The sequence below is a fragment of the Asparagus officinalis genome, chromosome 6 (genome assembly GCF_001876935.1).
Source record: "Asparagus officinalis chromosome 6, Aspof.V1, whole genome shotgun sequence".
NCBI lineage: Eukaryota > Viridiplantae > Streptophyta > Magnoliopsida > Asparagales > Asparagaceae > Asparagus > Asparagus officinalis.
Genome location: NC_033799.1, coordinates 17,021,017 through 17,093,105, shown reverse-complemented (window position 1 = coordinate 17,093,105; position 72,089 = coordinate 17,021,017). Strand labels below are relative to the sequence as shown.

At 39.0% G+C, this 72,089-nt stretch overlaps 5 protein-coding genes, 2 long non-coding RNA genes and 2 other non-coding genes across 14 annotated transcripts in view; 4 read left to right on the top strand and 5 right to left on the bottom strand.

Annotated features, from left to right (window-relative positions):
* Window positions 1-637, top strand: part of LOC109844799 (E3 ubiquitin-protein ligase SINAT5-like) — a 4,966-nt gene extending 4,329 nt beyond the window's left edge. For 4 of the 5 annotated variants that reach the window (XM_020413942.1, XM_020413943.1, XM_020413944.1 and 1 more), the window contains one exon: window positions 120-637. In XM_020413942.1, the coding sequence (XP_020269531.1) occupies window positions 120-488 (369 nt within the window). In that variant the 3' untranslated portion in view covers window positions 489-637. The remainder of the gene's footprint in view (window positions 1-119) is intronic. The other variant, XM_020413946.1, reaches the window with a different exon arrangement.
* On the bottom strand, window positions 10,274-10,345 carry TRNAC-GCA. The gene has a single exon. It is a non-coding gene; the product is annotated as a tRNA-Cys (tRNA).
* LOC109845274 lies at window positions 11,419-14,031 on the bottom strand. The gene is made up of 4 exons (XR_002248267.1): window positions 13,914-14,031; window positions 13,182-13,225; window positions 12,282-12,389; window positions 11,419-11,694 (listed from the first exon to the last, which is right to left on the bottom strand). It is a non-coding gene; the product is annotated as an uncharacterized LOC109845274 (long non-coding RNA).
* TRNAC-GCA lies at window positions 14,734-14,805 on the bottom strand. Its single transcript has one exon. It is a non-coding gene; the product is annotated as a tRNA-Cys (tRNA).
* Window positions 18,183-20,232, top strand: LOC109844172. Its single transcript, XM_020413133.1, has 2 exons — window positions 18,183-18,490; window positions 20,187-20,232. Exons 1-2 carry the CDS (start codon window positions 18,195-18,197, stop codon window positions 20,188-20,190), a joined length of 300 nt encoding a protein of 99 aa, XP_020268722.1. The 5' UTR covers window positions 18,183-18,194; the 3' UTR covers window positions 20,191-20,232.
* LOC109845194 (F-box protein SKIP23-like) lies at window positions 44,919-52,683 on the top strand. The gene is made up of 2 exons (XM_020414414.1): window positions 44,919-45,029; window positions 51,379-52,683. Exon 2 carries the CDS (start codon window positions 51,387-51,389, stop codon window positions 52,497-52,499), a length of 1,113 nt encoding a protein of 370 aa, XP_020270003.1. The 5' UTR covers window positions 44,919-45,029; window positions 51,379-51,386; the 3' UTR covers window positions 52,500-52,683.
* Window positions 54,121-61,016, top strand: LOC109845241 (uncharacterized membrane protein YuiD-like). Of its 2 annotated transcripts, none has more exons than XM_020414460.1 (5): window positions 54,121-54,321; window positions 54,416-54,547; window positions 54,722-54,759; window positions 54,844-54,910; window positions 60,510-61,016. In XM_020414460.1, exons 1-5 carry the CDS (start codon window positions 54,157-54,159, stop codon window positions 60,903-60,905), a joined length of 798 nt encoding a protein of 265 aa, XP_020270049.1. In that variant the 5' UTR covers window positions 54,121-54,156; the 3' UTR covers window positions 60,906-61,016. The 2 variants fall into 2 exon arrangements, with proteins under 2 accessions (XP_020270049.1, XP_020270050.1); XM_020414461.1 differs by having other exon boundaries at window positions 54,844-54,951; window positions 60,510-60,654.
* Window positions 57,387-58,414, bottom strand: LOC109845242. The gene is made up of 2 exons (XR_002248260.1): window positions 58,156-58,414; window positions 57,387-58,085 (listed from the first exon to the last, which is right to left on the bottom strand). It is a non-coding gene; the product is annotated as an uncharacterized LOC109845242 (long non-coding RNA).
* Window positions 64,850-65,900, bottom strand: LOC109845814 (probable serine/threonine-protein kinase MPS1 homolog). The gene is made up of 2 exons (XM_020415081.1): window positions 65,580-65,900; window positions 64,850-65,125 (listed from the first exon to the last, which is right to left on the bottom strand). Exons 1-2 carry the CDS (start codon window positions 65,898-65,900, stop codon window positions 64,850-64,852), a joined length of 597 nt encoding a protein of 198 aa, XP_020270670.1.

The following is a 72,089-nucleotide window of genomic DNA, read 5'->3' as shown; positions in this document are numbered from 1 at the left end:
CCATTAGAATTCACCATCCTCTAATTAATCAATCATATATTTAAGATGAACTATGTTGTAAACTTTACAGGATATTTACTTTGATTTATGACTTTTTAATTGCTCGTGTGATACACCAGCTTTTCAATTGCTTCGGCCAGTACTTCTGCCTACACTTCGAAGCCTTCCTCCTAGGATCTGAACCAGTGTACATGGCTTTCCTTCGTTTCATGGGCGAAGAATCCGAGGCAAGGAAGTTTGGTTACTGTCTCGAGGTTGGAGGTAACGGGCGGAAGCTGATGTGGCATGGTGTACCTCGCAGCATCAGGACCCATCATAGAATTGTCCGTGATAGCCATGATGGTCTCATTGTTCAGAGGAGCATGGCTCTCTACTTCTCTGGTGGAGATCGGAAGGAATTGAAGCTGAGAGTTACTGGCTACTTCTCTGGTGGAGATCGGAAGGAATTGAAGCTGAGAGTTACTGGCAGAATATGGAGGGAAGCGTAATGGAAGTATTATTTTGTCGATGATATTTTAAGACAGTTGCAATTTGATTAGAGCAACTTCAAATCTTGGCAAATGTAACTATTTAGTATATGGGTCAAATTTCTGGAACATGAGTTTAGGATTCTGGCTTTTGGATGCATTTTATTGACATCCCAGTTTATGGGTCAAATTTCTGGAACATGAGTTTAGGATTCTGGCTTTTGGATGCATTTTATTGACATCCCAGTTAAGTTTAGACAACACAAGCATCTGGATTTAGGATTCTGGCTTTTGGATGCATTTTATTGACATCCCAGTTAAGTTTAGACAACACAAGCATCTGGAACTGTGAATGTATTGGAGAATGTCGTACTCACTGGTTTCTGAAGTAAATGCCAGAAAGAGCATTATTATTATTTTTTTTTGAGTTCTGGCAATCTCACAATTTTAGTCTTGGAAAGAAATGGTAAAAATGAGCATGTGATGGTATCCCCTTTTCTGATGGCTTACTTTAGTTGGAGGCGAGCTAGAACCCATTTAAGTGAAAAAGCACTTGTTTTTATTTTTTAAAATTCAAAATAGGGCACCGATCTAAATCCACCCCACCTCCACCTTTACCGTTCAGGTATTAATCATGAAGAGATGATCAAGAGCGTGGAACAAAATTGCCTTTATATATATTTCTTATTTTCCCTAAATTTATTTTACAAATCCTTCTTCCGCAACATTTTTCCGCAATCAGCAAAAAAATTCCACAAAATAACGAACGAAAAAGTTCGTGCTTCTTCTTGATTTTATGATGAATGTTACGTTGTGTAAAAGTGTGGATCTAGAATTTATTTTATGACATTATCATCGATATGACAAGATCGATATAACAAAAATGCATGTGCTAGTTGATCCAAAATCGAAAGAAACAACGGAGTTTGCAGTGTCCAATAAACAATACAAATATGATACAGGCACACCTTGTGCCACACCCTCAGCCACACTCCCCTCTCTCTGCTACAGTAACCGGGCCCACATGAGATTTATAAACAAATCTCATGTGGGCTTTATAAATCTCATGTGAGCCCCGGTTACTGTAGCAGAGAGAGGGGAGTATGGCTGAGGGTGTGGCACAAGGTGTGCCTGTAGTGCCACTCTAAACAATATTATCAACATGCATGTAAGTGGGCTGAAAGAAAACTTCCAGCTTAAGGTGTTTGGGTGAAGGAGAAGCCTTCTCCGCATTGAATATTTAAGTTAAATATTGACGTTGTCATGTTTAATTTACATGGAAGATTTGAATATTTAACTTGGTATTCTCCCTTAACCAGGCTAGGATTAAACCAGAGGGGGGCCTAGTCCAACTCTAGCCTGCTTTAAGGGTCAGAAAATTAACTAAAAAAATTCGGGCAAAATTGGCCCAATTTTTTTCCAAATAGAAAACACCCAATAACTGGACCGCGATCAGACTTAGCCCAATTTTATGGGTTTGCCAAACAGGCCCTTAAAGTAGAGAAAGGTGCCCATCTCCGTTAGTTGCTGAAGCATATATATATATATGCCTTGACGACTGTATTACAATTAGTTCAAGAATTACATTTCAAGGATATGGTGGTGAAAAGCGATTGTGAGATTCTCATAAAGATTTTGATGCAGCATTCGGGTGTATTACTGCTTCAGCGCAACTAAGGATTGACAACCAGGGGTGCTAAACTGTATCCGTATCCGAGGAAATATTATGGATTTGTGGTTAATTTTGATGATCAAGATGTCTAATCTTACATTTTTAGTTATAATGAACATATTAACAACCTCTTTTGTATCACATGAACTATGTTTTTCTCAATACTATCTAGTTTTCTCATATCCATTTTGTATCCGCTTATATATCCGCATCTATATCCGTAACCGTCTTCGATTTTAGCAGATATAAATATGAATTTTTCTTACTGAGATATATCTGTATCTGTATCCGTATCCAATATGAGTAAGCGGATATGGATATGATAAGCATCATATCCAAGCCGTATCCGGTCCGAATGCACCCCTATTGACAACCATGAGCGGGATGAAACTCTTTTTTGCAAAAATGATTAATTAGACATGATTGAACCATGAAAGGAGAGCGACCCGCTGGAGGATATAAGACATCTCTTTGTGTTTTTTCTCACTCTATTACATTCTCACATGCGAAGCGAGAGGGAAATAAAGTGGCACACGCCATGGCTAGGTTATCTCAAACTTTGTGCTCAAAATGTATATGGATGGAGGAGGTGCCGAGTTCGGTTCACCCTCTCACCATTGAAGATTGTTCTAGCATTAGCCAATAAATCTTTTACATTTGCTATATTAAAAAAAAAGAACGTGCTTTAGTTTCCTTGTGACCGATGAAGTAAGTTTTGTTTAATCATGCTATTCACTTCTAAATTAAGTCCTTCTAACCATTACACAAAAATTCTGAATTTATGGTGTGAGTTGAATATTATATTTTTATATTTTAATATGGCTTCACAGGTTGAGCACCATTTTGAAGGGCTGAAATATGTATTCACATCTCAATATAATTTTTTAGAAAATATGTTTTAAATTATTGGTTAGTAGGATTTAAACTTGGATTTCTCTAATATCATATTAAATTAAGTCCATCTAACTATTAAACAAAAACTCCAAATTTATTGTGAGAATTGAGCATTATATTTTTTAAATTAAGTCCATCTAACTATTAAACAAAAACTCCAAATTTATTGTGAGAATTGAGCATTATATTTTTATATTCTGACCTTCGTTGACAATTCATAAAGTTAAATATTGAAATATGTATTATATTATTCACTAGCAAATAGCCTTTGCCAATATCTTTACTATATATAAACTCTAAGGGCGCGTTTGGATGGGCGATTTTGAACCCGAAAGCCTGCCACAGGCTCGAAAGCCTGCCACAGTGTCCCATCTGTGACAGCTTTTGGGCAAAATCACCTCTAAAAAAGGCGATTTTGCCCGAAAGCTATCACAGTTGGGACACTGTGGCAGGCTTTCGGGCTCAAAACCCCCTCCAAAACCCGTAACCAAACGCGCCCTAAAACAAAACCTTTTGAGTTTAACATTTACAGAGCTTGCCACGTCAGCACATCTCTTCTCAAAAAAATTTTTGTCAGTGCACAATGATCTCAGAGATGCTTTTTTATCTTAGTTGTTAATCTAAAACCAATCTTTATCATTCAAAAACATCAGTTAAAAGGAGATTATCATGCGCAATTATCTTTGCATTGATTTTATAAAATTTTTAAAAGAGAGAGAAATGTCTTTCGGTAGGTTTATATTTTAAAAATTACATAGACAAAGATTTTTGAGTATTTAGCAATTACTACTTACCAAATCTATATTAATTTTTTTCCTAATGCACTTAAAAATTGAAGAAAATCATTTATAAGTAACATTTCGAATTTGAGAAACTTGTTTAACCAAAAAAGAAAAAACTAACCAAATTAGGTAATACTTAGAAATATAGTTCTTCGATATTTTAGTAAATATTGTGATCGTGCTATATTCAGTTATTTATTTATCGTCTTTTTCATTTTTTTTTTTGAACTTTAAGGCTTAAGTCTCCTTGTTCATTCAAAATCAAAAGGGTATGATCAAAACTTTATGGACAAATTTTGAAAGTAGACTAATTTGAATATTTAATTAGTAAAATAGACCGAAAAAGTATATAATTAGCAAAATAGATCATTTTTGCTAAAAGTTGGTCTATTTTGCAAATTAAATGTCAAATTGGCCTGTTTCAAAAAAGTATCAATTTCAAAACTATTTTGTTCATAAAAAATTATAAACATGATTATATATATAAATCGTGAAAAAGTTATATTTTATGCAATTATGATTATCTATTTAATTGTAAAAAGTAAGTTTCTAAAAAAGACTAAAGAGTAAATTTAGTTGTGCATTAATTGTTCTTCTAGAAAGTGTTGTAGCTAACAAATGTATAGTATGATAAAATGAATTTTCATTGTCATTAGTATTTTTAATCTATTTTGCCAATTAACTATTAAAAGTGGTCTATTTCAAAGATTTGTCCAAGTTTTATCTGAAAGGAATCTTCATATTCTTTGGTTTTATATAGCATTTTTCATATTCTACAGGTTACATCTAAATAATTTGATATTCCATTACCCTTCAATTTGATAAGGTCAGTATAAAATGAATATTTTAAGATATATCATCTTTTCAGAATTGTGTTCTATTACCTTTCACTAGTGTTTTAGCCCATGCTAAGCACGGTCTTATCGCAGTTCATCTATATTTTGTCGCATTTCAATCACTCTCATCCGGATATAATTTTTAATATCTAACGACTCAACCCTCTTCGAAACACGTATCTACATGGAAATGACTATATTAAACAACTTATATAAAAGCTATAACTAAAATTAAGATCATTTAAACTAAATTTTTATAAGAAATGAATAAAATAAAAATAATCCAAATTTAGTAAATTAAACTTAAAAGAAATTAAGATATAAGACTATTCAATGTTTAAAAAAATATTATTCGCAAATGATGCGTCACCAAAAAGGTTCTCAATCAATGAAATAGTCATAAGATGTTATAAGCAAAATACAAAGAAGAGCTCTAATATTTTATGATTATTTTTCTCTGTCTTAATCCTCTTCTTGAAAGTTGAAAGAGCTGGTTCTTTATCTATTTTTGCAAAATAAAAAACACATTTATTTAATAAATTTAACGTTAGAAATTATATATTAAAATTAATTAATGTATAAATAAGCCAACTTGATTGTATACGTATTTTCCCATTAATTGTAGGTGTGGTTTTTAAATGTAGAAAAGTTAAGTGTAGTAATAGGCAAAAGATCTAAAATATTTTTTTTCCTTTGCTATTAATGGTGGATATCAGTGGGGATAAGTCTGGAGTTAATTTAACAGATTGATTATCAATGGTATCATCTTCATTCAATTCAATTGGTTTCTCATCATGTGATAATAATACATCCGTCTTAGTACAACATGTTAATGATTTAATTTTTAAAATAATAAAACTAATATTATATTTAGCAAACACTTTCTTCTTCAAATTTTATCAGTACTATTTTTAGGTGTCGATAAGTCTAGAGTATATTGAATTAATGGATTATCATTGCTATCAACCATCGTCATATCGAGTGATTTTTCATCCTTTAATGAAAATAAATTTATTATTACAACAATAAATACATTACAAACTATTGAGGAATATAATTTTATTAAAAAGATAATGGAAATGTTACCTTAATGTTAGTTAGTAATAACAACCCATTGAGTTTTTCATCATCCACATCATCGTTAACGATTTTAATAACCGTGTAGTCTTCAATGGATTTACTTGTATTAAACTCTGTAACCTTAACATGGAAACACATATTTCTACCGATTAATCTTTTGATTGCAAGTGGAATCTCCTTGTTGTTTGCATTCTGTTTAAGCAAATACATATCAATTTTTAATTCCATCTATTAAATTAAATTATATTAAAAATTTAATATAATTTTGATATGAATTACCAAACCCAAAGAAGATGCTAATTCTGAAGGACCAATTTTCATCAAACGAAGAACGTCGTGAAGGAATACTACAAATGTAGTGATGCATGTTCCATTTGTCACTTGTAAGGTAAGTTTGTACCTAAAGTTAAACACATATTTGCGTTATATATTGGTTATGCAATTTAATTTTTATAAACTATAAATAATTTATATTTATAAAAAGTTATAATATCATGTTTACTTTTATTCTACATATTTGATTTCTTTTTTATGACGATTGTAGTAAATTAAGAACCCTATTAATCTCTTTCAACTTGTTATTGCAATCAGCATGAGAAAGATATCGCCAACCAGTCAGCTCTTCAATTCCCATGGTTTGAGCATTGCAAATGAAATATTTCTCCTAAAAATAGTATAGATAAACATCATATTCATCATCAATTAAATTATTAAAAACAAACAACATAATAAAGTGCATGATAAATTAATTAAAATATTAATATTTTAAGTATATTGAATAATAATAATACATCTTTTATCATTGTATCATGTTTCTTATTTGATAGAGTGTTAAAATCTATAATTGTATATATATAAAATTTAGAAAATAATTCAATACAAAGATAAATTAAAATTCACTTATATCGCCATCATTCAATTCCTTTACTTCGAAAACATCATCAATTGTACCATCATTAGTTTCAAATTTGATTTGTGTACTTAGCAATCTTGTTCCAGACTCAATAATTTGGTACTGAGTTGGTGCATCAATACAACTGAGAAAAAAGATAAGTAAAATAATTACTTATGATTGTGAATAAATTTTATAAAAAAATAATTATATTATTTCATAAGAAGCTACAAAATACCCTAGAGTTTGAACAACATCCTTATTATCACTTAGATATATAAAAATTTGTAGCATATGTGGACGAAAGGCTTGTTAATCTTTTCACTGTGAAAAGAAAATTAACAGAAATATAACATAATAATATGTATATATTTAAAATCATGCAAGTTAATAATTAGACATACAAATGTAAATTATCATATATAAACAAACCGGTCACAATAATAACCAATGAGCTTTGATTCTCCCATTTTAATTTTTCCTCCAGAGCACATGCTAAATATTCCCACAAAGTGATAGCTATGGTATTGAACCTAATAAAAGAAAAATATATTAAATATTTATGTTATAAAATATATTTGTGTATATTTCATATAAACAATAATAAAATCATAATTTACTCATTATCATGCATTGTAAACATTTTAAACAAAATTTTTTTCCATTCCTGTCCATGCTATCAATCGCATAAATTTTCACCAACTAATCCAATCTCACACACACACACATAAAAGAAAATAATTTAAATTTAGTATAATTTGACATATATTGATAATCTATGAGGAATATAAATTTAATGCATACATATAAGAAATTCTTTTGAATCGATTTCTCGATACAATCTCTCCGTAAGGAAGAAATTTGAATTTGTATTTTTCTATATCATCGCCATCCTCCTCTAAGACATTGATGTTTGTATGATAACATAAATAAATAGATACTGGAGTGCTTATTAGGTTGTACATCTTACTTTTAGTAACAATCTTTACATTTGAGAAAATATAAAATTTTCCTTATTGTACTAATTTTCTCAATTGTATTGCATCATTCTTACGGTAAAAACAATGTACATGAGTGTTCTGTTTAAATTTAGATAAAACACATCATAACTAAACTAAATTTATATTATTTAAGATTAAAATTATCGATATACATAAAAATTTAAATGTACTTCGTTATCAAGGAGAATAAAGTTAGTTCTGGATGAGATTCCAGTATTTATATTTTGTCCTTCCCATATTCGAGTGATTCTTCCTTTCAAGATGGCAACATTTTCATCTAATCGATGATCAATTAATGGGTTGCATGATACAATTTTAATTATTTTGTTCAGACATCTTGATAAAATATCCATAAATTAATTTAATATGAATTCAATTATTAGTATATATTTAATTTGTAAATTTAGAAAGTAATTTATTAAGGAAAATTTATAATTGCAAAAATAATTTAGAAAACTAAAAAAATATTTTAATACCCACAATATGTTTAAAAACTAAATACATATTTTCAAAATATTTTATTACTGTAATATTATAAAAAATAAAAAATATAAGTTTAAAAATTTAAATTGCCATAATATTTTATAAACATTACAAAATATATTCTATTTAAAAAATTTAATTGCTATAACATTATAAAAACCCTATTTTCCAAAATATTAATTGCTATGGTATTTTACAAAACTAAAAAATAATATTTAGTTTAAAAATTTTAATTGCTGTAACATTATAAAAACCCTATTTTCACAAATATTAATTGCTATGGTATTTTACAAAACTGAAAATAATGTTTTAAAAATTTTAACTTATGAAATATTTTAAAAATGAAAAAACATTTTTAATAAATATTTTAAATGATTTAATATTTTAAATAACCTAATTTATATCAACAATTCATAAATGATAAATAATAATTGCTAATAAAAAATGATAAATTATAAATAATATATAATAATAAACATTTTAATCCATATCAATAACTAACACTATAAAAATTTCATCATTGCTCTAACCCCGAAAGTCTTCATAACTCATCAGACCTCGTCATCACTATGCGCATCCTGTCAATCGCCATCTCCTTAAAGGCATATCAGAATCATCATTACTCTAACCCCGAAAGTCTTCATGACTCATCGGACCTCGTCATCACTATGCGCATCCTGTCACCCTCACATTAAACGCCTAGGTGACTCACCATTTTTAGCGATCGACACCTTTAACACAGATGATGACTGAGCCACCAGCTTGACTCGACCAGAGTTACCTATCTACCCTTCTGATCTGCTATAAAAGGACACTGAGGCCTACTACCTAGGGTAAGCAATTCTGAGTAGCTTTCTTTGCTACTTTACTCTTACTTCTCCACTCAAGCTCAATTTTGACTTGATCGTCGGAGGAACCACTAGAAATCCTAACTCTGACCTCTCACGAGTTCTTCATGTGCATGATAGGACTTCTGGCTCAGGAACCAGCCATCTGAGGATGCTTGAGGACCCTAACACCCCTCATAATCCAAAAAAACTAACCCTTTATTTAATAATTGACATCAACATAAGCTTAGTAGAATATAATATAACATATTATATTATGTTATTTTATATTATAATATATCATATTATACAATAAATAATATCATAATATTATATACAATATAATATGAATATTTAATATATTACATTACAATTAATATAATACAATTAAATTATATCTTATAGTATTAATTTCATAATTATTTTATATTTAGCTAATACGATTAGCACATATATTAGTAGTGAATATATGCCTCCTATTGGATAATGAGTTGGCCATCATTAATGATGACCAACTCATTATCCAATAGGTGGGAGACACCTCATTTGTCCCCTCTATTGGTCCCATATTTTGGGTCCTTGAGGAATTTTTCATATATGAATGTTCCAAAATTATCTAACTTATCTCAAATTATTCCACTATGAGAGTTGGGGTAAATTTTGGCCATGGGGGGCAATCTTTTTCCATATGAGTGGGATAAATTTGTTCCGTATGGGCTAATTATCCATTTAGTGGTCCAAAAAATCAATAACATCAAAAGTTATTGTTCGAATCCCATTTTCCCAACCAATAACACCAAAAAGGAGCTTGTTTACCATCCCCCCCCCCCCCCCACAATTAGGGGGATTAATTTGAAGAAATTTATATAAGATTTGTGGGCTAATATCAATTTGAATAATTTGAGGGCCTACTTCAAAAATATCAAATCTGTAGGCTTCGAAAAAAAAAGGAAACTAATCAACGTAGAGGGACCAATTTGAACTAACTTCAATAACATTTGAGAGATAATATCAATTTCAAAAATTCGAGGGACTAATTTCAAATTATTAAAATATGTAAGGTACTAAATTCCCAAATAAAAAAAGAAAAAAAGATTAAAAAAACTAGCAAACGAGAGGGACTGCTTTGAACTACGTACCTTATACAAGTTTTGAGAATTAATTTGAGCGACTAATTTTAAAATATCAAATATGGAATACGTAAGCGGAAATTTCAAAAAAATGGATATTTCAAAATAATAATATAAAATTAAAATGATTCAATCGTTAAGGGCCCAACCGGGTCAAAAAAATGGATATTTCAAAATAATAATATAAAATTAAAATGATTCAATCGTTAAGGGCCCAACCGGGTTCGAACCGGTGACCTATTGATCTGCAGTCAATTGCTCTACCACTGAGCTATGGACCCAACGGACATTGCAGTTTTTATTTAGTCTGATCTAATTTGTACTGTGGGCGAAATAGATCGAGTGATCCGTTCCTTTACCCAGGAAAAAGTATTTCTATTTTGCATGATCCAATCGTTGATCCAGGGAATTTCTACAATAAATTAGATAGGTAGCTAGTATAGTTCTCTATCCACAAGTCAAGAATTTAGTCCCAAATACCAAATGAAAGTGGATCGGTTTTTTTTATTCCCGAAGAGGTGCATATCTTACCCGGATCTTCGTTCATAATGGTCCGGAACAATAGTATCATTGGAGTAGATACACAACTCGCTTTAAATACAAATACAAAAAGCCGAGTAGGTGGATTAGTCCGAGTGGTATATATATCAGATTATAAGTTTATAATCAGTTAATAATATTCACTTGTACATAGATAGACATTATACCTGCTTTGATATAGTAAAACAACAATTCAGAATCTAATTTTGTTAGTGTCAACATGTCGTCAATGGGGGTTTGTTATGGCCAGGTCAAATTTTATTCATGAAAACTAGGGATGTTAAATGGGTGGGTTTGGGTGTTAAATGGGCGGGCCATAAATGGGCGGGCATGTTTTGCCCATTTACCCATTTATGACCCATTTAATATTTTCTAAATGGGCGGGCTTTTGCCCGCCCATTTAATAAACGGGCCGCCCAATTGCCCATTTAACTATAGTGGTTATATGTACATAATACTTTTGGGGTGTTTTTTGTAAACTTTTAGGGGGCTTTTTGTAAACTATTATGGGTTTTTTGCAAACTTGTTGGGGCTTTTGATAAAATACTAACAAAAATAGGAACATAAACAAAGATAAACAAACAAAGGCAAACAAGTTCATGATTGAACCATTTACAAGCCTGGATAAAAGTACAAACCTCACACATTTGCAAAATTAACCTCAGATTTCCAAACCAAAACCAAAAGATCAATAACAACAAAATTGCGAGAATATTTAAATGAATCAAGATAGAAAACACAAGGTATGTAAGGATCTGTATAAGATCAATAACTTGATATAAATGTCATCATAACTATCAGCAACACGATCACGATTATTAAGGATAATCTATTTAATTACTTGATAAACTTGAAGAGTATTAAGTTCGTCTATAAACAAAATAGTAGCACAACCATAGTCCACTTATTTCCCATCTTTCAAATGTTCAGGCATGAACATGATCATGACAAGAAAGAAAAGAACAGGAAACAAACATAACACTCAGTTGGACTCAATAGCAACATTAAGAGTACTACAGCAAGCCTCATATGTGCGTCTTCATAGCAAGGGTTAGAATCCGAAATAACCATAGAGACCTCAATATTTCTCCTGCATCAATCATCCATAGAATTAGTTAATTTTTCCACAAACGTATGATATTGTCATAATAATGAAACACATAAGAGGAAGGTGAATAATTTGATTACAGCGAATGGTCGTCAGAGTTCAGGCACAACATAATAAAAAGAGTTTCAGATACTCATAATCCTTTTGCTACATAGTTTTTTCCTCTTGGTTGCTGCTGATTTTTTTTGGGTTTTATTCTCGGATGTGTTTACCCAACTAGCATAAGATATGAAGGAAATTAGACTCCCAAGTTCCAACTAGCATAATGTTCCTAATTTTCAGTATAAGATATTGTGAAATCTGGATAGGTTTCGGAACTAGATATTGTGAATGACTAGATTCTACTGTAACACATAAACAAATACATATCGTATATACAAACATGGAAATAAACAACGCTCTGCCATGGGAAACTACATAGACTTTCTCCTTGTAGTCCTTCATCTCATTCTATTTCCCTCTTCATTATTATATGCATAATGCATTATCTCAATTGTAATAAAACACGGTACCATTAACATGTGAGATGCTGTAAATGCATCTAAATGGAGACATAATTTATATCATACCTGATCTCTTCTAGTATAGCTTTCTGCCAATAGTTTCAATGCTGCACCTTTAGCATTTTGCATACGGTTTAATGTCATACTGCCACTGGCATCAACAACGAAAATTACCTGCCATAAAATAATTTTTGAAAAAACTCACACAAAAGAATGACCTATATAATAGCACACAAGGGCCAAAATCAGTAGCATGTGCAGCTCCAGCAAACCTTAAAGAAAACAAATGATAACTTGAATTATTCCATAATTAAAGTTCATGAAGTCATAAATAAGTGGCAATAAACTGAAAAGAATTAAATATCTCCCATGGCCTAGTATGTTGTCAAACAAAAGAAAAAAAGAACTCATGGTAAATCATTAACTTTCATACTAACATACCAAGGCACCTGCTTTCCGAGCCATTCTTTTTGCTCTCATATCAGTTTTTTCTACAAAAACTTTTCTAGTCTTTTGAGTATCTTTTGAGTATCTTTCTAGTCTTTTAGTTCAAATAGAAAAAAAGAAAAAAAGCCTTTTGGTAAGGTGTAGCTGCTCTGAGTGTTGCACCAACAGAAAGTCGTCTTACAGGAATCTCATGGAGGTGAAAACCACTTGTAACACGTAGGAATCTCATGAAGGTGAAAAAAACCACTTGTAGCACTGACAATTCCTCCAAATATTGAACAACTTCAGTTTATACTTAAAATGTTGAATGTGAAACAAAAGATCACCGGTAACAAATGTAACATCTATGTGTTGTACTTGATCAGGTGTGAGTTTGTTTCCCCTCGATGCACGACCACATTCACCTATAAGTTTCTTACTTTGCAGTTATATCCGAAAAATGAGAACATTCATGATTCTTTTACTCAATGAGATAATATTTGTCTTTATTAAAAATAATAAATATAGAACAACACGTACCAAAATCTCAATTCTCCTTTAAACTGTCCAGACTGTAGTATAACCTGCCAGAGTTCATTTGTGCCATCAAGTATAAGATACAAAGAGAATCGATTTAGTGATTTAGAAGGGGAACTGTACAAACCACTAGATAATCATGTCAAGTCCAAGAAAAACAACAACATAATCATAATTGAGTACGGACAAAACAACAACATAATGGAAAGATTACTTCAATTCTAAGAGGAAATTCTTTGCCATTCTTCACTCTATTGTAATAAAACAGTGAAGATCAGAAACCTAGAGGAAACTGTCAAAATATGCATGTATATATAAAGGACCAGTGATGTGAGGGAACCCCAATCCCACCCCCCACCAAGCACACACACAGGCATGCATGCACGCACACGCACGGACACACACGCACACACAAAGCTTTTCCTGCCAAAAACATCAAAGTATAGTTTAAATATATGTTACTGTAATCAGATGATTAGGTGTCTTGAAAATAGTATTTAATATATGATTTTGCACTATAATGAACAGAATGAAATGCCAACTAACCATGCACTTATTCTCACTATATACTACTTCCAGCGGAAAACAAAAGCATAAGGCTGAACAGGAATCAAAATCCTCAGCAACAAATGTTACATCAATAAAAATCTTAAAGTAGAAATTTGTACACTCTAAAAAATATTTCATCATGTTTGCCAAGTCCAAATTCCAATTTGATATGATTACACATATTACCTTGTTCCTGAACACCAAAGGACTGAAGCTTTGACTTGAATTGATCAGAGAGAGGAGCCCCAAAAAAAACTGAGTCCTTGGCACTTGCTTTTCGTCCTCTACAAAAATTAGGGGACTTAGGGTAAAATTATCTCTTTGATCAAATTCGACACATGTGCATATGTAGCATATCAAATTCGACACATGTGCATATGTAGAAAATTCTCGTGTGCAACAACTCTGGTACTGATTCTCTCTACCAAGATATCTATATCAAACATACACATGCTCTTTGAGCTACATAAATGTGTTTATCCATACGTACTCACATCTCAGGGCACGCATAAACACAGTTAGCTTTCAGGAACTTCATGCTCACTTATCAAGGGACTAATTCATTCTGTTATTATGAAGACGTTCAATGCAAAGCCACTTGAAGCAAGGAAAGAAAGTTCATAAAGCAAATCAAATGTTATATAAGGTTTGAGGGGTAATATCAATTTGAATAATTTGAGGGCCTACTTCAAAAATATCAAATCTGAACTAACTTAAATAACTTAAATAACATTTGAGAGATAATGTCAATTTCAAAAATTCGAGGGACTAATTTAAAATTATCAAATATGTAAGCCTGTAAGGTACTAAATTCCCAAAGAAAAAAAGATTAAAAAAAAACTAGCAAACGAGAGGGACTGCTTTGAACTACGTACCTTATACAAGTTTTGAGAATTAATTTGAGCGACTAATTTCAAAATATCAAATATGGAATACGTAAGCGGAAATTTCAAAAAAAATGGATATTTCAAAATAATAATATAAAATTAAAATGATTCAATCGTTAAGGGCCCAACCGGGTTCGAACCGGTGACCTATTGATCTGCAGTCAATTGCTCTACCACTGAGCTATGGACCCAACCGGACGCTGGAGTTTTTATTTAGTTTCATTTAATATGTAGTGTGGGTCTCGACAATCAACACACACACATATTATAAGTTTATAATCAGTTAATAATATTCACTTGTACATAGATAGACATTATACCTGCTTTGATATAGTAAAACAACAATTCAGAATCTAATTTTGTTAGTGTCAACATGTCGTCAATGGGGGTTTGTTATGGCCAGGTCAAATTTTATTCATGAAAACTACCCCAATTCCATATAGTTTGAATGCGATCTACTTTTTCTTCAGATAATAGATCCATCTCTTGTTCTTTTGCGTGCCAAATTTCTCACTGACTCTTGGCCCTTGTTTATATATATTGTGTTTATTCTCATCAAGATTGTGATATCTCACCTGCCAAAATTGTCCTTAATCTTCATATGATTAGCAATTACCATCTTGGTGCCTTAATTTAGGGACACACCTATGCGTGCGCAGTGCATGTCATCATCAATCGGGTAGCCTAGGGCTTGACCTAATATTTTTGTTGAATTTAGATTTTTCTTAAGATTTTTCTTTTCAATCGGGTAGCCTAGGGCTTGACCTAATATTTTTGTTGAATTTAGATTTTTCTTAAGATTTTTCTTTTCGGGGGCCAAAATTTTTTCGACCATCATGATCTGTTGGTTGCTTTATTTATAACTATTTTTACTTAATTCGTTATGGTCCATCTTAAAGATCAATAAGCTATGTAATTTCTTTTGAAATGTATTGCCAGACTCACGCGTTATTGTGTTCAAACTTCACGAGGCTATGTACGCTTTGAAGTTTGAAGTGCAGTCGTATAACGTGGAAATTAATTTGAGATTGATTTTGATTTCTTTGATTAGTAGGTCATGAAAATGATAAGATTAAACTAATTAAAAAGTGTTTACCAATTGCTAGTAGTCAAAATAAGGCAGGACTTGGCTGTTAGATTGCTTTAAAAAAAAAAAAAAAATTGGCCTTTGTGTAGAAACAGAAAGATGAAAGCTTATTAAAGATTTTACCAATTGCATAGAGGTCCCTGATTATTAGAATGATGTCTCCTATTAATTAAAATTAAAATAAATCAACATCAACATGAATTAACTCAATTAAAACATTAATATGAAATAATCACAGCAGTTAACTAAACTCTTGTTATATAATATCTTCATCTTTATCTTAATATAATATCTATCCATCACTTGGGCTCTTAATATCTATCCATCTGCTGACATTGAACATACGTCTGAGTTGCGTCATCTGATGCTGTGCAGTCGAATTGGTGGCAAATAAGACTTATCAGCTAGGCTTTTACGGGAGCATATCACTAATTAAGGGTGAGATTAATTTAACTCAAGTCACTAAAGTTTGATGTTCAATTTAAAAAGTTGGTTTAATTTATATAATACTTTTGAATAAAATATACGCTTTGACTAGTAAACGAAATTGTAACTTACAAATAAGATTTTGATATTTCTTCGGACTAGTAACCTTCATATATAGAATTTTATAGCATGGAAGGCCTGATTGCTTCTTCTTCTTCTTCTTTATTTCTTTGAAAGGATCTGTAGAGAAATGTATGGCCTTAATGATAGGTTGTGTGTTCATAGAGCAAGCATCTCAATTAACGTAGGGATGACAATCAGCTAAAAGGGAATCATGCATGTGCCCCTCCACCACTTCACAGTCTAGAATTGGAATAGATGCTAGAATTGGAATAGATGCTAAATTATCATAGGAAAGAAACTTATTGACTTTTAGGGGTTGTTTGGTTCGTTTCCTTGATATAGGGAAATGCAATTCCATGTAAAGAAATATAAGTTTTGAGTTTTCTAAACTTTTCCAAGAAATAGATTGTTTTGCTTTGGTTCGCACATAAAAAATGGTGAGAAACCAATGTATTTATTTTTCTTGTGTTTGGTTCGCATAGAAAAAAAAGGAAAACTTTTGTAAACAAAGCAAAGAAGGAAAAAATCTGACGTGACAGAGTTTTCATCAATTTCACTCGGTTGGGGAAGGAAATCGGAGAGGGAAAAAAATTTGAGCTGGCGGCGATTTCAGCAGAGTTTTCCCTTTTCCATCCGAGCGAACCAAAGCTGCACAAAGAAATAGACGGAAACAAAAAAACTAACGTGGAGGGCTAAAAATCTGACGTGGAGGGGTTTTCTGAGTTTTCCACCCCTTATAATAGCGAACCAAACAGCCCCTTATCATCAAGAATATACAGCCCTTCTTTTTTCAGGAATTCGGATTCTCTCTCTTATAAAAAAATAGTAAAAAGATTACTACTTTTAATCATAATTATTGATCATCTAATTGTTAGTATTTTATAATTAGTTTCATCGCACTATAATTTTATTCCTCATACTTGAAGATTAAATCTAGTAATTTTAACTGCACAAAGACATTAATTTGTCATGCTTGGGTTGGCTTAGACTAGGACTATACCCTCTCATCTTTCAACCCTTAGCTCTCCAAGTCAAGCCCAACCTTTTCACTTCAATTGTGTTTATATGAAAAGAGATGTCATAAACAATTAAAAAAAATCGTGGGTAACATTCACAATCAACTCGTATCCTTCACAACCAACTCATATCCTTAACAACCAACGCGTAACCTTGACAACCAACGCGTAACCTTCATAATAAATTTGTAACCTTCACACCCAATTTGTAACCTTTTCATAACCAACTCGTAACATTCACAATCAACACGTACCCTTGGCAACTTCACAACCAACTCGTAACCTTCAAAACCAACATGTAACCTTCCTTCACCACCAACTCATAAACAACAAACTTATTACAGTGAAATAACAATAATATATAATTGACATACTCTACTTTAATCTCAAGTCATTGATTTAAAAAAAAATACAACAATATGTAAACTTAAGGGGTTGGTGTGCAACTTGTCATCACCGTATTCAAGATTGTAGATTTTTTCGCCGCCGATGACGAACACGGGAAGTTTCGCGCCATTGGAAAAATTTGGAGGGAACTAGAGTCCCCCCCCCACACACACACACAAAAAAAAAAAAAAAATCCATTTCAAATCATCACAGTAACATTATGAAAAAAAGAGACAGAAAATGTATTAAGGTCTTTACATGTTTTAAACTCTTGAATTTTGTGTTTGGGGCTCAGGGAATTATGACTTTGAGTTTGGGACTTTTGGGAGCGTTGAAAAAGTCTTGGTAGGAGGGAGGGGAGAATACTTGTAAAGAAATTGGGGGTTAGAAGTAATTTTCCATTAAATTAATGTGCACACTTATTGGGTGCAAAAGATCAGAACCATTGAATGCTTCCAAGTCTTCAGCAGCAACCCTCTATTTATTAGTAACTACCGTCACTTGTAATGATGCTAAAGCTTAATTTCCTCCATATCTAAGGATGGGCAACTGCATGGAGACATGCATAATGAGGCAAGAGAACAGAGATGGCAAAGGAGAAGATGTTGTAAATAAAGAGGTTGGTTTAAGCGTTAAGATATTGTTAACTAAGAGAGAGCTTGAGTGGTTGATGCTTAGTTTGAAGGAGAAAGGAGGGAGAAATCTTGAGGATGTGTTGATGGAGAGTGGGAGAGAGAGGGAGAGAGAAGCAAGAGGGAGAAATCAAGGGTGGGAACCAAGTTTGGAAAGCATAATAGAGATCCCTGAGGCTCAGAGTTTTGATTATAATGAGGATTTGTGAGATTTTCCTCTTATTTTTCTTCCCTTTCTTTTTCTTTATTGTTTCTGGGCTTTAGATTAGTCTGTAATCCTAAATTAGACTTCTAATTAGGTATAATTCGTATTGCTAATGTTTTAGTCCTTTAGTTTTGCATGCAGTCACTGATCTGGTGTTGTAAAGAATTTCATCTGATCTTGTTAATTAGATATCTAATTGCTAGATTTTTATTAGTTTGTTCTCTCTCTCTCTACATATATATATATATATATATATATAATTAATGATGTTTGATCCTTGACATTTGTTGTCATTCAACCAATAAAAAATAAAAGGAACTAGTAAAAAGTTCAAGTTAGTCTGTTTATAACTTAAAATTCCAAAAACGTAAAATTTTAACTGAATTTTTATTTTCGTAAGTTAATGAGTATTATATCAGTACCACAAATTCAAGAAACTAAGAGTATGTTTGGCAAGTGATTAAAATGCATGTTTCGCAAGTGGTTAAAGTGGCTTATAAGCAACTTTTGTGCTTTATGAACCACTATGACATGTTGGGAAAATGACTTCGGCTTATAAACCACCCAAAAAATAAGCTGGGGTATTCTAGCTTATTATTTGCACAAGGTTTGCCCAACTAAAAGTTCAATATGCCCCTCACATTTATAAAATTCTAAACCCTATTTATCTCTCTACAACCCCATTAAATACTTTCTGGTTATTTTAACATTAATGATGGCTTATAAGCCACCCATTTGCCAAACACTCTACTAGTTAAAGTGGATTATAATCCAATAAATTTACAAAACATTTTAACTCCACTTGTTTATAATCTACTTATAGGTTCATAAGTCAAGATGATTATATTCTAAAATTACCAAAAATGCTCCAAATGTATCCTTCATGTTTTTGTGAAAAGCACTAATCTGTTGTATTTAACGCAGCGCGTAAGTGATAAGCCTTAGAATCCACCAATAGGTGCTCTTTGAATCCACAAAGAACGATATCTGAATCCATGAAGAGCTTCGAATCCACGAAGAAAATATAACAAGAGATATTTATTAATAAGAGTGATCTGATACATGAGGTTTACAATCCTTCTTTTTAAATAGAAAAACAAAACCTACTCCTAATAAGAACAGAATTCCTAAAAGAAAAAATAATTTAAAACTACCTAAAAGACTCTCTATAATAAAGGCAACAAATCAGTTCAAATTAAATCAAAATTGGTTTTACTTACTAATCTAAATTGACTCTAACTTTATTACTAAATATAAACTAAAGGCTAATTATTCTAAAATCCTATTAACAACGGGTGTTACTGATGGGATTGAAGGATTCTTCTATGAGATTGACTGTCTCATTGAGGTAGGCAATTTTCATATATAATATGTTACAATCTACCTTCTGGATTGAGAGATATAGTTGTTTCTATACGGTCAGTCAATAATATATTTGTATCTGTATTTGACTCGTGAAGGTCCTGCTTCTCCATGAATTTGATCGTTATGCATCCTACATCAGTCTCACCTTGTTGAAAGAAGCTCGGCCCTGAACTTATATTTATTTGAATAGCAGCTTCTCCTGCATCGACCAACATCTACCTTATACTTAACATTGATTTTCTCCATATATTCTTTATCTTCTCAGCTAGCGCTTATTCTGAATTAAACTTTTGAATGAATATTTCCTATATTATTTTATTGTGGCTAATAGGTAGACACGGTTAGCCTAGTCGAAAAGGTGGAGAGACAACTTGGACGGAATAATAGAGGATCGTGGGTAGCTTTCAACGGGTCGCGCACGAGCTTTAATCGTCGTGAGAAAAAACAGTCTCAAACTACTTATGATCAAGATGCTACAACTGCATGAGAAAGGTACAGACCTGTTTGGTGGAAAATTTGTAGTAAATAAAATGAAAGAAATTTGATTTATATTCTCTCGATCTTAATTACAATTTGAATTCTGATTACAAAAGAGAGGAGAATGATCTGGATTCTCCCATTTGTTTAATTCTGGATTCTTCACGGTGGCGATGGAGTGCCTCCCTCGAATGCTCGCGTCGAGTTTGCTCTCCGTTGACGATCCGCACGTCTTGATTCACTGGAACAGTATCTCCTCCTTACGATTTGACGATGTGGAGAACTTGCGTGGCAAGTTTGAAACTCTTGATGAGTTGATAACTCTGAACGAGTTTAAAACTCTATGAAAGAGTCGATTTAACCGAAAGTCGGTTATAAGCCAATGATGAAGAAGATCATGTTACTGATCTCCAAAGATCCAGCCGAAGGATGAAGGATCCTCTTTTCGCTGCCAAGTCCCAGCTGAAGGATCAGAACCGAAGGATCCGAGCCCCCTAACTAAATTGATTTTTTAGTTATTTATAGGGGATTAAGGGGTGTAACCGCTCCCCCTTAATTCGCTCCTAAGTAGGGCTAATGGGATGTAACCGACTCTTAAATCACTCCTGAGTGGAGTTATGATCCCCTCAGATCGTGGGAAATAGTTTTGAAATCGTTCAGCTCGTGTTTAAACTAGTCAAACACAAAATCCGCGTTCTGACGTGAATTCTGCGTTCAAACGTAGTGTCTGGAAGCTTGAACGCAGCGTCTGGAAGCTCGGACGCAATGACGTGAATTCTGCGTTCAAACGTAGTGTCTGGAAGCTTGAACGCAGCGTCTGGAAGCTCGGACGCAATGTCTGGAAGCTCGAACGTAGCGTCTGGAAGCTTATTTGCAGCAATTTGGAAGCTGCGTTTGTAGCGATTTGGAAGCTGCGTTGGTAGGATTTAAGAGCTGCGTTTGGTAGTAGATAGAAGCTGCGTTGGCAGCTTTAGAGGCTGCGTTGGTAGGATTTAAGAGCTGCGTTTGGCAGCGGATAGAAGCTGCGTTGGCAGCTTTGGAGGCTGCGTTTACGGCCGAACATGAGCTACGTTAGTAGCTGGGTCTGAGCTGCATTTGGAGCTGAATGTGAGCTATGTTTGCACTGCGTCAGCAGCTGTGAACGCGGTGCGTTTTGATGATGGTACGCGGGGAGGACTTCTGCGTCTTGATTTGAAGAGACCGTCGATTTGTAGTCTCTTTCTGTCAAAGCGTTACAAAGATCGTCATTTTGTAATCTTTGCTTTAGCTCTTTGATATGTGAGAGTTGTTAGATTGTAACTCCCAATATTAATTGTGAAGGCTGTTGATTGAAACTTTCATCAGTTATTATGAAGCTCGTCAGATTGTAACCTTCATCGATCTACATGAAAGTCTTTAAATTGTAGTCTTCTGAAAGCCGTCGAATTATAACTTTCATCATCGATGTTTTATGGGGATCAGCTCTCTGCAGTGATTTTTAGACAGCCTATAAGACCCAACGACAACAACAACAAAGAAGGTTACATCACCGGACCCATATGCCAAACCCGATCCAATCAAGGGCTACAGATGTGGTCAACCTAGTCATCGATCCAAACATGCCCTAAAAGAAGTGTTGTGAATATGGTGGATCATGAGGAGGAGGATATAGACCAAGATGATGCTGAAGACTATGGAGGTGATGGGGTGGATCTTGATGACGGGGATCAACTCTCGTGTATTGTGCGATGACTATTATTGGCTCCAAAGATAGAAGAGCCACCACAGAGGCATAATATCTTCCGCACGAGATACATTGTAAAACAGAAGACTTGTGATGTTATCATTGATAGTGGTAGTAGTGAGAATATTGTCTCTCGATGCATGGTGGAGAAATTCGGTTTGAAGACAAAGAAACATCCTACTCCCTACAAGATCGGTTGGATTCGTAGGGGTAATGATGTGCATGTTGATGAGGTGTGTCGGTATCTTTTTCCATTGGCCGACTCTATGTTGATGATGCATTGTGTGATGTAGTTGAGATGGATGCTTGTCATATGCTATTAGGCAGGCCATGACAATTTGATGTTGATGCCACGCACAGGGGGAAGGATAATGTTTATATCTTTTAGAAGGATGGTCGTCGAGTTGTGCTCACACCTATTTAAGAGAAGGGCACAATCAAAACAAATGTTGCTGAAAAGAAGACTTTTTTGGTCATTAACAATAAAGATTTTATAAAAGATTTTAAGCAATCTGACGAGGTTTATGCTATTGTTATATCAGGAAATAAGGATTCTGCCTCCACCAAAATTTTACCTGAAGTACAGACCCTCTTGCAATAATTTGATGCAGTTATGCCTGACGAACATCCTTCCGAATTACCATTACTTCGAGACATTCAACATCAGATTGATTTCATTCTTGGATCACAGCTATCGAATCTACCACACTATCGGATGAGCCCGAAGGAAGGAGAGATCTTGCAGAAACAGGTGGACGATCTCATACAGAAATGCCTTATAAAAGCTAGCATGAGTCCGTGTGTCGTGCCAGCATTACTAGTCCCAAAGAAGAACGAAAAGTGGTGCATGTGTGTGGGTAGTAGGGCTATCAATAAGATTACTGTGAAGTATCGATTTCCTATCCCTTGCCTGGAAGACATTCCAGATATGTTGTCTGGATCAAAAGTGTTCTCCAAAATTGATCTCAGGGTGGTTATGATCAAATTCGGATTAGAGAAGGAGAGATGAGCGGAAGACTGCCTTCAAAACAAAAGAAGGCATGTATGAATGGTTGGTCATGTCTTTTGGGCTTTCCAATGCTCCTAGCACTTTCATACAGTTGATGAATTAGGTTTTAAAACCATTTATCGGCAAGTTCGTTGTCGTTTACTTTGTTGATATCCTGATTTATAGTCAGACTGAGACCATGCATCTGGACCACTTGAGGGAGGTACTAATTACTTTGTAGGAAAATAAGTTGTACATTAATCTGAAGAAGTGCAACTTCATGACCAGTAGCCTATTATTCTTAGGCTTTATCGTCAGTGAAGAGGGCATCCATGTTGATTAAGAGAAGGTGCGTGCTATTCGAGATTGGCCTAGTTTCAATGTTGCATATTTATTTGAGTATTACCTGCCAGAAGGAACAACTTTTCATGCAAGTATAAGCTCGGGATCAAGCTCTTTTCAAGCAGGGGGGCTGATATAGAACACATGGCAGATATATTTATGGAGAAGCGAGACAAACACAAGCCCAAACGCGGACCCAGTCGAGGAAAATAACTTTCCACGAAGAATGAGTCATATCTTTCAAACCATAAGTCAGAATTAGATAAATTACAAATAAAAATTGCGTATTTTTTTGAGACAGAGTCAACTAAACTAATGGATGTTTGGTTTGCTGCTATCTGTTTCTCCAAATTCCCTCCGAATTGAGAGATATCAGTGTTTTTGTTATTTTTTTACTATTTTAGGTAAGGTTTTAAGAGTCTGGTTTGATTTGGAATCAAATCCGGTTTGATTCCAAATTTGACTGATTTACTTCCCTAATCATAGGGGGTCTTTTAGGAAGAGTTTTGTTATTTCTATTTTTGGTAAAATTTGAGTCATAGTAGGAGTCTTGTTTATTTTCTATTTAAGCAGAGTATTGTAAGCCCTAGAAGCATAACTTTTTATCAATAAAATTTCTTTTTAATATTTTCTTCGTAGATTCGAAATTCTTCGTGAATTCGGAGATCATTCTCTGTAGATTTAGAGAACACCTCTTGATGAATTTCGAGGTTGCCACTTCCGCACTTACGTTAAAATGATAGCATCATCAAGTAGCATAGTACAAAATTTTACCATATTATTATAAAGTTATGTGAAAATGTAACTATGACCCTAAGTTTTTGGGTCTGGTAAACACCGTCTTAAGCTAGTCTGTCGGTTTGATAAAGTATAAACACGTAATGGATTATATGCACATGGGGAGACTAAAGAAGTATTTTATGTAGGGGTTTTTGCTTTTAGACCCATTTGTTTACTCCCATTTATCTTTAAACCCAAGTATTATTATTTCTATTTTAAGCCCAATTCACCTTTTGTATTTATCTTTAAACTCAATCTCCAAAATATAAAAACAAGTGGTGAAAATATAATATTTTGAAGATTGGATTTAAAGATAAATACAAAAGGTGAATTGGGCTTAAAGATACAAATAATAGTACTTGGGTTTAAAGATAAATGGAAGTAAACAAATGGGTCTAAAAGCAAAAAACCCAAATAGAAATAATAATAATTGAGTTTAAAGATAAATGGGAGCAAACAAATGGGTCTAAAAGCAAAAACCCCTTTTGGACTCCAAAGGTTAACAATGAAAACGAAAAAATACAGTCCTCATCAAATAAACGCAGAGATCGTTTATCGGTCTTCTGCTTGCGTTTACCTGTGTCAGGGTTTATCCGTGGACCGCCTTTGATCTGAATCCGGTTGATGGAAAATTCGGGCAGAGCTCCTACCTCACCAAGGGGGTATTTGCTTGAAGCGCTGAGATCGACCAAGCGAAATCAGGGCTCTTCTCGAGATTAAGACCAAGCCTAATATCAAGGAACAGACGTGTAGGGCTTCGGATCCTTCGAATGACTCCTCTTCAATGCTGAAGTTCGTCGGGATCTCGTTGACCTTCGCTGAAATTCGTCCTCCTTTGACTCCTCAATCCGGCAGCACCTCCTCGTCTTGATAATTATCCCCCCTTAAAATGAGCCACCGAGCTCGTATTTATAGGCTTCGGTTGGGGGGTTTTAGATGAGAATCAATGATTCATCCATATCTTCAGTTAATAACTGATTAACCATGTTAGTGGATGATATCAAGTCAGTTAGGAACCTCAAGAACGACCAAATCCTGAGAAAAACCGTCAAAAATCGAACTGAGGTCGAAACAGCACGCGCGGGATAAATCTGACCCGCGCTTGTGCGGGTCGGATCGGATCGGATCTGACCTGCGGTTACTATGGCACGGGTCGGATACTGTAGCACAGGTCGGATTATTGTAGCGGGTCGGATTACTGTAGCGGGTCGGAACTGTAGCGCGTTGGATTTGAGACATCTTTGGTATTTTGGCCTTAACTCTTTCGTACGACCTCCGATTAAGCTGATTCAAGATGCGTTGGAAAGCTGATGAAGAGATCTATAACTTTGATGTTTTGAACTTTTTCAGATTCAAATCGTAGCATGGTCTAAATACCTCTTTATTTTGCGGTCCACTTTGAGGTATTCGACACTTTCTGACTTCTCCGAACTTGTATTTCGTATTTCGTCATTCCGGTGACTTGTATACTCCAATGACTCACTTTGTATATTCGTTAGCTTTAACGGGGCCAGATAATCCTTTCCTGACTTGGATGATGCACTTATCGTCTGTATTTCGTCCCGAGCTGTGTGTAGGAACCTATAGGCATTTTTATACGCCTACAGATACCCCCTCCAAAGTATTTCAGACTCATTCTTTTATAGAGAAGTCTGAAATGCTTTGGATAAGTATGCCCTTTCCTCAATCTCGTAGAGGGACCTGTGAACTGCTTCAATTCTTGACTTCTTCAGCCTTTAGTCTATTCAGTGTTTTGTCGAATAGATAAAGTTCTTCCGGTGCTGCGTTTATCGTCTGACCGTTGTCGAAATCTTAGATAGCAGTTGATGCGTAAGTTTTCGAATTTAGCTCGTGCCATTGAGTTGACTTTGAACTGATCATCTTCGTCAGAAATTCACATCTGAATGCGATTGAACTCCCTGGAATCATCATTTGCCTTATTTTGGCGAAATTGTTGATGTGTCGATCGACCTTCACTGTAACACGCTGTCCGGTGTTGACTTTAGTTGTAACGCATTGACCGGCGTTAACACAGTTTATACTCGTACGTTTGCTGGAGTCTACACTATTTAAACTCTTAAGGCATTGGAGCGTGACAGTCCTAAGTTTTGGGCTGCAAGAACAACTATTAAAGTTGTTTCGTCTGCAGATATAGATCTTATCTCGAAGTCGTTGGATGCTCAAGTCATGAGACCAACTAATGAAGTTGATGCGTCAATGCCCCGCATTTATAGAATTTTTGGCAAATTCTCAGCCATCAACGGGTTTGATTAGCCTTTACCGACTACCGTTTGAGTCGGGCTAGCATGCAGATTGTTTAAATCCGTTTTGCACATAACGTTGTGCTAAAAGAGTTAACTCTTTTAATGCTACGATGTTGAATATGTAGACTTCGTCTTTCTCTTGTGAAAAGACTAAACAACTACGTGTGTTAGACGTAGACTTAGGATTTTTGGCAAATCCTCAGCCATCAACGAATTTCACGTGCCTTTACCGACTACCGTTTGAATCGGGTTAGCATGTGAATTGTTTAAACCCGTTTTCACATGTAACGTTATGCTAAGAGAGTTAACTCTCTTAGTGCTACGATATTGAATACGTAGATTTCGTCTTTCTTACGGGAATAGACTACCCGACAACACGTGTTAGGCGCTGACTTATCCCTACTTAGGCTTCAAGATAAAATTTCCGGTGTGTGTGAAGCACGGATTTTGACGTTATGAATAACAACCTACCACAATGTCGAATATGTGGGCTTTTGTTCTTTTTACGGTTAAGAACTAACCAGCAATGCATGTTAGACGTTGACGTATCCCTGCTTAGGATTCGGGATAAAATTCCCCATGCATAAAAGGCATGGATTTTTGTTGCTATGATACTATCCCTGCTTAGGATTCGGGATAAAATTCCCCATGCATAAAAGGCATGGATTTTTGTTGCTATGATACTGAATACGTAGACTCGGCCGTTTTTACGGGAACGAACCACCCAACAACGCGGGTTAAGCGCTGACTTATCCCTACTTAGGCTTCGGGATAAAATGCTCCAGACTGGATTCTGGTATCTTTTTCAATCGGTGAAAGACTAAACTGGCAACGCGTGTTAGGTGTTGACTTATCCCTGCTTAGGATTCGGGATAAAATTCCCCGTGCGTGTGAGGCACGGATTTTAGGAGTTTGAAAAAGCGGAGTCTTCTCGTGGGGCAAAGACGAACCCGATACGGGAGAGGAAGAATTTTATATTCTATCTCCTAAAGCTGAAGAGGAGGAATTTTATATTCTATCTCCAGTTGCAAAAGGAAACTCAAAGTGGGATCTCCACTTCAAGAATCCGAGAAGGTGAAACTAAGAGTAGGATCTCCACTCCGAGAATCAAAAAGATTCAGATAATCCTAACTGTCGGAATGTCTGATTACCGAACTAAAGATGGATTTCTCGTTTATCGAGAGTGAATTGTGGTTTTGGTCCTTACTGTAGGAAGGTTTGACCAATCGGGAGTTTGAGGTGACCCTAACTGTAAGAAGGTTTGATCACTCGATTTGAAAGTGGACCTCTCGTTCATTGGAGGAATCGAGAGGGGATTTTGGTTTTGGCCCTAACTGTAGGAATGTTTGACCAAGTGGAAGGTTTGAGATGATCGTAACTGTAGGAAGTTTTGATCGCTCGATCTGAAAATAGGCCTCTCGTTCATTGAAAGAATCGAGAGGGGATTTTAGTTGTGGTCCTAACTGTAAGAAGGTTTGACCAGGTAAACAGTGGGAGTGTGAGATGACCCTAACTTTTATAGGTTTGATCACTCGATTTATGGACCTCTCGTTCATTGCTTTTATAGGTTTGATCACTCGATTTATGGACCTCTCGTTCATTGAAGGAATCGAGAGGGGATTTTGATTATGGTCCTAACTGTAGGAATGTTTGACCAAATGGACAATGGGAGTGGGAGTACAAATCACAATATGAGTGTTGACTTGTACAAATCACTCAGTAGGGGTTCTTAGTGTCAAGTGATAAGGACTTAACACGAAGGGGTTTGATAATTCGTCAAAGATTGTCAGATCAAAATTCCAAGAATTATATCCGGACTCTAACCATGAAAGTGTTGAGTGCACGGACATATCGGAAGTTTGAATGAGTTAAATCAGAAAGAATTTTGGTGATCCCACCGTCAATTAGTCTGATCGGTGGGGGATTTTTGTGATGGAATACTATGAGTCGTTAACAAAAGAGTGTTTGGAAATCACAGTGGGAGTTTAGTATTTATCACTTTATTCATAATGATCGGGTTATCCCTAAGAATATTACATTTAACATTCTTCCAGAAACTTCCCGTTACATGAATTATCCACCCCCAGCTTTCTTTACAAAACTGGGTCCAATGAGGAGTACATTGTCCTCAGTTGTATGTTCGAGTTATCCTTAAGAATATAAGATTCTCTAGGAACTTCCCGAGAAAGAAAGGAAACAGTTTAGACTCATATACATATTGGAGTATTGAAAAGCAGTTTATACTCGTATACTCTTCGGAGTGTTGCCATTCTCATTTGGCTTATCCCAGCGTTATGACGCCGGCTTCGACCAAGGTTTGGATGTTATTTTTAAGAGCAAAACAATCCTTGGTGGGATGAAGGATCCTCCTATGGTACGTACAGTATTTTGGATCCTCAATGTTGTTAGCTTCCTCCTGATTTGTGGTAGGTGGTAGCTTGATCTTATTGTTTAAGGAGGGATTCGAAGATGACTGGAATGTCTTCGTCCTTGAAAGAGTAATCTTTTTGGAGTCTCGGACCCAAAGTCTTTTGCTATCTTCGGGGTTGCTGTTGTGACATCTGGTTAGCATCAACAGCTGTTGCAGGTGCTTTCCCTTTACCATGGGAGGCAAAATTTGAATTCGGAAGATTCGCCGTCGGTTGGCTCTTCTCAGCCTTCTTCCTTCGGAGGAAGCGTTCGGCCCGCTCTCCGCGTATCTTCAGCTCTTTCCAGGTATTGAAGGGTACTACTCCCATAACTTCCAACACGTCAAAGGAGAGGTTGTTGTGACAGGTTTGAAGGATGAAGTCCTCTGTGATCGGATCTCGGCAGTACATTGCCTTATTCCGAAAGCGTTTGACGAAGTCGTCGACCGTCTCGTCGTCTTCTTGCTTCTCATCAAAGAGTGCCCTGATTGACACCTCGACGTCATCGTCAAAGAAGTGAGCGAGGAACAAATTCTCCAGGTCGTCCCAGCTGTTGATGCTTCCAGACTTGAGACGGCGGTACCAATCGAAGGCGGGCCCGCGAAGGGTGCCAACGAATGACCGAACCATCAAGGCTTCATCGCCAGAGATCATACCCAAGTGAGACTTGAAGTAGATTAGATGTTGAGTGGGCGAAGCCTTCCCGTCAAACGGCGTGAAATTAATCAGGTTGAACTTCACCGGATATGGGATCAAATCCCACTCTCTCGGGTAAGGACATGGAATGACGATCCTTTTTACCTCTCGATCAAACATCAAAGTGTTGACTTTTCTCTCGAGATCCTTGTAGGCGTCTACAATTGTCTACGAAGGCCCGTACGAAACTCGAAGCAATGAATGGGCGAATCAAAAAGATTCACCTAATCAGCTCGCGCGCGTCACTCAGCGCACTCACGCCATTCAGTCCGTGCGCGCCGGTCAACGCGCGTACGTCGAATCATCTCGTGCGCGTCAGTCAAACGCGTGCACGTCAAACCAACTCGTGCATGCCGGTCAACGCGTGCATGTCAATCAATTCGTGCGCACCGGTCAACGCGCGCACGTCAATCAGCCCGTGCGCGCCGGTCAACGCGCGCACGTCAATCAACTCGTGCGCGCCGCTCAACGCGTGCACATCAATTAGCTCGTGTGCGCCGGTCAACGCGCGCACGTCAATCAGACCGTGCGCGTCGGTCAGCGCGCGTACGTCGAATCATCTCGTGCGCGTCAGTCAAACGCGTGCACGTCAAACCAACTCGTGCACGCCGGCACAAGTGCAGGTCGGGATCAATCCGACCTACACAAGTGCAGGTCGGATCTGATCCGACCCGCACAAGTGCAGGTCGGATCTGATCCGACCCGCACAAGTGCAGGTCGGATCTGATCCGACCCGCACAAGTGCAGGTCGGATCTGATCCGACCCGCACAAGTGCAGGTCGGATCAATCCGACCTGCACAAGTGCAGGTCGGATCTGATCCGACCCGCGCAAGCACAGGTCGGACTGATCCGACCCGCTCAAGCACAGGTCGGACTAATCCGACCCGCGCAAGCGCAGTACGGAACCCGAAATGCGTTTTGACGGTTTTGATGCTGTATTTTGCAGGATTTATCTGTTCCAGGGGTTTCTATCTGACTTGATATCATCCCCAAACGTGGTTAGGCTGTTGTTAACTGAAGATAGAGCCAAATCACTTGTTCTCATCCAAATAACCGCATTCGGGGTCTATAAATATGAGTCAAAGGCCTCCATTTTTCAGGGGCGATTGATTATCAAGACGAGGAGGTGCTGCCGGATTGTGGAGTCAAAGGAGCACGAATTTCAGCGAGGGTTGAGAGATCTTGGCGAGTTCTTCGGCATAAAGAAGGAGAGTTCGAGAGATCCGACGCCCGTTCCCGTCCGTCCCTTGAGATTAGGCTTGGTCTTAATCTCGAGAAGAGCCCTGATTTCGCTTGGTCGATCTCAGCGCTTCAAATCAAATACTTCCTCGGCGAAGACGAAGCTCTGCCGAATTTTTCATCAACCGGATCCAGATCTAAGGCGGTCCACGGATAAACCCCGGCACAGGCAAAGATCCCACGCATAAACCCCGGCACAGGCAAAGATCCCACGTAAGCAGAAGACCGATAAACGATCTCCCTGCGTTTGTTTGATAAAGTTGTAAACTTGTTTTATTTTCATTGTGTAAGGAGATCTTATAAAAAGATCAACTTTTTTTATTTTATTCGAGTTTATTGTAATGACTAAAGTTGTAATAGATTCGATCGCAATGAATACAACAATTTTTGACGCAAACAAACTGGCGACCACAGTGGGAGCCAACAGCTTCGCTGCCGGAGCTGTCGTGTCGCAACCTCGGATCTGCATCCCGGTTGAAGAAGTGGTCGAATACGAGTTCGACCAACTGAAGTTCGAGGAATATCTGTCGTCCTCCTCCTCCAGATCCTCCGCCTCTCGCAAGCGAAGGAAGATCAACGCCCCCGTTGTTGCGGTAGCTGAACCTTACAACGCCCTTCCGGCCTCCAATGAGTCCGGATCTGCAGATCTGAACTCCTCCTCAATCAAGGAGTTGAGTACAGAAGGCGCGCCTATTTTATCAAAGAGAACTCGTCAAAGGCAGCGCCAACGTTGTGCGCGCCAACTCGCTAAAGCATTGGAGTCAATTGACGGGATCCGTTACGAGGCGGATCTGAAAATTAGGCAACGCCAAACACCCCAACAGCGGACAGATGTCCTCCCCTCCAAACCAATAGCAAATGAATGGATCCAAATAAAAAAGATTCGTTCAACTCTGGAGGAGCGAATTCAAAAGCGCTGCGCGCTTGCGCGCACAAATCCGACCCGCCAATCTGCAGGTCACCCAAATCCGACCCGCCAATCTGCAGGTCACCCAAATCCGACCCGCCAATCTGCAGGTCACCCAAATCCGACCCGCCAATCTGCAGGTCACCCAAATCCGACCCGCCAATCTGCAGGTCACCCAAATCCGACCCGCCAATCTGCAGGTCACCCAAATCCGACCCGCCAATCTGCAGGTCGCCCAAATCCGACCCTCTAAATCGTGGGTCACTTGAATCCGACCCGCCAATCTGCAGGTCACCAAAATCCGACCCGCCAATCTGCAGGTCACCCAAATCTGACCCGCCAATCTGCAGGTCGCCCAAATCCGACCCTCTAAATCGTGGGTCACTTGGGTCCGACCCTCCAATCTGCAGGTCACCAAAATCCGACCCGCCAATCTGCAGGTCACCCAAATCTGACCCGCCAATCTGCAGGTCGCCCAAATCCGACCCTCTAAATCGCGGGTCACTTGGGTCCGACCCTCCAATCTGCAGGTCACCAAAATCCGACCCGCCAATCTGCAGGTCGTCCAAATCCGACCCTCCAAATCGTGGGTCACTTGGGTCCGACCCTCCACTTTGCGGGTCACCCAAATCCGACCCTCCACTTTGCGGGTCACTTGAATCCGACCCTCCAACCTGTCGGTCACTTAAATCTGACCCGCGCCAGAGTCAAGGCAGAAGATGTTCTACACCTGTTTCGTCGATCCCTGTGAGTTCCGTACCTCCGGCGGGGCACCGTGACAACGTGGATTTGTCCCGATTCAAAGTGAGGATAGTCGATCGCCTGGGTCCTTTGCACGAGGATCGAGGCAAAGTTCTGATCGAAGAACGCTTGGGTCCGGTGACTGAACCCCGAGCGACTCGTCGAGCTGGAGGTCGCACACGCCCTCGCAACAATTTCAAGCCTTCTCATAAAGGGAAAACTCCAATTTCCGCCCGCCTGGGGGTGTGTATCCAAAACCAAGAGCCTGTTGAGATCATGCGCTCCCAAAAGCGTAGTTCTAAACACGTGACTCTTAAGAATGCTAATAAAGCGGCAAATCCCCTGAAAGAAACGTATTCATCTGACGATGACAACGTTATACCAGGGGAGTCATGTCAACACACGATAGGTTGCTCCGGTCATCTGATCGATGAGTTGTACTATCGGGCTGGGGGTATGAACGAGTCTCGGAAAAGATATGCCCGAGAAACCAAATCTCACTACCCGTGCGCCGAACTAATCAGGACAATATTATCAGCATGTAGTTGCCCCAAGACCGCTCCGCAGAGGGTCTCGGTATCCGAGAGGATCTCCAACGGAATGACTAAGTCCAAACCAAAACGTCTCCGTAAAAAGAGATCGGTTGTTCAAGGTGACGAACTCCCGGAAGTCACAATAAATATGGCTGATAAGGGAAAGTCGATTCGACCTTCTAGTTCTGACCCTCTCGTATCGCATCGTCTGACTCGGCTACGCGTAGGGACTACTAGACGTAGGGACTACCAAAGAATGCAGAGAGGGTTATCCTCGGACGATGAAGCATCGGATGCTAACTCTGCAGTCGCTTCTGACAATACGGTATCTAGCCCAGGGCAATCCCGCGAAGTGTTTATGATTAACACCGAAGAAGCAGCTAAAATGGTTGAGGATGCTCTAGCCAAGCAGAAGAAAGCATTTAAATTCGAAATAGAAACGGCTATGCACCAGATGAAGGAAGAGCACGACCGACAGATTCAGGCTCTTTCCAATCAAATGGGCGAATCCAGCCGTCGCAACGCTGCTAACCAAGTAGGTAGCGATTCAGATGTGGATGAACGCCTTAATGCTGATAACCCTCTCGTTGACCAAAACGCTGGGGGTGGCCCCACTAAAGACGACAACGCTGGGGGTGGCCCCGTTATTCCTCTTAAGAATCGTCCAAAGCCCGATACGAGCGAGGATGAGAAAATGAAAGATCTCGAGAGTAAAATCAACGCTCTAATGTCTGATCGAGAGGTAAAGAGGACTGGCATTCCATGTCCATACCCAAGAGAGTGGGACACAATAGCATACCCGGCGAAGTTCAACTTGATTAACTTCACGCCGTTTGACGGGAAGGGTTCACCCACTCAACATCTGATCTACTTCAAGTCCCACTTGGGTATGATCTCCGGCAATGAAGCCTTGATGGTTCGGTCATTCGTTGGTACCCTTCGCGGGCCCGCCTTCGATTGGTACCGCCGTCTCAAGCCCGGAAGTATTAACAACTGGGACGATATGGAGAGCTCATTCCTTGGCAGTTTCTTTGATGACGACGATGAGGTATCCATCAGGACACTTTTCGATGAGAAGCAAGAAGATGACGAGACAGTCGACGACTTCGTCAAGCGCTTCCGGAATAAAGCAATGAACTGCCGAGATCCGATCACGGAGGACTTCATCCTCCAGACATGTCATAACAACCTATCTATTGAGATATTAGAAGTTATGGGAGTCGCACCGTCCAACACTTGGAAAGAGTTGAAGACGCGCGGAGAGCGGGCCGAACGCTTCCTCCGAAGGAAGAAAGCCGAGAGGAACCAACCGACGGCGAATCTTCCGAACTCAAACTTTGCCTCCCGTGGTAAAGGAAAGGCACATGCAGCGGTTGTAGACGTTAACCAGACATCGCAACAACAACCCCGAAGGCAGCAAAAGACTTCGGATCCGAGACTCCAAAAAGAGTACTCCTTCAAGGACGAAGATGTTCCAGCTATTTTCGAGTCCCTCCTTGAAAATAACAAGATCAAGCTACCACCTATCCCAGATCAGGAGGAAGCTGATAATACTGCGGATCCGAAGTACTGCGCGTACCACAGGAGGATCCTTCATCCTACCAAGGCTTGTTTCGCTCTTAAGAATAGCATCCAAACCTTGGTTGAAGCCGGCGTTATATCGCTCAATTGAGACGAATGAACACTCCGAAGAGTATACGAGTATAAACTGCTTCTCAAATTACTCCAACAAGTATACGAGTATAAACTGCTTCTTAATACTCCAATAGGTATATGAGTCTAAACTATTTCCTACCGTTGACGGGAAGTTCCTGAAGAATTTTTATATGTAATATTCTTAAGGATAACCCGATCATGTAACCGAATGCAATGATAAACCCAGTTTCGCGAAGAAGCTGGGGGTGGATGATTCACGTAACGGGAAGTTCCCGGAAGAATACTATATGTAATTTTCTTAGGGATAACCCGATAATTACGAACAAGGTGATAAACACTAAACCCCCACTATGATTTGTACTCCCACTCTCACTGTCTACCTGGTCAAACCTTCCTATAGTTAGGACCACAACCAAAGTCCCCTCTCGATTCCTTCCATGAACGAGAGGTCCACTTTCAAATTGAACGATCAAGCCTGTAAAAGGTAAGATCATCTCAAACCTCCCACCGATTCTCGGAGCGGAGATCCCACTCTTAGTTTCATCTTTTCGGATTCTGGGGGTGGAGATCCCACCTTGAGTTTCCTTTCCAACTGGAGATAGAATATAAAATTCTTCCTCTTCAGTGTTGAAAGATAGAATATAAAATTCTTCCTCTTTCGTTTTCGGGTTTGTCTTTACCCTGAGAAAAGACGTAATTCTCAAATCCGCGCACTTTATGCACGGGGGATTTTATCTCGATTCCTAAATAGAGATAAGCCTACGCCTAACACGCGTTGCCGGTTTAGTCTTTCACCGAATGAAAAAGATACCAGAATATAAGTCTGGGGACTTTTATCCCGAATCCTAAGTAGGGATGAGTCAGCGTCTAACAAGCGTTGCCGGGTGCCATATTCCCGTAAGAAATGGCGAAGTCTATGTATTCAAAGTCATAGCACCAAGTCTAAGTGAATTAATTCTCTTAGCGCAACGTTACATGTGAAACGGGTTTTAATAATTCACATGCTAGCCCGATTCAAACGGTAATCGGTAAAGGCACATCAAACCCGTTGAAGGCTGGGGGTTTGCCAAAAATCCTAAGTCTACGCCTAACACGCGTTGCCGGTTTAGTCTTTCACCGAATGAAAAAGATACCAGAATATAAGTCTGGGGACTTTTATCCCGAATCCTAAGTAGGGATGAGTCAACGCCTAATACGCGTTGCCGGATGCCATATTCCCGTAAGAAATGGCGAAGTCTATGTATTCAAAATCATAGCACAAAGTCTAAGAGAAGTAATTCTTTTAGCGCAACGTCACATGTGAGACGGGTTTAAGATTCACATGCTAGCCCGATTCAAACGGTAATCGGTAAAGGCACATCAAACCCGTTGAAGGCTGGGGGTTTGCCAAAAATCCTAAGTCTACGTCTAACACGCGTCGCCGGTTTAGTCTTTTACCGATTGAAAAAGACACTAGAGTCTAAGTCTGGGGAATTTTATCCCGAAACCTAAGAAGGGGTAAGCCAGCGTCTAACACACGTTGCCGGGTGCCATATTCTCGTAAGAAATGGTGAAGTCTATGTATTCAAAATCATAGCACTAAGTCTAAGAGAATTAATTCTCTTAGCACAACGTTACATGCGGAACGGATATAGAATAATCTGCATGCTAGCCCGACTCAGACGGTAGTCGGTAAAGGCTCATCAAACCCGTTGAAGGCTGGGGGTTTGCCAAAAATCCCATAAGTATTATGGTTGATTATTCCATACGTAGTGGTTGATTATTCCATACGGAGTAAGACATCATAATAAATGAGACATAATGAATGAAAAAAAAGACATATTTTCTATTAATAAAATTGAGTTTGCAGGTACAAGAGTTACAATCAATCTACATGAAGTTTGTGACTACAGGCTTGCTGTTCAAGTTTAGTCAATTCCTCTGTATAAGTTCGCTCAAGCTCACACTGCAATGCAACCTTGAAGGATTCCTCGGTGAGGGATAATGTTTTCGCAGCCTCTTGTTGGATCTTGGCTAACTTCTGTTTCGAGAGCTCCAATTTTCCGGATATCACAACTTGTGAACGCTCCAAGTCATCCTTCGCCATCCCCAAGATAGCCAAGGCCTCCATTTGATCCACCCGACTTTGTTGCGTTTGAATCTCAAGTCCAGCCGAAGCCCGAGTGTCGTGCCATGCTTGTAGACGAGATTCCATCCAAATGGCTATGTACGTTGAGCTACCAGCAGTCTTCAACTCTTGTAACCGTCGGAATTCGCGCTCTAGCTGGTCCAAAGCGTCAACATGGCTAATCTGTAACAAAGATCAACAGCACAGTCAGATCAAGAATCAAGATACATGAATCAGAGACTGAAAGGGAAATTGTGAATCTTTAATTGAAATTCTACAAAATGGAATTTTCCAATTAAGGGTCCAGTTAAACCTATACGACATTCTCGGTTCAAGTTAAAGGAAGATCAAATATATAAGCCAAGCAAATCAAGCGCCTCTCGCATAGTTCACATGCGCAATTGAGCATGAAAATCCAAGGGAAAATCAAGTTAAGTGTCGCGGAGTCAAATATGAGGCCTCGATCATGTCAACATACAGACTCACAAGTTCAACCATATGCAAGAGTTCAACCACATGTATAAATTCAAGGCATATAAAGTTCTCGACTATACACAAGTTTGGATTCAAGGAGTACAAGAGTTCAACCATACACGAGAGTTCGACCATATACAAGTTTGAGTTCAAGTCAAGTCCCGTCCTCACACATGTACAAACTCAAGGCGTATAAGGTTCTCAACCACATACAAGTACGAATTCGAGTCATTCGACTACAAGCCAAATTCAGAAACGAATCATTAGACCACATACGAGTTCGGATTCAAGTCATGCACAAAGTCAATTATATACAAGTGCTTGGCTATGTACAAAGTTTGAATTCAATCATACACATGAGTTCAATTATATACGAGTTCGAATTCAATCGTATACCATGTTCGACACGTGCAACCAAGTTCAGGGAATTCTCATTCAAATATATGCACAGGTCCAGTCAAGAAATTTCGGCCATGAACAGTAAAATTCGGCCAACAATGAGTTTTAGCTACCAATTTCAATTCTTGGCACAAATTAAAGAGTCAAACTCAAAAGAAAAATCAGCCACCATCAATATCCAAGACCAAATTTCGGTTCTTCCCAAGAATTCAAGAATTATGATTTCAATTATTAAGTCACGCACACAACCAAAGCCAAAATTCGGCTATTACCCAAAGTACAACCAAATGTCAGTTCTCTTCCCCCCAAATTTCAGAAATTAGGGCTTCAATCATCAAAACCCATGGGTTCAAAATCAAGAAATCAAAACTGAAATCAAAGCCATGATGAGAAGCTTACCCGAATTTCAAGAAGGTTGGAGCTTGAAGAAGAAGAAAGCCTCAAAATCCCAAACCCTAGCTCTTGGATTCGGTTGAAACTGAAGAGCTGGAAGATCTCTTAAAGGGGAAGAACTCCTCAAGGAAAAAGAACTCTTGAGGGAGAAGAATTCTTGAATGAGTAGAGTTTAGAAGAGCTTTCAGAGGACTGGAACTTGAAGAAGAAACCAGACATTTTCTTTTGAGGAAGAAGACCTGGAACCGAACGAGTGAGGAAGAAAGAAGGAATGGGGTTTTTACCCCCTTCGCCTAAGTTTCCGACCCGCGTTCCGCGGGTCGGACCTGTGTCCGACCCGCGTGCTCGCGGGTCGGATCAATTCGACCCGCGATCACGCGGGTCGGATTCATCTGACCTGCGTGAACGCGGGTCAGACCCAGCTCAGTGTCTGTTTTGCCGTATTTTCGTCCGTTTTCGTCCATTTTCGAAATTTTTGGAGTTTAACCTCATCTCCCGGACAATTTTACGGTGTTTTTGCTCATATTTGGAACGTTCAGAGTTCAATTTTATTTCCCGGATAATTGAGCGGCATTTTCAGTCAGATTTGGAATTTTCGGAGTTCAATCCCGTCTCCCAGATAATTTCGAGATATTTTCGTCTATTTTCAGAATACTCGAGACCCAATTTTATATTTTGGGTGATTTCGTGATATTTTCGCCTATTATCGGAATATTCAAATCCAAACTCCAATTGGCGACCACGAGTCTAAACTGTTTCCCACTTTTGACGGGAAGTTCCTGGAGGATATTACATATAATAATTCTTAAGGATAACCTGGCAACCTCCGGCGGGTACACGAGGTTAAACTGATTCCCGAAACTCCCAGGAGGACACGAGTATAAACTGGTTCTCCTCAGGTTAACGCGAAACCCTAAGGTCAACGCCGGACAACGCGTAACCCTAGGTCAACGCCTGTCAACGCGTTGCAATTGATCCAAAAGTCAACTCAATGACATATCAACAAAAAATCCACTCACCAATTCCGGTTCAAGGCTTCAATAATGGTCAGACGATAAACGCAGTACCGAGAAAATCTTAGCTATTCGACAAAATACAGAATACGCTAAAATATGGAGAAGTCAAGAATCGAAACCATCTGTAGGTCCTTTAACACCGACTGAAGGTGGGGATCCATCATATCCAAAGTATTTCGGACTCCTCTATAAAAGAATGAGGCTGGAACACTTTGGAGGGGGTATCTGTAGGCGTCTACAATTGTCTACGAAGGCCCGTACGAAACTCGAAGCAATGAATGGGCGAATCAAAATGATTCACCTAATCAGCTCGCGCGCGTCACTCAGCGCACTCACGCCATTCAGTCCGTGCGCGCCGGTCAACGCGCGTACGTCGAATCATCTCGTGCGCGTCAGTCAAACGCGTGCACGTCAAACCAACTCGTGCACGCCGGTCAACGCGTGCACGTCAATCAATTCGTGCGCACCGGTCAACGCGCGCACGTCAATCAGCCCGTGCGCGCCGCTCAACGCGTGCACATCAATTAGCTCGTGTGCGCCGGTCAACGCGTGCACGTCAATCAGACCGTGCGCGTCGGTCAGCGCGCGTACGTCGAATCATCTCGTGCGCGTCAGTCAAACGCGTGCACGTCAAACCAACTCGTGCACGCCGGTCAACACGTGCACGTCAATCAACTCGTGCGCGCCGGTCAACGCGTGCACGTCAATCAGCCCGCGCGCATCGATCAGCACGCGTATATTAACCAACGCGCGTATATTAACTAAAGCGTGTTCGACGATCGGTCTTGCGGCAAAGCATACGAGTCAACAAATCAACCAAACACGCGAAAAGAGAAAATCTCAGAAGAAAGGGAACATAAAAGAATGAGTCGGCAAAACTGCGCGAGCGCAGGACGGAATAAACCGACCCGCGCAAGCGCGGGACGGATCAATCTGACCTGCACAAGTGCAGGTCGGATCAATCCGACCGGCACAAGTGCAGGTCGGATCAATGCGACCTACACAAGTGCAGGTCGGATCTGATCCGACCCGCACAAGTGCAGGTCGGATCAATCCGACCCGCACAAGTGCAGGTCGGATCTGATCTGACCCGCGCAAGCGCAGGTCGGACTGATCCGACCCGCGCAAGCGCAGTACGGAACCCGAAATGCGTTTTGACGGTTTTGATGCTGTATTTTGCAGGATTTATCTGTTCCAGGGGTTTCTATCTGACTTGATATCATCCCCAAACGTGGTTAGGCTGTTGTTAACTGAAGATAGAGCCAAATCACTTGTTCTCATCCAAATAACCGCTTCCAAAGCCCTATAAATACAAGCCTAGGGCCTCCTTTTAGCGGGGGCGATTGATTATCAATACGAGGAGGTGCTGCCGGATTGTGGAGTCAAAGGAGCACGAATTTCAGCGAGGGTTGAGAGATCTTGGCGAGTTCTTCGGCATAAAGAAGGAGAGTTCGAGAGATCCGACGCCCGTTCCCGTCCGTCCCTTGAGATTAGGCTTGGTCTTAATCTCGAGAAGAGCCCTGATTTCGCTTGGTCGATCTCAGCGCTTCAAATCAAATACTTCCTCGGCGAAGACGAAGCTCTGCCGAATTTTCCATCAACCGGATCCAGATCTAAGGCGGTCCACGGATAAACCCCGGCACAGGCAAAGATCCCACGCAAGCAGAAGACCGATAAACGATCTCCCTACGTTTGTTTGATAAAGTTGTAAACTTGTTTTATTTTCATTGTGTAAGGAGATCTTATAAAAAGATCAACTTTTTTTATTTTATTCGAGTTTATTGTAATGACTAAAGTTGTAATAGATTCGATCGCAATGAATACAACAATTTTCGACGCAAACAATCCTTAATCTTTTCATCCTCGTCTGTATCATGCTTCGGACGATTTGTGAGAGGAACAACGGGGCCACCCCCGGTGTTGTCATCATTAGCAGGACCACCCCCAATGTTATTGTCTTCAGTGGGACTACCCCCAGTGTTCTGATCAACGGGATTGTTCTCAGCATTGAGGCGTTCATCCACATCTGAATCACTACCTGCTTGGTTAGCAATGTTGCGACGGCTGGATTCGCCAATTTGATTCGACAAAGCTCGGATTTGTTGATCATGTTCTTCCCTCATCCGCCGCATAGTTGTTTCCATTTCGAACTTGAAGTACTCTTTTTGCTTGGCCAAGGCATCCTCAACTATTTTGGCTACTTTCTTGGTGTTAATCATAAACACTTTGCAGGATTTATCCCGGACTGGATACCGTATTATCAGAAGCGATTGCCGAGTTAGCATCCGATGCTTCATCATCTGAGGATAACCCTCTCTGCATTCTCTGATAATCCCTTTGTCTAATAGTTCCTGATCGTAACCGGGTTAGACGATGCGATACAAGCGGGTCAGAGCTAGAAGATCGAATCGATTTTCCCTTATCAACCATATTGATGGTAACCTTTGGGGGTTCGTCACCTTGAACGACTGATCGTTTCTTACTTCCCTTATCAACCATATTGATGGTAACCTTTGGGGGTTCGTCACCTTGAACGACTGATCGTTTCTTACAAAGACGCTTTAGATTGGACTTAGTATTTCCGTTGGAGATCCTCTCAAATACCGAGATCCTCTACGGAGCGATCTTGGGGCAGCTACACGCTGATAATACTATCCTAATTAACTTGGCGCACGGGCAGTGAGACTTTGCTTCTCGGGTATATCTCTTCCGAGACTTGTTCATACCCCCAGCCCGATAGTACAACTCATCGGTCAGATGACCGGAGTAACCTATCGTGTGTTGACATGACTCCCCTAGTATAACGTTGTTATCGTCAGATGAATACGTTTCTTTCAGGGGATTTGCCGCTTTATTAGCATTCTCAAGAGTCACGCGTTTAGAGTCACGCATTTGTGATCGTGAACTCTTGACAGGCTCTTGGAGTTTAATTCACCGTCCGAGGCAGTCAATTACAGAAGTTTTCCGTGTGCGACCCCCAGCTCGAGTAATTGCTCGGGATTCAGTCACCCGATCCAAGCGTTCTTTGACCGGGGCTTTGCCTCGACCCGTGTGCGAAGGAACAAGCCGATCCGCGATCTTCATCTTGAAATGGGACAAGTCCATGCTGTCACGGTGTTCCATCGGAGGTGCGGAACTCGAAAGGATCGACGAAACATGTGCATAACGTCTTCTGTCTTTATCCTGGCGCGGGTCAAACTTGAGTGACCCGCTGGTTGGAGGGTCGGATCCAGGTGACCCGTAATTTGGAGGGTCGGATCCAAGTGACCCGCGAAGTGGAGGGTCGGACCCAAGAGACCCGCGAAGTGGAGGGTCGGATGTGAGTGACCCGCTTTCGACTTTGGCCTCCAAACTTGGTGCAGTTTTTGTGGCTTCTTTTTTACTTCTTTCCTCTGCAACCTTTGAGCCTTTTGCGCAAGAATTTGCACGTGCACAAACAGTGCACGACGCTTTTTGATCCACTCTTCAAGAGTTGAACGGGTCCTTTTGACTTGTACCCATTCACTTGTTGATGATTTGGAGGAGAGGGCATTTGTCCGCTATTGGGGTGCTTGGCGTTGCCTAATTTTTAGACCCGCCTCGTAACAGATCACGTCAATTGACTCCAAAACCCTAGCGAGTTGGCATGCAAGGCGTTGGCGCTGCCTTTGGCGAGCTCTCTTCGATAAAGTGGGCGCGCCTTCTGTACTCAACTCCTTGATTGAGGAGGAGTTCATATCTGCAGATCCGGACTCGTTGGAGGCCGGAAAGGCGTTGCAAGGTTCAGCTACCACAGCAACGGGGTCTTGATCTTCCTGGGATTGCGAGAGGCGGAGGATCTGGAGGAGGAGGACGATAGATATTCCTCGAACTTCAGTTGGTCGAACTCGTATTCGACCACTTCTTCAACCACGATGCAGATCCAAGGTTGCAACACGACAGCTCCGGCAGCGAAGCTGTTGGCTCCCACTGTGGTCGCCAGTTTGTTTACGTCGAAAATTGATGTATTCATTACGGTATTCATTACAACTTCAGTCGTTACAATGAAAACAAAAATATAGTCTTTTTATAAGACTTTTACACAATGAAAATGAAAAAAAATACAATTCTCGTCAAACAAACGCAGAGATCGTTTATCGGTCTTCTGCTTGCGTTTACCTGTGCCGGGGTTTATCCGTGGACCGCCTTTGATCTGGATCCAGTTGATGGAAAATTCAAACAGAGCTCCTACCTCACCAAGGGGGTATTTGCTTGAAGCGCTGAGATCGACCAAGCGAAATCAGGGCTCTTCTCGAGATTAAGACCAAGCCTAATCTTAAGAAACGGACGTGTAGGGCTTCGAATCCTTCGAATGACTCCGCTTCAATGCTGAAGTTCGCCGGGATCTCGTTGACCTTCGCTGAAATTTGTGCTCCTTTGACTCCTCAATCCGGCAGCACCTCCTCGTCTTGATAATTAATCCCCCCTTAAAATAAGCCCCCGAGCTCGTATTTATAGGCTTCGGTTGGGGGGGGTTTTGGATGAGAATCAATGATTCGTCCATATCTTCAGTTAATAACTGATTAACCATGTTAGGGGATGATATCAAGTCAGTTAGGAACCTCAAGAACGACCAAATCTCGAGAAAAACCGTCAAAAACCGAACTGAGGTCGAAACAGCACGCGCGGGACAAATCTGACCCGCGCTTGTGCGGGTCGGATCGGATCCGCCCCGTGGTTACTGTAGTGCGGATCAGATTACTGTAGCACGGGTTGGATTACTGTAGCGGGTCGGAACTGTAGCACATCGGATTTGAGACATCTTTGGTATTTTGGCCTTAACTCTTTCGTATGACCTCCGATTAAGCTGATTCAAGATGCGTTGGAAAGCTGACGAAGAGATCTATAACTTTTATGTTTTGAACTTTTTTAGATTCAAATCATAGCATTGTCTAAATACCTCTTCATTTTACGGTCCACTTTGAGGTGTTCGACACTTTCTGACTTCTCCGAACTTGTATTGCGTATTTCATCATTCCGGTGACTTTGAGGTGTTCGACACTTTCTGACTTCTCCGAACTTGTATTGCGTATTTCATCATTCCGGTGACTTGTACACTCCAATGACTCACTTTGTATATTCGTTTGTATTGCGTATTTCATCATTCCGGTGACTTGTACACTCCAATGACTCACTTTGTATATTCGTTAGCTTTTACGGGGCCAGATAATCCTTTCCTGACTTGGATGATGACGTTTATCGTCTCCATTTCGTCCCGAGCTGTGTGTAGGAACATATAGGTATTTTTATACGCCTACACTTTCATGGTTAAAACTCTGGTACTTGATGCAGGTTGCTTATGTGTAACGCTAAAGAGATTACTATCAGTAGGATAATAACCCGTGCAAATTGAAAAGTTGATGCCTAATGAAACGACGGTTGGTTCTCATAGGATTACCGAATGAAAACTCAAGATGGATTCGAGCCGTATTTTTAGTGACTATGAGGGTGAAATTAGTTAATAGAGATTTTTTTTTTAAATTTGTGACTGATTAATAACGTCACTTCTCCGTTTGTGCTTACCGTGGAAGAACATTCTGTTGCTTGGGTTATCTAGAAAATTTAAAATCGGTGCGAGTCCACATGGAAAATGATGTTATCGATCATTTGTTTGGATTTTTTTAATAATAACAAAAAATGTTTGAGGTTTTTAGGTCATTTTCTAAATGTAGTTTCCTCCAGTTTGATAGGAGCCTACGCAGTACGCACCATCATGTAACCCAACAAAGTTAAAAAAAAAAAAAAGGAATCACTTTATTTTAGCAGGCCTAGGCCTTGTAACTAAACTAGGCTTTTAAACTTTGGATTGAATAGGGGGAGTTCGAACCAGAGATCAGCACTACCCAAATACTCTCACGTGACATAAACACGTGTTCAAATTCTGTGAGTGGTCCTATCGTCGTCGCCCTAGATCGGGGAATTGGGAATCCCTTATTTACCCCCCTCCCCCCGGTCTTTCGTTCTCTCCCACGAAACTCTTGATCGGAACAACGCAGGATCGTCCATTTAATTGTGAGTAATTCTTTTGTTATTTAATTTCGATTTTCCATCTTATTGTTCTCTGAATTCTATTTTGATGGTAGAGATTTTGTAAGTTGCAACCGCTGATCTGAAAAAGTTTATCCTTTTCTTTTCCCCTTATTTGATAGTTTCTAAATGGAGGAATTTTGGAAATAGAACATTTTAAATATTTATTTACAATTTTCGACCCAGTCCTAACTTAATTAGCGTTTTCGAAATTGGTGAATAAAACCTCGGGGTTGGCCAATCCCGTGAAGTTTTAATTAGTAATTTCGAGCTAATTTCTTGAAACTAGGTCGAAATTGCTAATAAATGTCGAAAAAGGTTGATTTTATAAATTGTAAATAAATGTCGAAAAGGTCGATTTTAAAAATCTCTCCTTTCTAAATTTTGTGAATTAGATAGATTACTTTCTTTGTTCTTAGAAAATCATCTCTTTTCTTAATAGCAAGCATGATTTATTTAAAGTTATCTAGTTATATTTGTAAGTAAGAGAAATATAGAATTCCAATTGGGAGGAATTTTTCGTTTTGGACAGCAAGAAATTCGGATCTCAAGAATTGGGTTTGGAGGCTCTTTATTTTGTAGAACATTGTAGGATATAGCAACTTTATTGTGATCTTAGTGAAAAAATTGAAGGAATGAGTAACCAGCCTAGGGAAAACGTCAGAGTTTACTGCCCCTTAAGAGGTACCTGTCAATCTCATGCGATCACTTAAGGCAAGGTTAGGGGCGGATCCAAAATTTGGTCGTGGATTGGCAACTCAAAACAGAAGAGTTTTCACGGATTGAATTACAAAAGTAGAGAATGGTTGGGGGGGGGGGGGGGTTCAGATTTTGGAGATTATAACAGACTTGGAATCTAACGGATTAGGTAGTGGGTAAATGGATTCGTTTTCGCCCCGTTTAGGTGTTTATTTTCAAAAGACTAAGGGGTTGGGTGTCAACAATATCAAATAATGTCAGGGAAAATTGATAATTTTGGGCCTAATACTAGATATATTTCTTAGGGGGATCAATGGTTGCAGTTAAACCCACTGCCCTCGCTTTAGATATATGAGGAAGGAAGAAAACTAGAGACATAAAGAAGAGAAACAATAAGTTTTGCCTTATCCATCTAAGGACTATTTTATTGAAAAGAAATTCCCCCCTTAGACCCTTATATAAGTTTACGTTATTTCATGTTTCCCTTGTTTATAGGAAAAAGATATCTGATTTCTTATTTAGTTTGTTAGTTACTTACCTTGGTATTTGGTTTGTTAGTTATTTATCTACAATCCTTTTAAAGCAAGTAAATATCAAATGAAAAAAAATTATATATGGGCATGAATTTTAGTAAATAAAATGTTAATATTTGGATTATAGGAATAGAAATCACTCATTATTGCAAATATATTGAATATATTGAATAAAAGAAAGTAAAACAACAATTTTATCAGCCTCAGGGAAAGCGTGAAAGCCATTACACATTCGGCGATCTCGTGCGATCAGTCCTTAACAGTACGATCTCTTCTCTACCATATCCCAAGCATGAATGACCACACTGAGGAGGTGACCCGGAGTATGCCCACTAGATAATAATAATAATAATTGTGAAAGTTTTGATGGAAAGGAAGTGAGCAGAGAAAGGAAACATGTGTTTTTCTACTTTGTTTTTGTTATCCTTCTGAACGCTACTTTTATACAAGAAATGTGCCCCTTTTAGATAACAAAATTAGAGTATTTTACGTTATATTATGTTTTCCATGTTCCTTAGAACTAGGAAAATTAAAAATTTTAATAAATAGGATTTCTTATTTAATTTGTTAGTTAGATTGATCTTTGGCTTATTAGCTATTTATTCAGCAATTAATTCCACAAGCTCATCATCGCGATATGCAACAAAAATAATCTATCGAGCAATTAAATATAGATTTGATTATTTGAGGTGGGTTATAAATAGCAACATAATTACACAAACAATTTGACCAATTTGGAGCAATAATGAGATGTAAATCAATAAAGAAACTCTTAATCAATATGTCACATTAGATTTTGTACAATTTGAACGTAATTTAGGGTCTGTTTGGTACATTTCCAAAAAAAAAAAGAAAACAGAAAACTAGTTTGAAAACCATTTTTGGACATTTCAGAGGGTTTCCCCATTTGACTTATTTAGTTTGTTTCACATTGAAATCATAGGCTGGAAAACAAGGACTTCCATTTCTTGGGTTTGTTTTAATATCCAAAAATTAAGAAATACAATGAGTTTTTTAATTAAATATTCAGTGACGTGACATTAAATAATACCCTTTACTTTCAGCCATCGTTTCAATAGTGCTTTAAGCAATATTAAATTCATTGACGGGACATTTCTCACCTATTTCAGACCCATAAGTTCTGAAATAGGTTTTCTCCAAATTTTGACGTGGCATCCGATTTCATCCCCCCTTTTCTTTAAATCACCCAGCGAAGCAAATGTTGGAATTGGAAATATCTTAAAACCAAAATCCTATGTGGCTAAGGGGTCGGATTTCAAATCGCCTATTTCTCTCTTTATTTGCGCAAACAAACATCCCCTTAGCAGGACTATGGTCCAATAAAGGAACTCTTAATCATTTGACAAAAGGTCTAGCCAGGACTATGGTCCAATATTCAACCAAAGGCATGATATTGAGCCTAAATGAATAGGAAGTCAGGCCTCGAATGTGGGAACCCTACTTCTATGATAAGTGATCCCTTGAAGGAACTTCAAAGGGTAGAAACAAGGTAGACTTATATATCTATTAGAGAGTACTCATATTTATAAATGCGGAATTTGATTCCGCATTGGTGTTGTACACTCCAAAATCTCATCTTAAGGTAGAGTTGCTCCATGGAGAGATCAGTTCAAGTTATGTAACTATTAATGAATTTGGGACATAGAGCCATCTCTCTACAGTCTTTTCTATTCTTAGAGGTAAGGTTTTAAATGTCGGATGTCGGGTCATGTCGGACGGCTAAAATCCATGTCGGATAGCGGTAATCGGGGATATATCGGGGAACATGGATTTAATATCGGATTGCCATATCGAGTGGTGCCCATGTGTATAACATCATGTTCTAAATGTAATCTAAGCATTCCTAAATTTAATATAAGCATACTTTATAAATTCTAAAGGTGGTGCCAGCAATGAGTTGATTCTGACGTCGCAAGGAGGCAGTGTCGACGACGGGACGTCGCAGGGAGGTAGTGCCAGGGCTCTTCTTATTCTTCTTCGTTTGCTCGGGGTCCTTCGAATGAGTTACCGACTACCCTCTTTCCTTTATCCCGACGACGGGATACCCTGTCGCCCTCGAATTCGGTTGGGATTCGAATTTAGGGGTGCAATGGGAGATGGACGACGGAGGTCCGAGATGGAGGTGGGGGAAGGACGTCGTCATTCACGAAAGGAGAGATCGGTTCTTAAGTCCACTGTAGCCCTCATATTTTTTTTTCTTTCTATCGGGTTCATAAGAAATTCTTAACCATGAGAACGGGTCAAACGAACTTGGGTTTTTATCACTAAATTCAAACCCGGTAACAAAAAACAGATCTAAAAAAGATCATATCGGCCGCTTTTTCAAGGCTGAAAAATCTGTCTATATGTCAAATATGGCCCCGAAAACTAACATACGAGTTGAAAACGCCCATGTCGTGTCGCTCAAGCCCTCAAACCGACATGTCGGCCGATATGTCGGACATGTCGGCCGACATTTAAAACCTTGCTTAGAGGTTCTACGTACATGAGAATTACCGTGTGGTCGTGGTTGTGGAAGTTTGGACTATTAAGTGTTGGATAATGCACATCCAAATTTAGTTGATAAACCTGATATTCAAAAGAGTAAGCGTTCTATGTATATTTGTTATTTTAGGTATAGGATTTCAGTTTAAGGCCTTATGTTCATTATGATTTCCTTATAATAATAAATGTTACTAAATGTAGATTCAAGTCTAGAAGTCATTTACATTAATGCATGGAATTTGTGCCCAGCGAATCTGCATCGTTGAACGTTGACTCTAAAGCACGTTCTTACAAGCCAAAGCACACCAATTTTGGGGTGAAGCCGATCGGTGTTTTGACGCCTTCATCCACTCACCCACAATTTTAACGGTTTCGAAATGAATAGAACTTTTGCACCGGGCTCAAACGAAGGAAAAACAGAACGGTTCCACCCAAAATTGATGTTTGTTGGATTAAGAATGTTACGATCAAGTTCAACGGGAATTGATCCGTTAAACACCTTAGGAAAACAATTGCCATATATATATATAATTATATTATTATATATATATTATATATATCATAGAGAGAGAGAGAAGAGAGAAGAGAGAGAGAGAGAGAAGAGAGATTCTAACAACTTAGTTGATGTTCACACAAATTGCCTAACCACGTCATTTATTTAATATTAAAAAAAAATTATATCATGCAAGGATCCCCTAGGCGATATGAGTGGCTAAAAGTTTGGTGATTAACTTTTTGCTATCCACTTAAGTTTAACAATGTTTTGCTATATATATATATATAATATAGTATATCATATATATATTATATAGTATATATATATATATGGAGGACCTTGTAATGAAACACAAACTTTTGTACTTGGTAGGTGGTTCATTCTCATCCGCTCATTCAAATAGGGAACCATATTCAGATGTGTTGGAGACTGGATGAGAATGAAACTCTCACTATCAAGCACAAAATTTGTGCTTGGTACCAAGTTTTGCTCTATATATATATAATTATTGCGAGATCTTACTTAGTCTCACCTCCCATACGTGGTCATGCACGCCTGAGATCTGGTAGATAAGGAATCATACTATTGAGGAGCATCTAGCCTTGTCTGATTGCTCGAAATCAGTGGATTTATATATGTGTGTGCGCGTGCGCGTGCGCCCGTATATATAAATTCTATGTTCATTTTCTTTCCCGTCAAAACTTTCTACATTATTATAATTATTTTGCGATCTTACCCCCTATGTGGTCGTGCACGCCTGAGATCTGGTATAGAAGGGACCATACTGCTGAGGGGCATCTAGCCTTGTTTGATTGCTCGAGATCAGTGGATATATCTTTAAGAAAGTGGTTCTCACATTTTCGCTGAGGCCAACAAAAGTTTTTCTTTAATTTTTTATTCAATAGAATTGCAATAATTCGTGAATTCTAGTCCTACATATCTCTCAAGGATCAAGTCACTTTCTCAACATGATATATTATGTTATCATAGCCAAAATCCTAGCTCTGTTTCCCAACGAATAAGCACTCTCCATTGAACTCTGGACCTCTTCTTCGAATGCTTGCTAATTTCTATGCTTCACCAACGAATAAGCACTCTCCATTGAACTCTGGACCTCTTCTTCGAATGCTTGCTAATTTCTATGCTTCATAGCCTTGATCTACCTTTAAATTGAGAATTTATTGTCACCCTTGTGACATAGTATTCTAATAATTATGTATAATCTCTACTGGTTTATATTATGGAAAGGGGATATTATTCGCCAAAGAGCAAGCAAATCCCTTTTGTATGTGAAAGATACTCTTCACTAGATCCCTGGACGAGGTTTGGTTACACCATTGTATATGCCATAAATATGTAAACCTATATTAACCAGAGGAAATATGTCCCAAACCTAACCTGATTCAAGTTGAACACGTCTTTTAACTATGAAAACCTTAACATCTTTTGGTTGTCAGATTTCCTAGTTGTCTGAGGTGTTGATCCTTTCTTATTTGAGAGTATGAGAGCAGTTAGTATTGTAGAGAAATTAGAGAACTTTATATAGTTCCACATTGGAAGATCATATAACTGTATTTTTTTCTTTTTTTTCCGTATCAATAAAATCTAACTACATATCTGTAGGATCAAGTCACCTTTGTCAGCATAGCATGATATGTTATGTTTCCACATCCAAGATCCTAAACCCAACTCAGGTCCCTCTTTTAGATTGCTGCCTATTTCTATGCTTTATAGCCTTGATCGGACTTTAGATTGAGAATTTATTGAAACATTTCTAATTTAGTCTTCAAATTATTGTGTTTGAGATTTATTATTTTGTGTGGTGGCAAGTGTGATATATTCACCAAGGAGAAATCAAATCCCTCGTGTATGCGAGAAGTTCTTTTTGCTTGATAACATATGAGTTTCAGATAACTATCATATACGTCATACATATATGAACCAATGACAATTCATCTCAAAATTAACCATAATTGAGTTGGAACTCATCATTAATTTTGTATGAGATATACTTTAAGTGATTGTTTAGCCACATGTAGTTCGGTTTTTTCTATTTGATATTAGTTCTTATTCTTTGCCTCTCATGTTTTGTTATTTTCAGGAAGATAAATGGATTTATGGGCTAATCTTAATAGAGATCTCTTACAGCTAATTGCTGAAAAGATAACTTGTCACACAGATGTTCTTCGCTTTGGTGCCACATGTAAACAATGGCGTTCTATTGTTACAAACAGCCTTCACTTTCTTCCTCCAAACCTCCCCATATCCTTATGTCTCCCAATTCAAAAACCCCTTCCATTGCTAATGCAGTGTCCTATTGAGGATAAATTGGGAAGCATCAATTTCCTTTCAGTTTCTGATATGAAAAGTTATGGTAAATTCCTTGTGCCAGAACTAAATAACAAGGTGATTGCTGGATCCTCTAATGGTTGGTTGCTCACAGTTGAGCTGAATAGTCAAGAAATTAAGCTCTTAAATCCTTTAACAAGGAATCAAATTCCCCTTCCATCCCTATCCACGCTTGAAAACCCTGAAGGTGAAGATTTTGGATTCATACTGAAAGCCATAATATCGTCCAATGCAAACAAGAGAAACTTGGGTGATGACTGCATTGTTATGGCAATCATCTCAGAATTGTCGATCCTATCTTTCTGTAGGCCAGGAGATGACAAGTGGACTTATGTCAATCAATATACGTTCAATCTCTATGATGTCATACCATACAAGGGTCAGTTCTTTGCTATTAATGAAACTGGGACGACAGTTGCTTATGATGTCTCAAATGATGATGTTAAAATGAAACTCATTGCAAAGGGAGATTACAGTCCTAGGAGGAGATATTTAGTCGAATCAACATCAGGAGAGTTGCTTCATGTTGAAAGAGTTTTAGATGAACAGACTGAAACTTTTACTACAAACTTTATTGTATACAAGCTTGAATCTAGAGAAGGATTACTTGAATGCGAGCTCTGTTGGGTTGAGTCGGAGAGCTTAGGAGATCAAGCATTGTTCTTGGGACTCAATTGCTCGCTTTCATTGCCCGCACAATCTTTTCGAGGATGCAAAAGCAATTGCATTTACTTTACGGATGATATTGAGTATTTAGATTCTTCGTACGACATGGGTGTGTATGATTTAGAAGATAGAAAGATTCAAATGTTCGGGGACATGGACAAGTGTTTCTCTTTTCCACCGATTTGGATTTCTCCAAATCCTTGGTAGGGGCTCAATAATCCATTTTTGTATTACAGAATGTCTTTCCTTCGCTTGATTGATATTGCTTGATGTTTTCTGTCTCTGTTGAATAATATTAGCTGGAAAAAGTGTGAAATAATTCAGTGTCAATCTCCAAGTTTGTTTTTGTTTTTAAGTATATTGTTAATATTTGGAGGGTACTACTTGCACACGGGAAGTGTCATTTGAACAATTGTTTCGTATACATTCTCTTAAGTACTTTATATGACAGAGACTACATGCAAAAGCCACTATTTTAAATTACTGGATATGGATTTTATGCAAATAATAATAACATTAATAAATTATGATGCCATTTGTTGAACATTACCCTTTTTGAGCAGATGTAGAAGAGCAGACTCAGTTGTAAAATGCTGAGAATTATTTGGAGGCATGAGTAACGTTTTATGTTAGGTTAACAGCTTCTCGTTCTTACAGTACTGAGAAACGAGGAGGCGAAAATGCCCGGAAGGATGAAAGCAATTAATTCTCTTTCAAAAAACTCTGAGCAGAAGGGAAACATATATGCTTAGAAATTAGGATTTTTGACGTGAAATCGATAAATTTAAGAAAAATATTTTGGGTTTTATCAATATTGGTCCCTTACATCTTTCATATTCTTCCAAAATATTGAAATTGCTATTTGGTCTGCCATTTCGTAGGCTTCTTTGAAATTAACCCATCACATCATTGAAATTGCTATAAGATACCTCTATTCTCATAAAAATTAATCTTTCTAACTGTTATTCCTACTGTTAGTTAGAAAAGAGTGTAGTAATCAATATTTAGCTTGGATCACACGTGGACAAGGATTGAGCACTTTTCTAGCCAAAGAATCTTTTTGAGTACAAAGGAAAAAAAAATATTCCGTTTAAAATTAGGATTTTTTTTTGTCTTATTGTCACCGTTCTATGTTAAAAAATACCGTATCATCGTCGGAATGAACAAAATATATTAATTTTGTACTTTTGCCAAATAAAAAGTAATAGGTAAATTGCTTGTTTTTTGAGTTTTAATAGTTATCGTCAAGATAGTGCTTTTTGAAATTAAGAGGGTCTAGCCAAGTTGATAAGCTGCATTTGAGTAGTACTCTAATGTCTCATGTTCCATTCTCCTAAAGAGCCCCAACATGAATTTAATTTCCTAATTTTTAGAAATATATAACCTTAAATTATGGATATTTATAAAAATATCTCTTAAATCTTAATATTTGCAAAACTATACCTCGAATCATCAACTTTGTGAAAAATGCCCCAAAAATCAACAAATCAACTTGGTTCTGAAAAATTAACTATTTTGTTATTACATTACGATTATAAATTAGTTTATCAAAGTTAATGATTAATTGTTGTGAGGGTAATTATTTACAAAATTGATGATTTGAGAGTATATTTGCAAACAGCAAGATTTAGAGGGTGTTTTTGCAAATAACCATACGTAAGGGGCATATATGCAAATAACCAAAAGAAAGGGGGCCGAGCTCTGATTCCTGTTCACTATAAGTTGACCGGAATCTTTCCCAAAACACGAAAGGCGAGCTCCACCCGATTGCACTTCAAAAGAATTAAGCTCATTCATGGCCTCATATGCTTCACACGAAAGGCGAGCTCCACCCGATTGCACTTCAAAAGAATTAAGCTCATTCATGGCCTCATATGCTTCCGCTGCTTCTCTCACTTGCTCTCTCTCCCCTCCTCTCTTTAAAACCAAGATCTTTTTGTTCAACTCTCTTCCGTTGAGAAGACCCAGATCCCAAATTGTTTCTCTGAGTGTTGGGTTTGATGATTTCCTTGACCTTACTCACAACAAGGTATTAATGAAATGAAATTAAATAAAAAAAACCTCAATTTTGGGTTTTAATGGAGAAAAAGTGAAGAATTTGACTTTATTTTTTTCCTCTATAGGTTTTAGCCGCAGCTGCAGTATCAGCTACAATTGGTCAGCTCTCAAAAATTTTTACATCTGCTATTAGAGGAGACGGGTTCAATCTCAAGTCATTCGTTCAGTCTGGGGGGATGCCCTCTACTCACTCCTCTGTATGATTTTTTTAGTGGGTCATTAAGTCATTCGTTCAGTCTGGGGGGATGCCCTCTACTCACTCCTCTGTATGATTTTTTTAGTGGGTCATTATCATTTTACCTATTTCTTGTGATTCTGGGGTTCTTATGAATTAAAAATTGTATTTTGTTGTCTACTTTTGAGGTTTGCAGAGTGTTACGGCTGCTGCAACTTCCCTTGGTCTAGAAAGGTATATCGTTGTCCCTTTTCGTTGCGTTATTTGTTAGCTAATGTGAATCAGATTAATGTGGCGAGGGTTGTTTTTGGTATGCAGGGGTTTCTCAGATCCAATTTTTGGCATGTCTGTTGTTTTTGCTGTTCTTGTTATGTATGATGCACAGGTATGTTCGCCGAGATCAGATATTGGAGAACGTCTCTTTTGGTAACGTTGTCGCAAACTTGTTCTGTTTTTCAATCTCTATTTTGCTCCTGTGTGATGTTCCTGTGTTGATAGAAAAATACGTAGAGAAGAGGCTATATCTCATGGGTAGTCATTGATTCTTGTAGATGCTTATTGCCATTTTTCTGGGTTTTACATGCTTTCTTTGAACTAATTTTGCGAGAATCATCGTGTCTGTCATGACTAAGGCATTGTTGTGGCTCGAAATTGGTGTGATTAAGACATGCAGTTCTACCTCACAACTTAAGGAAGCCCATTATTGCACCTTGTATGGTACTTTAGAATTTATTTTTAACCGGCAAGTTCCATAGTAAAAGGGAGTGCAATTATGTGTTTGTGTAGGTCAATTTGCATACTAAACTCAACCAAAATTTATGCAATTCTTGATTTTGAAGCTCATAGCGGCTTCTTATGGTATTTTGTATTAGAGAACAGCTATTATGCTTTCCTTATTTTTCTTCTCTAGTATCAGATGCTTTTGTATATTGTATTTCAGCATTTGATTTGGGTCAATGATAACCCTAAATTCAGATCTGCACAAATGAGGAATCCCGAGTGATCTCCTAAACAAGGAATACCGTCTTACCCTGTTTTCTGATGGCAAAGAGACTAACGTAGGCATTGGAGAGGCGATGCTATGCAATAACACCTGACGACCTCCCTTTTTGTCTGTGTTTGTGCAGATCTGACGAAGCCCCATTTATTGCCTAGTCTTTCCAAATCAAAGTAATCTTATTTGTGTATGTCTGATGAAACCCGATTAGTTAGTGTGTCATCAATTATTTATATGGGGGCAGGATTCCATGTTTCAAAATGATGGCAACCTTGACATCCCTGTAGATTGTCTTAGCTGTACTTGCGTGTAGGTACTCCCTTGTAAATTATTCATCGCAGACTAGTTTAGTACTCATTTACAGAAAATAATTTATTAGATCAATAACCTTATTTATTTACTAAGGAAAACCATTTTTCATAATGTCCTTTATTACAATGCCTTAATGCCACTGATTAAAGTGTTCCGCAAAAGTAACGTACTTGCTTAGTGTGGAAGCTACTTTGCCTTTTAGCTATGGATATGTACACGGAATTGTTCCATTAGAGAGAGTTACTTTTGAGAAAAATATTTTATCGGTTCATTCTCATTAGAAGCAAGTAGTTTGTATTTTTAATTTCTAGTTTGTATTTAAATATCATAATGTTATTAGTATTATAATAGTTCAATCATTAACTAAGGTTGCTTATTTCTTAATCTCTAACACTCTATTTAACAGAATTTATAAATGTTAGATTTGTTTTTAGGTTGTTATTAAACATAATTATATCTAGGAGTGTTAGGACATGCTATAACATTTGTAATATATGATGAAACCGACAATTAGTACAACTTGGTGCAAGTGTTAAGTAATTGCAATTAACATTCTGGTAGTTCTTTCAATATATACAATATTTTATATCTGCAAATACTAATTTTCCATTATAAACAAGATTTGTCAGATATGAAATAGATTATAAATTTATAGGCATAATGGGGAATGTAAGTTTGTAACTAGTTAATTTGGTCTATTATAATTTATTTTGTTTTTTTCAATACAACAAACATTACCATATTCTTCTGAACGCATTATAGATTTCATATCTCTTTAATATATGCTAATATTAATATATTTGATCTTATTTAATTAAGATTGTGAATATGAGAGACTATTCTAAATAGATGGCAATTTTCATACTTGTATACATAAGAGTAGTATTTATCAATTTATTACTAAACAGCCAGTAGAAACATGTTTGAGGGATGACAAAAGCTTCAACTTGGTAAAGTAAGAATATATATATATATTTATTTAAAAAAATTAAATGACAAATACATTTAAAAAGATTGTTTGTTTGCTAGTTGATATAAAGCATTTACATCAAACTAATAAAAGAATTGATAGACAGCCTCTCATGCTATATTAATATTGAGACTTGATCATGACAGAAAAAAAACTTGATTACTGGATTTTTCATGAATATGGGGTAAATTTGCGGAACAATAGTATTGAATATCGATTAAGTGGTTCAAGGTTCTAATCTTTCTCTTATGATTGCATCCTTGTGTAATCCTAATAGAATGCTAGAAACTCAAGTCACTCTACCAAAACTATTGTTTTCCCAGGATTTGCTCCGAGAGTTCATGAAAAGATCCAGCAACTAACTTATTTTTGTTTGTCATGGCCAAATCCACAATCAATATAACATTATTAAACAGTTTTACTAACTATTTGTTTGTCAGTCGCATGCTAAATATTTTATTTTAACCAGCAAATAAACAACACATATATAAATTTTAAATGTATTTGTCAGTTTCCTTTAAAAAAGTTGAAATTATTTACTTTTGCCAAGTTTATATAGTTATCGGCGGTCAAGCATGATGCTTTTCCTGAATGTTTTGTCAGAGAAGAAATCATGTATAGTAATATGTTGTCTTAGTTTCGAAAGTCTATTCCCTCAGATAATTAGATAGGATGAAATATATGCATAGTAACATATTGATTAGTGATGACTAGAAATCCACAGCAATTCAAAAAATGGTATGATTTAGTGCACTGGAAAGTAACAAAACAAATTATATATAGCAAAATTATCTCATTTCGAGATTCACATTCACCTACTATGGTTGTTTATTTATAATCTTTTTCATATTCCACGCCTCTTTTCTAATGTAAAAATATTGTTAACTAAGGATTTATAATCATTGTATACATTGAAATCTATCAGGAGCCAGGAGTTGATTATTGCAATCAAGTATTCTTACTCTAGGAGATATATTAATTGTTCATTTGATCGCATATTAAGATTGCATATCATTCTTACATGCGACTATTCTCCAACAACAATCTGAAAATACAATGTTCCTGAATTCCATGAAATTGATATAAATTGGTAAACATTAAATAATAGTCAACCTAAATTTGTGACTAATATAACATAATGCTGATTATTATTGTCGTAATTAAGGTTACAATGTTAAAACAACTTAGTAGAAATTAAATGATAAAGTAATGTATTTGATGAGTATTGACTAATAAATAGTTTTTTCATAAGCAACCCTGACGAAATATGTTACGGCATACCTATTTGATGAGTATTGACTAATAAATAGTTTTTTCATAAGCAACCCTGACGAAATATGTTACGGCATACCTGTTCATGACTAAAGATAGCATGGTCTATAGGCTTTGGAGATATGTTAGTGCCACTCAACACCTCTAATCAGTTGTCTAAAGAACATGGGACTAGTGAGCTTTTCTTCATAAATAAATTAGATTATCCATTTAATAAATTGTTTAAACTAAGCTTCCATTAAACCGATGCATGAGGAATACTGTACTAGGAACAACTCACGATCTGTTGTAACTGCGGAAGAAGTACGATCTAAGGTAATCCACAGTGACCTCAGGGATTCCGCAATTTGGAGCACGACTCTTATGAGGCTGTTGTTAGCAATTTTTGGTTGGTGAAATTTCCAGACCACAAGTTTTATCCTGCCGGTAAATGTCAACGCGGAAATTCTGGCCACGTCAGCTGGAGTGTCTTTGATGGTCGTCTATCAGTTTAGGATGATGTGCTCTGTCTTGAACCCATTTAACATTGGGAGGGAAGATGTTTTGCCCTTTTTTAGCCGAACAATGCTCTCTCAAACCATGTGTCGTGTTGACAGCGCAGGGAGAGGCGAACCATGTGACCTGTTGCACTGCACACTAACTTGGGCAGTACCCAAGTAGCAGACAAGTTGCAATCTTAAGCCATGCACTGCACACTGCTCGAGCCCTGTGCACTTCTCTGCACTGATAGGGAGCTGCTTTAACTGGTTCAGTTGGTCAAACTATGTTCTCAATCCACACATTGTATTCTCTTGGTAACCCACACTTCTTACCAAATGGAGCTGCCTCTTTTCTGTCATCAGACTTTCTACCTTACACCATTGGGTAATGGTGTTTTGATCAATAGCAATTAAGTACAGTTTTATATTGGTCTCATGAGTTCATCCGGGAGTATGTTATTTGTTATTATATCTTTACCCCTTGAGTGGGATACGCAAGTGGTTGCAGTAACCCCATTTGCCATTGCTATTTGGTCACTGTTTTGCTAGCCATCATGATGCCTGTTTTGACTGAGACCCCTTTTTCACGTTTTGCAGCCTCCATCTGTTATCATTCCAGGTACTCCACATCATGAATCTGTTTCCTTTGACGTTCTACCTATGTATTTAGCTGTATGCTCCAGATGGCCCGTGCAACAACATTATTTATATTAAAAGTTGCAAGCCCCTGTTTGTTCTTCGTTTCTGCCATACGTCGCTCTCCAGTTCATAAACGATTGCACAATGTCAGTATCATGTCCCAACTCCGTGCGTCTATAGAAGGATTCTGAGTTTTTCCTTCATAAAATTTTCTGTGGGCTAAAAGTCGATTGAACTTGAGTCTGATCCTACTGATTTCCTTTCTTTGTCTGCATACACACTGTGCATATGTCACTCGTATGCATGTGACCATTAAAGTTATTCATCAACACTCAAGGTTCCCTTTTTTTAGTGGTAGTTACCTCTCTGGTGAGTTCCTTCTCTGTGTTTGCCTATTGCCATCAGGCATCAAGCATCTCAGTGGTAGTTACCTCTCTGGTGAGTTCCTTCTCTGTGTTTGCCTATTGCCATCAGGCATCAAGCATCTCAACTATTTAGAGACCTAATTTTAAGGATTTGGCCGCACTACAAGTTGAATCAATTGAAAACTTGAGGACACTGAAAAGAGAAAATGAAAGAAGGAAAACTGAAAGAAGTGCAATGAAGAAATAATTCAGTCAAGTAAGCTAAACGGTTCGAATCATAGTTTAGAATTTCGCCATATATACCAATTTACATATAGAAAACCATGATCAATTTGCCAACAGTTAATTTAGCCTTTTAGATAAATTGCATTCCTTTTCATGACAGATTCTTTGATATAGTTTCATCCATTATAGCCTGATCCTGATTTCTTGCGTTGCTTCATCTATCTGGAAGTTACTCCTTTTCTCAGTGACTTTTTCCTATATGCTTCTGTTTCATGTCTCACCGCACTTTGCTTCTCATCCCAGAATTTGGTGTTCACTAACCAAGGCAGAATTATTTTAAGGTTTGATATCGATTTCATGTTTGTTGACAAGCTAAGATGAATTATCTGATGTCTGCATGAAGGATAGTCAGCTGTATATGGCTGGGTAATAACATTTTTTTGTAGAAGAAGGGTTTTGGCTATAAGAGGAATACTATATCAAGTAAAATTTTACATTTGGCAGGTACAAGCCCTTGAGCTTGTTCTTCCACATAAATGGAAAATATGTTGAAGTTTGTTCTTTGAAAAATTATCTTAAACAATCTAAGTTTTTCATTACTTGCCTTTTGCAGTAATTTTGATTATACTTTCTCATATTCCTTATATTTTATCATTGTCTTCATAGATCTGCTCGATATCAAACATCTTCAATTCTTAGGTCTTATGCTATTGTTTATTTATTAGGGAGTTCGGAGAGAGGTAGGAATCCACGCGAAACTTCTGAACAAGATGCTAGAGGCTCAAGAGAAGGAGACTCTTTGTTTGAAAGAAGAAGCATTTAGTGATACAAGCCCCAAAAAATCCTCCGTAAATTCTAAAGAAATCACTCCCGTCCTCTCTTATTCCGAGAAAAGGGATTCGTGTTCATCAAAGTCAGAATCGTACTTGGTTTATGGTTCGAGGACAACATCCAGCAAGTTGGGAGATATACCAAGCTCTAAAATTGGTAGTAGAACGTTGAAAAAGGTGAGCAATTACTACAAGCCATTGAACGAATCAGTGGGTCATACAGAGGTTCAGGTTCTGGTTGGTGCAGTTCTGGGTTTCATTGTAAGTTTAGCCATTGATACAATTCTGTAATTTTATATGCAGTTTATACGCGATATATGTATAGCTTATCCCAAAAATTTAGGGTAGATGCTTTGTTGTTGTAATCTATTTGTATACATTTATTTATATTCAACATAAATACATTCAGCGTTCACAAAGTAATAGAATAGATTATACTAGTGTTATACCCATGCGATGTTGCGGGGATTTTTATTTTCATGTTATATTATAAAACAAAATCTAAAAAATAACTATTACTATCCAGAAAACTTGCAACAGTTGCTTTTTGCTGTGATTTTCTTTCACTAAATATGTTTTATTTAATTTTGTTAAACATATTATTATGTACATAATAAGAACAACTTAAAAAGAACAAAAAGTTATCCATATAACTTGCATTTAAAAAGCCCTAGAAAAATAGCTCCCTTCAACAATATTGATACAAAATACCCTAGAAATAACATCATTCAACAAATATCCCAACTACAATTAGTAAAGGATACACTTGTAAAAGAGCATAAATAAATCTGTGTCATGATTTCTCTACCAACCATATTTTTTCGTATATAAATAAATTAACAAATTATATTACAAAAAAACAAACAATAGATGCAGTCCCAGTTTTTTTCACTATCATCATACTTGCATCTCACAAATGCAAAATCCCCGACTCTTCCGTCCTTTTTTCAATGCATCATCAACATAAAAGTAATAAAAACCAATTAAATCTTTTTATCTGAAAAGAAAAGCAGCCATCCTTCTTGTTGTGCCTTCATAGGCAAAAGCAGCCATCTTTGAGAACAATCAATAAGCACTCATTTCAACAAATAAATATAATACAATTTTCACATAAGATATATCGCCACTTAGTCTCCCTATGATTACAAAATTAAAGTTAAGGAATATGAAATTATTATACCTAAACGGAAACCAAAGAAAATCTCTGTAGGAGATAAAATAAAAAGAAAAAGATCATAATTAAAAGTTAGAATGAAAAGAAGAAAAGGCTTGTACAATGGTACAAGAGGAAGGCTAAATCCCCCCACCCCACCCCACCCCAACCACCCACCCTCCTTGGCAGCTCAAGGGAAGTTGCAATTAGATGTGAAAATGGGAATTATAAGAAGGTACAGGGACCCAAAATATGGGACCAATAAAGGGGACAAGTGAGGTGTCCCCCTCCTATTGGATAATAAGTTGGTCATCATTAATGATGACCAATTTATTATCCAATAGGAGGGGGACACCTCACTTGTCCCCCTTATTGGTCCCATATTTTGGGTCCTTGAGGAATTTTTCATATATGGTGTTTGCGTCGAAAATTGTTGTATTCATTGAGGTATTCATTACAACTTTAGTCGTTACAATGAAAACAAAAAGATTGTCTTTTTATAAGACTTTTACACAATGAAAACAAAAAGTTACAACTCTCGTCAAAACAAACGCAGAGATCGTTTATCGGTCTTCTGCTTGCGTGGGATCTTTGCCTTTGCTGGGGTTTATCCGTGGACCGCCTTAGATCTGGATCCGGTTGATGAAAAATTCGGCAGAGCTTCGTCTTCGCCGAGGAAGTATTTGATTTGAAGCGCTGAGATCGACCAAGCGAAATTAGGGCTCTTCTCGAGATTAAGACCAAGCCTAATCTCAAGGGACGGGCGGACGGGGTTCAGATCCTTCGAATAGCTTCTTCTTTATGCCGAAGTTCGGCAGGATCTTATTTGCCTTCGCTGAAATTCGTGCTCCTTGACTCCTCAATCCAGCAGCACCTCCACGTCTTGATAAATATTCGTCCCCTCTGAAAGGAGACCCTAGGCTTGTATTTATAGGGCTTCGGGAGCGGTTATTTGGATAGAACAAGTGATTTGGCTCTATCTTCAGTTAACAACAGCCTAACCACGTTTGGGGATGATATCAAGTCAGTTGGGAACCCCTGGAACAGATAAATCCTGTGAAAACAGCTTTAAAACCGTCAAAACGCGTATCGGGTTTCGGACTGCGCGGCGCGAGTCGGATTGGTCCGACCTGCGCTTGCGCGGGTCGGATTGGTCCGACCTGCGCTTGCGCGGGTCGGATTGGTCCGACCTGCGCTTGCGCGGGGATCCGACCTGCACTTGTGCAGGTCGGATTGATCCGTACCACGCTTGCGCGGGTCGGTTTATTCTGTCCTGCGCTCGCGCAGTTTTGCCGACTCATTCTTTTATGTTCCCTTTCTTCCGAGATTTTCTCTTTTCGCGTGTTTGACCAATTTGTTGACTTGTATGCTTCGCCGCAAGACCGATCGTCGAACGCGCTTTAGTTAATATACGCATGTTGATCGATGCGTGCGGACTAATTGGCGTGCGCGCATTGACCGACGCGCACGAGATGATTTGAAGTACGCGCGTTGACCGGCACACACGAGCTGATTTGACGTACGCGCGTTGACCATCGCGCACGAGCTGCTTAGGTGAGTCTTCTTGTCTCGCCAATTCATTGCTTCGAGTTTCGTGCGAGCTCTCATAGGCAATTTTAGACGCCTACAGATACCCCCTCCAAAGTGTTTCAGCCTCATTCTTTTATAGAGGAGTCTGAAATGCTTTGGATATGATGGATCCCCACCTTCAGTCGGTGTTAAAGGACCTACAAATGATTTCGATTCTTGACTTCTCCATATCTTAGCATATTCTGTGTTTCATTGAATAGCTAAGATTTCCCCGGTACTGCGTTTATCGTCTGACCGTTATTGAAGCCTTGAACCGGATTTGGTGAGTAGACTTTGACTTGTGTTATTGAGTTGACTTTTGGATTAATTATCTGCATCGCAACGCGTTGGCCGGCGTTGACCTAGGGCTACGCGTTGACCGGCGTTAACCTTAGGGTTTTGAATCGATCGGCGTTGACTTTCATCGCAACGCGTTGACCGACGTTGACCTAGGGCTACGCGTTGACCGACGTTAACCTTAGGGTTTCGAATCGATCGGCGTTGGCTTTCATCGCAACGCGTTGACCGGCGTTGACCTAGGGCTACGCGTTGACCGGCGTCGACCTTAGGGTTTCGAGTCGATCGGCGTTGACTTTCATCGCAACGCGTTGACCGGCGTTGACCTAGGGCTACGCGTTGATCGGCGTTGACCTTAGGGTTTCAAATCGATCGGCGTTGACTTTCATCGCAACGCGTTGGCCGGCGTTGACCTAGGGCTACGCGTTGACCGGCGTCGACCTTAGGGTTTCGAGTTAACCTGAGGAGAACCAGTTTATACTCGTGTACTCCTGGGAGTTTCGGGAATCAGTTTAACCTCGTGCACCCGTTGGAGGTTGCCAGGTTATCCTTAAGAATTATTATATGTAATATTCTCCAGGAAATTCCTGTCAAGATGAAAAACAGTTTAGACTCATGTACCCGTTGGAGTTTGGATTTCGAATATTCCGATAATAGGCGAAAATATCACGAAATCACCCAAAATATAAAATTGGGTCCCGGATATTTCGAACATAGGCGAAAATATCACGAAATTATTCGGGGAATGAAAATGCCGCGCAATTATCCGTGAAATTAACTTGAGTTCTGAAAATTCCGAATTCGAGCGAAAATGCCGCGAAACTATCCGAGAGATGAAATTAAACTTCGAAAACGGACGAAAACAGGCAAAAATACAGCAAAACGGGCGCCAAACTGGGTCTGACCCGCGTTCCCGCGGGTCAGATGGATCCGACCCGCGTTTCGCGGGTCGGATTGATCCGACCCGCGTTTCGCTGGTCGGATGGATCCGACCCGAGGAACGCGGGTCTGAACCTGGGAGAAGGGGTAAAGAAATCCCCGACTTTTGCCGACCCATTACACCCTAATTTGGGGTGTAAGAATTTGGGCTAAATTTCCCCTCCATTCCCCTCCTCTACCCTACAAAATGAAACTCCCAAACAAGGTTAAAATGAAATTTCCCTTCCCTTCCCCCTCTCTACCCTCCATCCAAACAGGCCACAAGTCTTCTCCCCTCTTAAATTTTTAGTTCCAGCTTCTTCTTCCCCACTTCGGTTTCTTCCCTTGAGTTCCAGTTCTTTGAGAGCTCTTCTTCCTCAAGAGTTCTAAACAAATCAAAGCTCCCCCCTTTAAAACCCATCAACTCCTCTTCTTCCCACTTGGATTCGAGCAAAGGGGGATTCAGATCTAGGGTTTCGGCCAGCTTGACTTGAGCACTTGTGGATTTTATTTCGGCGGACCCCTCCTCCTTCTCAATTCCTCTTTGAATTTCAGGTAAGCTTCCATGTCCTCTCTTCAATTTTGGACTAAGTCTTTGAGTTTTGGCTTGATAGTTTGAACCCTAGTTCTTGAATTTGGGGGAAATCCGAAATCTGATCTTGAGTTTTGAATGATGGCCGAAAACTTGGTTGATTGTGTTCATGGCTTGATAACTTCAGCCTTAGCTCTTTAATCTTGGAAGAAAACCGAAATTTGGGTATGGAATTTGAGAAATTGGCCGAAATCTTTGAACTTTATTCTTGAATTTGTGTAAAGAACTGACATTGATGGCAAAAACTCTTTGTTAGCCGAATTTTTATTTTGTTTGAACCCTTAACTGTATATGGCCGAAAATGTTGACAGGGGCTCTGGTGATTAATTGTGCTAGTTGTTGAAACGGTCCCCAAAGTTCTAGATGACAGTATTCCACTTGAGTCTTGTTCGTTCCACTTGAATGCTTCAGGTGACGTGTAGTTTAGGGTTCCGACCTGAGCATCACGTTGTATGTTGGTTGTATCACTCAGTATAGCTTTTGCAATGCCAAAATCAATAAGCTTCAAGGATCCTCTGACGAACAGGGAATTCGCAGGCTTCAAATCCGAGTGAACAATACGCTCCTCATGTATGGTATTAATAGCTTCAAGCATTTGCTGCCAATAGAATCGGAGCCAATTATCATCTATTTCTAAACTTAAACTTTCCACCTCCTTCCATTTTTGTGAAAGCATGTGAGCCAAGTCAATTTTTCCATAACCCAGAACCATGTAAGTATATTGATCATCTTTGATCCTTCCATCCTTTACAGTCATTGAGCCATTAATGACTTCTTGAAGCAACGTTTTATCAGTCACCTGAGACGAAATGGCCTCATGGTCAATTAGTTGTATGGTATTGCCTTGAATTCAAACTTGTACATGACCGAACTCTTGTATTATTGAATTCGTATGTAACTGAACTCGTGCATGCCTTGAATCCAAACTTGTGTATGACTCAAGAACCTTATATGCCTTGAACTCGAGCTATTCTTGTACATGATTGAGCTTGTGAATACACATGTTGACATGATTGAGACTTTATATTTGACTCTGTGACACTTAACTTGAACCGAGAATGTCGTATAGGTTTAATTGGACCCTTAATTTCCCTTTTTAGGCTTTGATTCACATATCTTGATTCTTGATCTGACTGTGCTGTTGATCTTTGTTACAGATTAGCCATGTTGACGATTTGGACCGGCTGGAGCGCGAATTCCGACGGTTACAAGAGTTGAAGACTGCCGGTACTTCAACGTACATAGCCATCCGGATGGAATCTCGTCTACAAGCATGGCGCGACACTCGGGCTTCTACTGGACTTGAGATTCAAACGCAACAAAGTCGGGTGGATCAAATGGAGACCTTGGTTATCTTAGGGATGGCGAAGGATGACTTGGAGCGTTCACAAGTTGTGATATCCGGAAAATTGGAGCTCTCGAAATAGCACAGTTTAAGCTCTTAAGGCATTGGAGCGTGACGGTCCCGAATGTTGGGCTGCAGGACCAACTATTAAAGCTGATTCATCTGCACAGGTGGATCTTATCCTGAAGTTTGTTGGATGTTCAAGTCATGAGACCAACTAATGAAGCTGATACGTCAATGACTCGCATTTATAGAATTTTTGGCAAATTCTCAGCCATCAACGGGTTTGATAATCCTTTACCGACTACCGTTTGAGTCGGGCTAGTGTGCGGATTATTTTGGATCCGTTCCGCACATAACGTTGCGCTAAGAGAATTAATTCACTTAGACTTGGTGCTATGACTTTGAATACATATGCTTCGTCTTTCTCGTGTGAGTAGACTAAACGGCAACGCGTGTTAGGCGTTGACTTACTCCTTCTTAGGCTTCGAGGTAAATTCCCCAGATTTAGACTCTGGTGTCTTTTTCAATCGGCGAAAGACTAAACCGGCGATGTGTGTTAGACATAGACTTTAGGATTTTTGGCAAACCCCCAGCCTTCAACGGGTTTGATGTGCCTTTATCGATTACCGTTTGAATCGGGCTAGCATGTGAATTATTAAAACCCGTTTCACATGTAACGTTGTGCTAAGAGAATTGCTTCTCTTAGACTTAATGCTATGATTTTGAATACATAGACTTCGCCATTTCTTACGGGAATATAGCACCCGGCAACGTGTGTTAGACGCTGACTCATCCCTACTTAGGATTCGGGATAAACATCCCCAGACTCGTATTCTGGTGTCTTTTTTCAATCGGTGAAAGACTAAACCGGCAACGCGTGTTAGGCGTTGACTTATCCCTACTCAGGATTCAGGATAAAATTCCCCATGCATAAAAGGCATGGATTTTTGTTGCTACGATGCTGAATACGTAGACTCGGTCGTTTTCATGGGAACGAACCACCCAACAGCACAGATTAAGCGCTGACTTATCCCTACTTAGGTTTCGGGATAAAATACCCCAGACTAGATTCTGGTGTTTTTTTCAATCGGTGAAAGACTAAACCGGCAACGCGTGTTAGGCGTTGACTTATCCCTACTCAGGATTCGGGATAAAATTCCTCATGCATAAAAGGCATGGATTTTTGTTGCTACGATGCTGAATACGTAGACTCGGTCGTTTTTACGGGAACGAACCACCCAGCAACGCGGGTTAAGCGTTGACTTATCCCTACTTAGGTTTCGGGATAAAATACCCCAGACTAGATTCTTGTGTCTTTTTCAATCGGTGAAAGACTAAACCGGCAACGCGTGTTAGGCGTTGACTTATCCCTACTCAGGATTCGGGATAAAATTCCCCGTACCTGTGAGGCACGGATTTTGGGAGTTAAAAAAAATGTTGTCTTCTCTTTGGGGCAAAGACGAACCCGAAATGAGAGAGGAAGAATTTTATATTCTATCTCTCAGCACTGAAGAGGAAGAATTTTATATTCTATCTCCAGTTGGAAAGAAGACTCGAGGTGGGATCTCCACCCCCAGAATCCGGAAAGATGAAACTAGGAGTGGGATCTCTACTCCGAGAATCAGAAAGATTCAAGTAACCCTAACTTTTATAGGATTGGTTACTTGATCCAAGAAAAGAGTTCCTTATTTATTAAGGGGAAATTCCGATTTCGACCCTAACTTTTATAGGTTTGGCTGAAAAAAAGGAAAAGATGGAAATATTTTGTTTATCGAAAGGGATAACTCAATCTTAGTCCTAACTATCTGCAGGTTTGACTAAGTAAAGTTGGAGATAATCCTAACTTTTATAAGTTTGATTGCTCAATTTGAAAGTGGACCTCTCGTTCATGGAATGAATCGAGAGGGGAATCTGGCTTTGGCCCTAACTTTTATAGGTTTGACCTGAAAGCAAAGGGAGTGGAGTACAAGTAGCAGTAGAAATACTGGTTTGTACTAGCCACTCGATGGAGGATTTTGATGTTAAGTGATCAGGACTTAACACGTCAAGTTTTAAAAATTGCCATGAATTGGCGGATAAAAATCTTAGTGGACCCACCGTCAATTGATTTGACCAGTGAGGGATTTTGTGAGGAAAGGTTGATCTGTCGTCAAACACCGATAGGAGTTTTGTGAGGGAAGATTGATCCGCCTAAACGATCGAATCTCGTCTCAGCAAAAGAGTGTTCGGAAATCACAGTGGGGGTTTAGTGTTTATCACTTTGTTTGTAATGATCGGGTTATCCCTAAGAAAATTACATATAGTATTCTTTCGGGAACTCCCCGTTACATGAATCATCCACCCCCAGCTTCTTCGCGAAACTGGGTTTATCATTGCATTCGGTTACATGATCGGGTTATCCTTAAGAATATTACATACAAAAATTCTCCAGGAACTTCCCGTTAACGGTAGGAAACAGTTTAGACTCATATACCAATTGGAGTATCAGGGAGCAATTTAACCTCTTGTACCGGTCGGAGGATTAAGAAGCAGTTTATACTCTTATACTTGTCGGAGTGTTCATTCGACTCAATTGAGCGATATAACGCCGGCTTCAACCAGGGTTTGGATGCTATTCTTAAGAGCGAAGCAAGCCTTGGTAGGATGAAGGATCCTCCTGTGGTACGCACAGTACCTCGGATCCGCAGTATTATCAGCTTCCTCTGGATCTGGGATAGGTGGTAGCTTGATCTTGTTATTTTCAAGGAGGGACTCGAAAATAGCCGGAACATCTTCGTCCTTGAAGGAGTACTCTTTTTGGAGTCTCGGATCCGAAATCTTTTGCTGCCTTCGGGGTTGTTGCGATGTCTGATTAACGTCTACAACCGCTGCATGTGCCTTTCCTTTACCACGGGAGGCGAAGTTTGAGTTCGGAAGATTCGCCGTCGGTTGGCTCCTCTCGGCTTTCTTCCTTCGGAGGAAGCGTTCGGTCCGCTCTCCGCGCGTCTTCAACTCTTTCCAAGTGTTGGACGGTGCGACTCCCATAACTTCTAATATCTCAATAGATAGGTTGTTATGACATGTCTGGAGGATGAAGTCCTCCGTGATCGGATCTCGGCAGTTCATTGCTTTATTCCGAAAGCGCTTGACGAAGTCGTCGACTGTCTCGTCATCTTCTTGTTTCTCATCGAAAAGTGTCCTGATGGATACCTCGTCGTCGTCATCAAAGAAGTTACCAAGGAATGAGTTCTCCATATCGTCCCAGTTGTTAATACTTCCGGGCTTGAGACGGCGGTACTAATCGAAGGTCGGCCCGCGAAGGGTGCCAACGAATGACCGAACCATCAAGGCTTCATTGCCGGAGATCATACCCAAGTGGGACTTGAAGTAGATCAGATGTTGAGTGGGTGAACCCTTCCCGTCAAACGGCGTGAAGTTAATCAGGTTGAACTTAGCCGGGTATGGAATCGAATCCCACTCTCTCGGGTAAGGACACGGAATGCCGGCCCTCCTTACCTCTCGAGCAGACATTAGAGCGTTGATTTTGCTCTCGAGATCTTTCATTTTCTCATCCTCGCTCGTATCGGGCCTTGGACGATTTGAAAGAGGAATAACGGGGCCACCCCCAGCGTTGTCGTCTTCGGTAGGACTACCACCAGCGTTGTTATCTTTAGTGGGGCCACCCTCAGCATTTTGGTCAACGAGAGGGTTATCAGCATCGAGGCGTTCATCCACATCTGAATCGCTACCTACTTGGTTAGCAGCGTTGCGACGGCTGGATTCGCCCATTTGATTGGAAAGAGCCCGAATCTGTCGGTCGTGCTCTTCCTTCATCCGCTGCATAGCCATTTCTATTTCGAATTTAAATGCTTGCTTCTGCTTGGCTAGAGCATCCTCAACCATTTTAGTTGCTTCTTCGGTGTTAATCATAAACACTTCGCGGGATTGCCCCGGGCTAGATACCGTATTGTCAGAAGCGACTGCAGAGTTAGCATCTGATGCTTCATCGTCCGAGGATAACCCTCTCTGCATTCTTTGGTAGTCCCTGCGTCTAGTGGTCCCTGATCGCAACCGGGTTAGACGATGAGATATAAGCGGGTCAGAGCTAGAAGGTCGAATCGACTTTCCCTTATCAGCCATATTTATTGTGACTTCCGGGAGTTCGTCACCTTGAACATTCGATTGCTTTTTACGGAGACGCTTTGGTTTGGACTTAGTCATTTCGTTGGAGATCCTCTCAGATACGGAGACCCTCTGCGGAGCGGTCTTGGGGCAACTGCACGCTGATAATACTGCCCTGATTAGTTCGGCGCACGGGCAGTGAGATTTGGTTTCTCGGCGCGGGATTGCCCTGGGCTAGATACCGTATTGTCAGAAGCGACTGCAGAGTTAGCATCCGATACTTCATCATCCGAGGATAACCCTCTCTGCATTCTTTGGTAGTCCCTGCGTCTAGTGGTCCCTGATCGCAACCGGGTTAGACGATGCGATACAAGCGGGTCAGAGCTAGAAGGTCGAATTGATTTTCCCTTATCAACCATATTGATGGTAACCTCTGGGGGTTCGTCACCTTGAACAACCGATCTCTTTTTACGGAGACGTTTTGGTTTGGACTTAGTCATTCCGTTGGAGATCCTCTCGGATACCGAGACCCTCTGCGGAGCGGTCTTGGGGCAACTGCACGCTGATAATACTGCCCTGATTAGTCCGGTGCACGGGCAGTGAGATTTGGTTTCTCGGGCATATCTCTTCTGAGACTCGTTCATACCCCCAGCCCGATAGTACAACTCATCGATCAGATGACCGGAGCAACCTATCGTGTGTTGACATGACTCCCCTGGTATAACGTTATCATCGTCAGATGAATATGTTTCTTTCAGGGGATTTGCCGCTTTATTAGCATTCTTAAGAGTCACGTGTTTAGAACTACGCTTTTGGGAGCGCATGATCTCAACAGGCTCTTGGTTTTGGATACACACCCCCAGGCGGGCGGAAATTGGAGTTTTCCCTTTATGAGAAGGCTTGAAATTGTTGCGAGGGCGTGTGCGACCCCCAGCTCGACGAGTCGCTCGGGGTTCAGTCACCAGACCCAAGCGTTCTTCGATCAGAACTTTGCCTCGATCCTCGTGCAAAGGACCCAGGCGATCGACTATCCTCACCTTGAATCGGGACAAATCCACGCTGTCACGGTGCCCCGTCGGAGGTGCGGAACTCGAAGGGATCGACGAAACATGTGCATAACGTCTTCTATCTTTACCCTGACGCGGGTCAGACTTGAGTGTCCCGCGGGTCGGAGGGTCGGATTTGGGTGACCCGCAAAGTGGAGGGTCGGACCCAAGTGACCCACGATTTGGAGGGTCGGATTTGGACGACCTGCAGATTGGCGGGTCAGATTTGGGTGACCTGCAGATTGGCGGGTCGGATTTTGGTGACCTGCAGATTGGAGGGTCGGACCCAAGTGACCCGCGATTTAGAGGGTAAGTGACCCGCGATTCTCGATCTTTTCGGCCGCCGTTTTGGATTTTGGCCTCCAAGTTTGATGCAGTCTTGGTTGTTTCTTAGCTATGTCCTTCTTCTGCATCTTTTGTGCTTTTTGCACAAGAATTCGCGTGCGCGCAA

Coding starts and splice junctions, on each gene's coding strand:
- LOC109844172 (XM_020413133.1), top strand. CDS start 18,195: ATGGGCAACTGCATGGAGACATGCATAATGAGGCAAGAGAACAGAGAT.
- LOC109845241 (XM_020414460.1), top strand. CDS start 54,157: ATGGCCTCATATGCTTCCGCTGCTTCTCTCACTTGCTCTCTCTCCCCT. Junction 54,760..54,843: donor ACTTCCCTTGGTCTAGAAAG/GTATATCGTTGT, acceptor TTTGGTATGCAG/GGGTTTCTCAGATCCAATTT. Junction 54,911..60,509: donor TTGTTATGTATGATGCACAG/GTATGTTCGCCG, acceptor TTTATTTATTAG/GGAGTTCGGAGAGAGGTAGG.
- LOC109845194 (XM_020414414.1), top strand. CDS start 51,387: ATGGATTTATGGGCTAATCTTAATAGAGATCTCTTACAGCTAATTGCT.
- LOC109845814 (XM_020415081.1), bottom strand. CDS start 65,900: ATGACTGTAAAGGATGGAAGGATCAAAGATGATCAATATACTTACATG. Junction 65,126..65,579: donor ACATACAACGTGATGCTCAG/GTCGGAACCCTA, acceptor CCAAAATTGAAG/AGAGGACATGGAAGCTTACC.